This window comes from Amia ocellicauda, chromosome 11 (assembly GCF_036373705.1).
Source record: "Amia ocellicauda isolate fAmiCal2 chromosome 11, fAmiCal2.hap1, whole genome shotgun sequence".
NCBI lineage: Eukaryota > Metazoa > Chordata > Actinopteri > Amiiformes > Amiidae > Amia > Amia ocellicauda.
This window is the reverse complement of record NC_089860.1, coordinates 14446704-14518792: the sequence shown is the minus strand read 5'-3', so window position 1 is coordinate 14518792 and position 72089 is coordinate 14446704. Positions and strand designations below refer to the sequence as shown.

General features: G+C 37.1%; 1 protein-coding gene across 2 annotated transcripts; it reads right to left on the bottom strand.

Moving 5' to 3' along the window:
• Positions 1-27657: 27657 nt before the first annotated feature.
• cplx2b (complexin 2b) lies at positions 27658-71665 on the bottom strand. Of its 2 annotated transcripts, none has more exons than XM_066716630.1 (4): positions 71412-71665; positions 64918-65049; positions 47376-47551; positions 27658-38464 (listed from the first exon to the last, which is right to left on the bottom strand). In XM_066716630.1, the coding sequence occupies exons 2-4, from the start codon at positions 64946-64948 to the stop codon at positions 38267-38269; spliced, it is 405 nt and encodes a 134-aa protein (XP_066572727.1). In that variant the 5' UTR covers positions 64949-65049; positions 71412-71665; the 3' UTR covers positions 27658-38266. The 2 variants fall into 2 exon arrangements, with proteins under 2 accessions (XP_066572727.1, XP_066572728.1); XM_066716631.1 differs by lacking the exon at positions 71412-71665 and adding an exon at positions 70281-70612.
• Between the last annotated feature and the right edge of the window lie 424 nt (positions 71666-72089).

Genomic DNA, 72089 nt, shown 5'->3' with positions numbered 1-72089 from the left:
TGAGTTAAAGAAACAATAAATGATATAAAGTTGGAATGAACATGCTTAAGTGGAAGCTATTAGATCAAGGGAGCTTTTTGGGTCTGTTGCTCCAAAGAGATGCCTTGGTAAATTGTGTTGAACAGGAATAACATCACTACATCTTCACAATAGGCCCTTCATTGTACATATCCATAGTTAAATGTTGTAAAGTTACCATGATGTTATTTTTTGTTATAAATGTGATTCTGGATGTTCAGGGGGGTGGTGCTTGGTGTGGTACTGTTTTATAAAACTTGAGCTGTCTATTAGACGAGTAAATACAACTGCAAATGTGCGCTAACACATACAGTCAGGTACAGTTTTGATGTGTTGTTAATAAATGGTAAGCATTCTGGTTACTAATCCCTTAAAAGCCACCCTTTCATTAATGTCTTTAATAGTTTGGTTCTTCACAGTCAACTGGCTTCATCAAAGCATTTCAAATCAAAGAGGGAGAGAGGGAGAGAGAGATGGTGGGGTTGGGTGGGGTGGGGGGGAATACAGGGATCACAGCTAAGCCAAATCATTTCATTTTGCTTCCATTTTCCAACCCCCCAAAAAGCCATTTGTCTACTGTAAAAATACAGAGTGGGAGGAGGGGGAGAGGACCGGCCATTAATCAGAGGTGCAGCCAAAGCAGTGAAAAATGGTGGTCGCTCCAGCACTCAGCCCAAATGAAACAAAGGCAGCGTTTCTTTCCCAGCCTGTCTCTCTCCTTGCACAGGGTTCCTGGCACTGTATAATGGAAATGAACGTCAGGGTGTTGCAAGCAGCCAGCTGGGAATAATGAGCACTATGCGCTCTATTTCCCGAAGCAACAAAATATATCATTGGTAGTGTTTTGGTAGGCGATGAAATGCAAAGGGTTGAAAAGAAACACACACATAGGCCACTACAGGCATAGAAATATATTTGAACTAATATTTAATCAGCGAGGCACACAGTATTTTCCCATACATTGCAACTGAACCGTTTAGCATTGCGTGAAGATGGGCAGTTGCAGGACCCAGACACAACTCTATCAATGTACATGTTGACTGAGAATTGGAGACAGTGTCTGCATTTTTAAAAGCCAAGTAATTCTGAACCCAAAACTAGCAAGCTGCAGCAAAATAACATTTGAACACAGTTGCTGTTTGCTGAGGTTATTAGATTCCCATGGGGAGAGGGAATGGACACTTGTGCAAAATATGTTTTTTGACTAGGATGGCACATAGTAAAAACAACAACAACAAATCAAAACAAAAACAAAAAAACATTACTCATGTAACTAGACTCGTCTTGGTATTCTGTAGCTTCTGCAATCATAAAACCAAAAAGGTATTCGCTTTTCAGAAGGAGATAAATGTGACCATAAAGTTCAAATGTATTTGATTCTGATGATATACTTACTTGAGCTGAAACGGTTTAGTGATATTATTCTAATGCACTCTCCCTCAGTCATCTGCCTGTGCCTTGAATTTTAAGCCCCTCTGTGGGTTTGATTACTCACTTGCCTCCCTAACTCACTTCTGCTGTCAGCCACAGCTTGGCTGCCATAGCAAGAGACTACTTTACTGTTGCAGTCACTAAAAAAAATTAAAACCAAAATGTATTGTAATGATTGGCATTTTTATTTTTGCTTTTGGGAATCTGTGCAACCCCCCTCCCACCCCATTCTTACAGTAGCTAGACATTTGAATTCTACTGTGGATAATGATTTGCCCATGGAGAAAAAAGAAAACAGCACACACTGCATGTCAGCATATATTAGGGGTGTTGCTTTTGTACAGGATTTGCATCAGTCCAAATCTTACAGATGTCATAACCTCTTTTTTCCTAACTCCAGTGCTTAAAGAGGTAGAGATGTCATTGGTTTCTTCCTGTTATTTAATTTCCATTGTATTCTGCATTGCATTCTGTTTCCTCATTATTCAGTCTGTTGAGACTCTTATTTTTAATTACTTTTACTAACCATTCATATTGGAATAGCTTCTGAAAATACTTTTAAAAAGCGGAAGTGAGAAAAGCTAGCAAGAGCATCATATATGTTTATATCAAACTCCTCTATCACATACACACCATTCTATCATATTCACTTTGAATGTTGTTGTTTTTCATATTATATATATTATATAAAACAATTTGAATTAAATGGGGCAGGCGCAAACTGATAAAGTAATGGCAAATCAGAGATGGGTTAATTGATGCCACCCAAAGCATCCAGAGGTTTAATGTTGCTCAGCATTGTATACTCTTAGATAAACAGGTTTTTAATTAAAAAATGAAAATAAAAGCCTTGACTCTGTGTGGGTGCAAACAAAATACTGTGTGCTTCATAGCTTCATTTGTGTACATTACAAAGCATCCTGCATGGAGCATATCTTTTCATGTGAACCATCAGCTTTGCAAGGTGGGGGTTGTGTTTCAACTGAAGCTATATGAAAAACAATTTGTGCACACCATATTGAAAAGCTTGGGAGGGAAAGGAAAAAACAGCTTACAGAAATTGAGAACAAATTGTATCCAGGTTAAATTGGGTATAGTGAAACAACTCACCTAGCCAGATTGCATACATATAGTAATTTCACTGTGATATTTATGGAACAGAACACTGACTAGTTATTTATTCTAATTGTTGCAGATCTCTGTATCACCTGATTACAGTTCAAAGAGTGTCACAGGTGCAACCAGCGAGTTTTCAAGTTAAAACCATAAAACCTGCAATTTAGTATGCACAGAAACATTTAATTCATGATGGATACAGTTCAAAGAACAAAACAAAGTGAAATTTCAAGACTTGTTTTTATTGATCTTTTCATAGTGTACGTTTCCATAATGCTGTCTGCAGGATGTCCAAGGGAAAACCTAACCCCAGTATGTCAATATGATACTTTGAACCAATAGCAATTGGCTATGAACAAGAAAACATATGTTACTGTCCCCTTTAATGATATATAACTGTGACACTGTGCAGGGTGTATCAATCCGGCGATCCGGGTGGGAATTCGTATACACCACTTCCCGAATCCCGGCAATCTGAGAAGTAGGGAACAGACTTAAGCCTTTATAAAGGCTGTTTAGCAAATAATAAACTAGCCTGGGTTTAGGTCACTGAATGTACTTGTCTTCTTTTTCCCTAGCTATGTTCGGACCACTACTTGGCTTCCTGAATAAAGTACTGAGAAGATTCTCCAATCCAGTAGGTAGTCTCGTCGCCGTTGTTCGTATGCGGAATCCATACAAAATGGTGTCAATGTCTGGTTTCTCTTTCTATTGCTATTACTATTGCCATTGCTATTTGCTATAACTATTGCTCTTTTATACAGCTACTTCGGTGTGCCGCAGGTGTGCTCGCCAGGTTGGGAAGACAGCAGGTTGGGTCTGAGAATAGGAAAAGGGGGAGGAGCTTCTTAACTATATGACACTCTTCTCTTACTGCGCCCTCTGGGATGTCACAATAATGAAAAAGCAAAAGTAAACACCAGGGTGTCATGCGATATGTCTGTAATCCAGAAACAAATAGGTGTATCCAGCTGCTTATTGATTATCATCATTAGACCAATACAGGGAAGGTCCTCCCTTTATCCAGTTATTGTAATTCAGTATGATGTTTGAAAACTCTTATCTGAAAATGTAAACAATTGAAGGAGGTTAACTATTTGGTGGATGTACGGTAGAAAAAACTACTTTCTAGGGAGGCTTTTAGTGGGCGGCACTTACTGTAAAAGGTCTGTTCTCCCAGCATCCATCCAGCAGTTATCACATGTCGTTAAATATTTTATTTCAGAAATATTTATTTTAGTTCATTTATATATATATATATATATATATATATATATATATATATATTCTTCATAAATTATATATTAACGAACAGCGAACATCAAATTGTATTTGAGCACCCGTAGCCTTTTTGCCCTTTTAAACTTTTAGTTTAAATTAAATGTCAGAGTACAGAGAGCAGGGAGCTAATTCCATACTTGGTTATTTAAGCTGAAATCCAAGGGATTCTCTCTGCTTTGTAGATTAGAATGCTGCTGGTGGTAGAGATGAGGTATTAATAATGAATAGGGCCCAGTCTTTGTGTGCAGGAGAATGTTTTACTGCGCCTTCTAAAGCTTTCAAAGTTCATTTTACCCTTAGGGAGTAGTGCCTTCTGAAATCACACCAAGGATTGTGAGGTGGCTGTCAATTATTGAGCGCAAACTTATCAGAGAAAAAATTAAAAGAACACAATACAAAAAATATGGTATTTTTATCTAGCAAATACAATGCATTTATATTTTATATATAAAGATATTATTCTTATTATTCTTGTTCTTTTTATTACTTTTGATTTGTGGTAACTATTTAGTACCACCTTTATGTCATTAATGAAAGCTGCAGCGATAAATGATGTCTTCCAGTCCCACCATTTTTTCCACACCCACCGCTCTGCATTTAACAAATCCCATAGGGCCCAACTCTGTAATTAAAGATGACTGTTCTTTAATTAAACTTTTTGCTCCCTGGATTTCCACAGCATTGATAAAGCCCCTTTTAGTGTAGTAATCTCAAAAGCCCAGGCTTCAGTTTATGCTCACATTCATACCAAATCCAATTGGAACAGCGGTGGTAATCCCTAATTATGTCAAAAGTAAAGGGAAATGCATAATTTACATATCTACATTTATCAATATCTACCAATCTATCTATAAATGTCTCTCTCTCTCTCATGCATGCTGGGAGTGTGTAGGTGGAATTTCGAGCTGAGGCAGGTCTGTATGCATCTGATTTGCTTTTCTCTTGTTTTACGATTTTTGGTTTACATCGACTGTTAATACTGTTTCTGGTTTTGTGTCAGGTTCAGACCTAGATCTTGGGTCGGGTGTGTCCTGTGTATGATTAAAGTTTGGCTATCCATGACCTTCCAGAGCCTATGACTCGCTGTTTGAGTTGAGATGTTTCCTTGGTATGACTGGATATTACAATTTTTTTGTGTTGTATCTCTTCTTAACGATTTAATAAGTACAAGTAGGGTGTTTGTGTGGTCTGTGAGTTGCCAGAGAGTTTTTTTGAGTCAGTGATTTGTCCCATGTGTAAACTATACATTTGGTTTTCAGGGTGGGGGTGTTACGTCCCTAGTCTTACATACCTGACTGTTATTTATTGTTGTTCGTGATTGCTGTGTTGTGTGCTCTCTCTACCTCTGTTAGCAATACAAGACCTGCCATTGGAGGATGGTGAGGAGAGGATGCATATTTAAAAGCCTTTGGGTAGCACTGACAAGAGGGGGAGCAGTGAGATACCCTTCCTTCATCCTGATTTGTTTCTGGCCTTCCAGACCAGAAATGTAATTTCCAGCTTGTTAGTGTGTTTCCAATCAGTGTTTCTTGTGAAGTGTTGTTATTGTACAACCTGATAGGGAGTGAGTGCCTTTTTTGTTTCTGATGCTCTTGACGCTCTTTTGTAGATATTTTTGTATTTGTTAGGGATGCAGGAGTAGAAATGTATATTTTCCCTTTTTGCTTTGGATATTTAGTTAGCCACCTTTGGTCTTTAGTTAGATTTGTTTTGTTTATTATTTTGGAATTACTCAACCCTTACTTGTTTCCCTTTTAAAGATCAGAAAAAGAAAAACATAAGTGGCTAGTAGCTTATGTTTGTGTTGTGGTCGGACAGCAGAGAAAAAGGATTGGAGGAAGGGTCTCTCACATGTTCTGTTCTCACATCTTATGTTGGGGTCTACCCTAAATGGTCCGTAACTGATAACCTTGCATTTCATGTGTATATGTGAATAGTATATGTCTATACTCAAAAATCTATCAAAAAAAGTGTGCGGAGCGGAAACAGCAGCTGACTTGACTCACCCATGGAGACTGGAACTGTATAAAAACAGCTCTTCCTATAGAGTTAATTGCAAAGTACCATATGGGAAAAGCCAGGAAGGTGTTTTTTGCAAGAGAGAATAGTGAGACAGAATCACGGTAATGAACATTGCTTTTCGATTTTGACGTGGATTACAGATTACGGACTAATTTGGCTGCTGTTTGACTCATTTGTGTTTGTTATTATTATATATGTAGTGAGGAAACTGCAATACTTACTAGGTAGACTCATATGCTAATCATTTGTCTACACATTGCTAGATGAGGTCAATCTTCTCATTCCAAGTATTCTGATTCAATTTACAGCTAGGTTCTTGTATTAGTCTTCTCTTAATCTATATACATGTAATCATAAAAATAAATAAAAATACTTTGAAAAATTCAACTTTAAGAATTCTACTTTCATAAAATGATTACATTTTGTATCAAAGGAAATGATTGCTGCTCCACAAAATGTTAAATGAGCATGCTTCATGAAGACAATTTACTGGATTGTTTCATGCCAATATAGCTCTTTCATATTGAACACTCATAAATTTCTTCTGAGCAAAATGCTTTCTACTGATTCATTCTCAACAATGTTTGAATGTTTTCAGACTTGCAAGCCTCTGATAAATAATTAATTTCGCTGCAGTGCTGTTCACAGTGGATTATTATCCATGTTGCATATTTGAAACATTTGGTAGTTTTATAATAGGGAGGAATTGCATTTAGTGTTGGAAGGCTTCTGATAGCAGACATTACAAATACCTTACTTTGCTGTGTATATGGACCTACTCTGAGATTAAATCAAACCTTTCAGCCACCCACTAATAGAAAACTACAATACTGCAATTTCTTGGAACCACTATGATGTACAGGTTTGTAGTTTGCTATTGGATGGGTCCATGTTTTGAGTTAATCTGGACCCATGTTTTAAATTCAGATTAGATTTATTTTCAGATTACAAAGTTTATGTGCATATTTCAAAAAAGAAAAAGAAAGGCAAAGGCACACAACACAATCTGCAGTGAATGTGGGGGGAAAAGTATAATTTGCTGTGCATATTGGTAGCCAAATGTAACACCTTGCTATAATAATTTATAATTAACAGAAATTAATAATCTGGTTATGTGACTATATTCTGGTTGCTTCTCACGATAACATGTCCAACTTGTTTTTTGGACAATGAAAAGATCATTTGTTTCTGATGATTTCTTCTTTGTATGATTCACATCAGTGTTCTTCAAGCGTTTCAAAATCCACCTGGGAATTGCTAATATTACAATTGATGGCCACTTATAGTCTGTCAGGGTAACATGTTTGTAATTTGCAGTTGCCTACTGGGTGAAAGGGGAGCTTGATCTAAATTGCCAGTCATTTTGCATTATTTACTTTGTAATAGTGCATACATTACTTCACTGGAGAACATTAACACTTAACCTTGAAAGTCCGTAAATGATGTGACTTAGTATCTAAAGAAATAGGTTTGCAGTCATGAATATATGATTGGCCATCTAGATATCTGTAAGTCATTATGATTCATATCACTTCAGTGTGTTTCCAGTGTACGCATTACAGTGTCCTAATTAATGGCATTTAATCTACACTCTTACCTCTCTAAATATAGGTCAGGATTGCTGCCCCTTGTGATTTATGTCCCATAGTAGTCATTACTAAGAGTAGACTATTATTAGTGCCAATATTGCCCTCTCCTGTTATTGACAATATGCAAATACCTAAAAAGACTGGAATAATGTCACACTGCAATCAGACATGAATGCTCCATTAGATTAATTAGATGTTTACATGGTTGGTATTTATACATACCTGCATAACATTTCTCTCCAGTCTGTGCCTAACATTTTTTTTCATGACTTTCTTGTTTTAGCTGTTACCTGCTAAGACAAAGTCCTATTCGTAAATTATGAAATTGCTTGGAACATAGTCACAATTATTGCAACTAGTAGCACGTTTAAGAGGATTTCAACGGATTTCAACACAGAGAATCACTTTCTACTAAACATTTACATGTAATTACAATGTTATTACACAGCACACTGTTATAATTATATTACACATATAGATGGAAAAATACAATATTTTATGTGAACTAAATCTCTGTATTCACATACATCTGTCTATATAGGATATTCAATTTGATAACACTTAAATTGCATGTAAATCCATGTGTTTATGTTGTACTTACAATTAAGTATAGCCAGTGCTACAAAATACATTCAGATACTATATAGATGCTACCTCTATGTTTGAAAGAATCTGAGGAGGGGTGTATGGCTCATCATGACTTAAAAAATAGGCTATATCCAGTGGGATAAAGGTAATTTGGTATTGGCATTCATACCTAATACTCTGATTTAGTTATTCGTCCTACCCTGGGTTGTGGCTCATATTAGCCTCATGCTGTCACTGTTTCAACCCACACATCCCGCAATTCCCAGGCTCACCACCAGAGGTCATCACCACCAGAATTCTAGCTCTTACATTCCCCAGCAATCAGCCACTTAACATTCCTCGGTACCATGTGTGTTTCCTCTATCATACTAAACTCCCATTGAACCAGCACTCTCATTCACTGCCCTCTGCTCCCCTCTGCTACACATTTAAACCCCTCTGTGACTCCTAGTCAATGCTAAGTCTTGTCTCCTCTCCAGGAGCAATTCTAAGTGTTCCCTGTTTTCTTTGTTTACTTGTTTACAACCTCTACTTGTTGCCTGATTACTAGATTCTCTCTACCAATCCTGTTTGCCTGATCACTGACCCCCTGCTTGCCTTATTGACTACACTTTTTGTATCCTCCTGAACATTACTGTTTGCCGGCATTGACCCCAGCCTGTCCCTGACTACCTCTCTCTCTCTGCACCTGGGTTCCCCTCCACGGCAAACCTTTGTTACAGAAGACTTAGCCACACAACGGACCCAGCGGAGATGTCAAGCTTCAAAACCTCCGTGGCAGCTTGGGATGCTCGGTTAGACGACCACAACACAAAGCTGCAACAGATTGCTGATGCACTCAGTCAGCTGTTGCAGAGAACACCACCCAGTGCTGTACCTACACCATTGGCAGTGTCTGCGGCTCCCCTCGCAGTGCCTGTAACAACACCACAGTCTGTTCACCTTGCTCTTCTGGAGAAGTTTGATGGCACTCCAGACACATGTGAAGGATTCTTACTGCAATGTTCACTGTATTTCGCCAATCAGCACTCTGACTTCCCAGATGACGCCTTTCTCATAACCCTTTTGACAAGAAAAGCGGTGCAATGGGCATCAGCAGTGTGGAAACAAGCAAAGGATCATCACACGCTCCCTGGAGGTCTTCCTGGCTCATTTCAAGGAAGTCTTCAACCAACCGGCAGAAGGGAAGGGTACTGGAGAGCAGGTTTTTTCCCTTCGACAGGGCACCTCTTCAGCAGTGGTGACGCACACAACTGACGACCGAGGAGAGACAGAGGAGATTACAACAGCGCCTCTGCCTGTACTGTGGACAAGAGGGGCACTTCCGTGATGCTTGTCCTGTTCACCTCGGCTCCCCACATGCTTCCTTGACGAGGACAGGACAGTGTCCTCTGTTTACACATTCACAGTGTACTATTCGTGTTAAGCTCACTTGGGGGACCAACAGTATGTTTGTGACTGCTTTACTGGACTCTGGGTCGGCCAGGAACTTTATCCACCGAGCGACCGTAGAACACCTGGACATTCCTATTATCCCTTGCACTCCCCTACTCCAAGTCAAGGCCATAAACAACCAGCCAATAGGTTCTGGTCAAGTTTCCCATAGAACCAACCCCTTATCCATGCAAATTGGCATACTTCATATAGAAGAATTATCCCTTCTTGTCATCGATTTCCCCTGGCACCGAGGTTATTTTGGGACTTCCCTGGCTATCCTTCCACAACCCAACCATTTCCTGGGCTGACAGCGATATCCTCACATGGGGCTCACACTGCTTCTCCTGATGCCTGTCTCTTCCATGTGGAGCCACTCATGTTGAAATTCCTCTCCTGTCTACACCATCCACCTTTCCTTCTGAATACATGGACCTGATAGAGGTTTTCAGCAAAGCCAAAGCAGCTAGTTTGCTTCCTCACCGACCTGGTGACTGTGCCATTGAGCTATTGCCTGGGACGGCTCCACCCAGGGGGCGTATCTACCCTCTCTCTATCGCTGAGTCTAAAGCGATGGATGATTATATACAGGAGGCAATGGAGCTGGGAATCATTCGGCCATCTACCTCACCTGCCACTGCCAGCTACTTCTTTGTGTCTAAGAAGGACAGAGGACTGTGCCCCTGCATCGACTACTGGGGTCTAATTGACGTCACCATCAAGTACCGGTATCCCCTTTCTTTGGTGCCAGCTGCTCTGGAACAAATCCGAGGAGCATGCTTTTTATGAAGCTAGATCTGCGCAGTGCCTATAATCTAATCTGGATACGGAAGAGGGATGAGTGGAAGATGGCTTTCCTGACCAGTAGTGGACACTACAAGTATCTTGTTATGCCTTTTGGATTGGCCAATGCTTCTTCCATGTTTCAGGCCTTTGTTAACAATGTCCTGAGAAATTATCTAAATGTCTTCATCATTGTATATTCTTGTCTTTTCTCCTACCTTGTCTTCTCATGTCTCCCATGTTCACCAGGTATTGCACAGCCTTCTACAGAATGGACTGTTTGTGAAACTGGAGAAGTATGAATTCCACCATGAGCAGGTCAGTTTTCTGGGCTACGTCATAGATTCGGAGGGGGTGCATATGGATCTCCAGAAGGTGCAAGTGGTCATGGACTGGCCCCAACCTCACACGGTAAAGGAGCTTCAAAGATTCCTGGGTTTCGCCAACTTCTACAGGCGATTTATATGGAACTTCAGTGCAGTTGCTGCCCCTTTAACATCCCTTCTCAAAGGCACCATCCACTGTCTAATATGGACTCCCTCAACTTCCACTGCATTTGCACGTCTCAAGACCCTCTTCACCACGACGCCCATTCTGAAACATCCGGACCCTTCACTCACCTTTGTCGTTGAGGTTGACGCTTCCTAATCCGGGGTAGGAGCTGTGTTATCACAGCGTCATGGTCACCCACAAAAGCTCTTTCCTTGTGCCTTCTTTTCTAGGAAACTCTCCTTCGCCAATAGAAATTATGACATCGGGAACCGGGAACTGTTGGGTTGTCAAACTGGCGTTTGAGGAGTGGCGCCACTGGTTAGAGGGCACTTATCATCCACCGCAACCTGGAGTACATACGCTCTGTGAAACGTCTCAACCCACGACAGACGCACTGGGCACTATTCTTCACTCGCTTTAATTTCACCCTTAACTACAGGCCAGGATCCAAGAACACCAAGGCAGATGCGTTGTCCAGGTTGTATGATGTTGACACTTGCTCGTCTTTCCACAGGCCCTATACTACCACCTGCATGTGTTATAGTGCCTATTAGATGGGACATCATGACCCAAATTCAGCAGGCACTGCTCACTGACCCCACGCTTCCCGACTGTCCCCCACATCTGACCTATGTTCCTGCCTCGGTGCGGGCCCAGCTGATCCACTGGCTTCATTCTTCTCCCGCATCTGGACATCCTGGAGTTCATCGGACCTTATCCCTGATACAGAAGACATTCTGGTGGCCAGCGCTGTCAAAGGAGGTGGTTCAGTTCCTTGCAGCATGTCAGACATGTGCATGTGTGCATCGAAAACACCCCGGCAACTACCAGCAGGTCTACTGGAGCCTCTTCCGACACCACAGCACCCCTGGTCCCATATTGCCATTGACTTCATCACTGACCTTCCCAGATCCCAAGGCTACACTACCATCCTTGTGGCTGTGGATCGCTTTTCCAAAATGTGCCGGCTCGTTCCTGTCAAAGGACTTCCCACAGCCCTGGAGACAGCAGAGTTCCTTTTCAACTACATCTTTTTCGTGTTTACGGGATACCAGAGGACATTGTCTCAGATCGGGGTCCACAGTTCACCTCTCGGGTCTGGTCTGCCATCCTGAAGTCTCTCCAAATCAACATCAGCCTCACGTCAGGCTATCATCCGCAATCCAACGGACAGACGGAGAGACTGAATCAGGAGATCGGCAGGTTCCTACTGCTGCACCTCTCAACTGGACTGGAGTCGATTCTTACCTTGGGCCGAATATGCCCAAAACGTCCTCATCCGCTTCTTACTCAGTGATTTCCACTGCGCTCATCCCATGGCTCTGGCTCCTCGATCTCAGGGTCGTCCGCGGTGCCAGGCCCATGTTGCGTCAGGAGCTGCTCATGAGGAGGGTTCTGTCACTGTTTCATCCCACACATCCCGCAATTCCCAGGCTCACAACCAGAGGTCATCATCACCAGAATTCTAGCTCTTACATTCCCCAGCAATCAGCCACTTAACATTCCTCGGTACCATGTGTGTTTCCTCTATCATACTAAACTCCCATTGAACCAGCACTCTCCTTCACTGCCCACTGCTCCCCTCTGCTACACATTTAAACCCCTCTGTGACTCCTAGTCAATGCTAAGTCTTGTCTCCTCTCCAGTAGCAATTCTAAGTGATCCCTGTTTTCTTTGTTTACTTGTTTACGACCTCTACTTGTTGCCTGATTACTAGATTCTCTCTACCAATCCTGTTCGCCTGATCGCTGACTTCCCTGCTTGCCTTATTGACTACACCTTTTGGATCCTCCTGAACATTACTCTTTGCCAGCATTGACCCCAGCCTGTCCCTGACTACCTCTCTCTCTCTGCACCTGGGTTCCCCTCCACGGCAAACCTTCGTTACAGATGCATATAAAAAGAGAGGATATTCTGCATGGCTGGCAGACAGTGGCTGAGGAGGGGGGTGAGGTAGCTTTTGAGTCCTACAGATTACTGTTGTGAGAGGAGACAGTCTCTCACAACAGGGAATTCTCAATAAGCTTTTTCATGCTGAGCATCATGGGCAATCAAAAGAAACAGAAAAAGTCAACATGACAGTACAAAATCCCTTCTCCACCTGTTGAATGGTGTAAAGCATGGTGTTGTTTTCTGTTTGTTTCCATTATCTGGATCCTCCCACAAGGCCATAATCTGCAGGTTATCCATGTCCCCCCCACACAAACACACCTCGTCACTTTCGCCCCCAAGCCCAACCTCAACCCCAGCCCTCTGCGGTGCACGGAAAACGCTCTTTGCGTGAATCAGGATGCAAATCCATTGTTACGGCTGGAGCTTTTTTTGGAGAGCCGCCGTGAAATCTCAGTCAGGAAAGCCTATTAGAACGGCTAGGGAGAAGAAAAAAAATGAAAGCAATCTAATATTCATAATTTTTTATCTGGAATGGAAGCCGATTGCAATTCAAGTCCATTTATTAGCGTGACGTGCAGATTAAAGATTTATGGCATCAAGGTTAATCTTGGAGGAACTGATGTGGTGTCTGTGCATGGGGCTTTACAGGGCTGAAGATCGATGTTTCAGAAGAAGAAGGAGAAGAAGTAGTAATGATAACAACAACAACAATAGTACAATAATCTGTAGCTTATTTGTTATTTCCAAGAAGTAGGCAGTGTGGAAAAATTGTGTTTGACTCCGGATTAAAAAAGAAAGATCACGTTTTATTTAAAGACGGAGCAACTACTTACAGTCATTTCCTTCTCTGTGTACAAAACCTCTCTTATCAATGCATAAAATTAATTCCTTTTTAGTTGCCAGGGTGAACATATCTTACTGTGAAGCTTTGTACATTTAAAGCAACATTTGTGGAATTATCATATAAAACAGGGTTCAGTCCTGTTTAATTTGATTTATTCCTTTAAGAAATGCCTAATTAAATGTTTTATCTTTTTGTGATAGGAAACCTTACAGTAATTACAAACGCAACAAATAAATCCCCTTCTTTGTACAGAAGTATGCTTTCATGTATTCTGGTTCGACAATTTGCTTTTAATGTTCCTCAATATGACTGCTTTTCACCCCCCCCGAGCAAATTTCTTTGAGGAAAAAACAATACAACAAACAAAAAACTGGATTTGCTTTCTTGCTTTCATTTTTATTTTTAATTTCCTGCAAACAAGCACTTTACACTGTTTGTACTATCTCATCAAAGAACATATAATTGTCTTTCAGACTGTTTTTACTTCATATTGGTGAGTTTGAAACCTTTTTCATTCAGTTTTACTTATGTATTGAGGTGATTTAATGTTGGTTTGTGTGTAAACCAACACAGAAGGAAATGTGAATCATTCAGCATACTTTTAAGACATGAAAAGATGCATTTCTGCTGTTGTTTAAATGTAAATATTTTACACTGATGAGACAAAAATACCATCTTTTAGTTGTATGTCGTTCAAGTGTGTAATAGATGTTCATTTATGAAATAGGACAAATATGGTACTAATCTTGGTGAGCTATCAGCAAACTTTAACACATGATTTTATATTACCACATCATCTGTGATTATTGAACTTGTGTGTTCACCCCAAAAGGAAGTAGGAAGCATGTTTGCAAAATTACTTAATTGTTTTTAATTGGCAAAACTAATAATTAACCAGCTTTTTAGCGTTTTCTTTGTAATGGTTTTCAATCAATTCTATGTTGAATTAACTTTTTACCAGTTCAGTTAAACATAGGCAGGGCTGTTTTCAGTTAATGTTATTCCTCAAAGGATTTTGCATTTTGAGATAATTTACCTTTTCCATTTGTCCTCAGCAAACCTACATCTGAATAATGAATCTATTCCCCCCATGTCATATGAATCCCCCTAATACAACAAATTTTTGCCTTTCAAGTCTGTCATTAAAAAACAACAACAGTATCCTTCATCTGAGCAGCTATTTTTGTATGACAAAGCTGGACTCAATTAAGCTAATTTATTAAGCACCTGCTGTCACCCTTCCCAGTTAGAATGCCAAACACCAAACAGGAAAACCTAATCAAATTTGAATTCATTTCAACCAACCACAGAAGTCCACTCCATCTTTAGAACAGATTGTTACATATGAAATACTTTATTCCACAGAAATATCTTCCACAGATTTATTTCTGAAATATATTGAAGACTTTTACAAATAGCCACACAGTGTGGTTTGATTTTCTCTCTTCTTATTTCAGCCAGTGTGTTACTTCCATTTAATCTTCCTTTCATAATCATCTCTAATTTTGAAAGGGAAGTTCTGGAATCCAAACTAATTATGGATGGAATTGAAAGTCATAATTGCATTATCATAAACCTCTAACCAGCTACCTTAAAAATAAACAAGATCCTACAGTTTTATATTGGTGCCCATTTGTTTAATATGAAACTGAAAGCTGGCCAATCAATGAAGGTGTGCATCCCCATAGTTGCTTGCTGCCAGAAACAGCTCCACATAGAGAGAAAAATATCTCAATGTATTTTTTTTTTTTTTTAAACAAATTTGTTAATTTGACTGAAACTCTAAAGACTCCAATGGCTCTATTCCATATCACTTTTTGTCTGCCTGAATCATCCCCAGCTTTTGTTTTGTTCCCAGATGGCTAAGAATTAACCAGAGAACACTGGGTAGAAGAGATCTAAGACTTCTAAACAATATCATATGCACCCACACCACCCCCCATTGAATGAGCTTGATCCACCACAAGCAAAGAAGAAGTTTGTCACTCAAATCCAGTCGTCACAGGGGCCACCTTCATTACATTAAGCTCCCTTTGTTCTTCTTCAGGCAGGCAGTGTCTCCTTTTAGTGGGAGATGGCACCAGCTGGGATGGCTAATTGGCTAATTGATCAAGCACAGGGAACAAACATTGTGCACATTTGCATGCCTGTCAATCAATTGATTGATCAATCAATCAATGCATAATCTATTGATCAGCATGTACCATGTGAAAATCCACACAAGAGTTTTGTTTTGTTTTGATCAGTTAAAAAGTATTTTATTTCTGCTAGATTAATATTTGTTCACAACTAAGAGTTAATAATGTGTGTGTGTGTATCTTGTTGAAAAGTTAATTGGTGTTAACTTTATTAATGATATACTAGGTGATTTACGCTTAATTTATTAAGTTATTAAAGTGACTTTATCCAACTGCAGGTATTGACAACCTGGAAGTAACTGATTAATAACCAAATTAAACACATATGAGTACTGCAGCAATACAAAAAGAAAAACAGCAATGTTCTCTGATTAATTAATACTAAAGAAGCAATTTCAGCACTGATAATCCCTCTACCCTATAATAACATTAGAAATGTGACATTTTGTTAAGAAGACTTTTTGATAACACTTTTTAAAGAGTAATGACATGAGTCTTTACAGTTTATTAAAAGTGCAATTAGTGTACATGAGTATTTACTTAGTACTTACATTAAAAACAAATGTCCACTTAATGGCATGTTACTGGCTTTTAAAGTATTGTGGTGAAATATGGAAATGAAAAACAATGTAACAGAAATGCCAAAACAAGTATCACTATTGAAGAATAAACATAAGGCAATCAAGACCACCTTCCACAATATTATAGTAGAACTATAAGACAGTCAACATGTTTTCCTTTTCTTATTTATAAGACTGAGAGGCGTAAATAAATATTGCAAAAAACCTATAACAGGTAATCAAAGACACAAACAAGTGGCAGTTTTTTAAAACGATTGTCTTTACATTAAAGAGTCCTTGATTGACCTGTAAGAATAATGTCTTAAATCCTTTAGATGGGAAAACTAATCAAATAAAAGATCAAAGGATTGCATTGCAGAAATGGATCCAACTGTGAGAGAAACATAATGTTCTGTCAAGCAAGGCTGGCAGTTTTCAGAATACCTGCTTAGGTTTCTGAGCAACGCACTGTTCAATTTTGAAGTGTCTGTATCCTAAAGCTAATCTCTGTCCCACGGCGCACATTCTCAAATCTCTGGTGGGCGTCCACTGAGATATATTCCCTTTAAAGTACGAGTTGTTCAGGAGGGAAATTTAGCCATGAGATTTGCAAGTCATAAAATGAGAGACTTTAGCAGTTCATTAAAAGACACAGTAGGGATTCTAATTGATTGGATAGCAAATTAAAACTTTCCCATTTTCCTGGTTAAAAATACATTGTTTTACTCCTTGAAACAATGTCACTGTATGTGCCATAGTGTGAATGCTGAGTGTTTTGATTGTAACACAAAAAGTAGTAATTGTTCCTGTAGGCGCTGCCAGATTATCAAATGGTACATACATTTAGGCATTCAAGCTCAGTAATTGCACCTCATGTGTGATAGAGATTGATTAATTGATTTTATGATTTCAACTTAAATGGAAATGAATTAATTTCCTTGAATTTCCAGGGATCCTCAGTGGGGCCAGAATGGGCTAGGTTATACTGTCAAAGGAAATCTGCGACCCATATTTGAAATATAACTTCACCTATATTCACACCCTGACTCACAGAAATGATGTAGTGATCACAGCAATATATTCCCCAGCATTGTCAGCTATTTCTGTCAGACGACGGCCCTTAAGTTTTGTGGCTGCCAATAAAGAGACATTCCTTGTTCACTGGTATAAATTAATCCAACTCCATAAAAGTGGGAAATCGTAAAATTCAGTTCGGTTTATTGGAGAAACTGAGTCGCCATCCACATCAATAAATTCTACAAGCGCACAGAACAATTCTGTGGGAAGCAAGCCCCCATATAGTGAAACGGCAACAATCACTTTGGGGTTTGCTGATGCTGGAATGAGATCATAAAGCCAAGGCAGCTTCCATGCTAGAAAATTTACAACTCTATTTTTCAGTGGTGTATTTGTCATCTCCTACTGCCATGGTAAGAAAGCCTTTTGTGCTGGTGAGCTCATTAGAGGCCAATCAGAATCAAGAAGCTAATTAAGGCTTTTGCCCTCATAATATGTTGGTAAGAGATTTATGAAGGTGGGGGATGGCTGGAGGGAACCATTCTGAATGTACTGAGAACTGGTTCAAAGATGGAGAAACAACTAAAATTGCCAGGAAATAAAGGAGTGGAAACAAATCTGGTACTCATGTGACTCTGTCTGTATGTCTTCTAACAATAAAATTTCAGATTTTAATGTTATAATTTGGGGTTTCTTTATCTCCATATTCATCAACAGTGCCCGATCTTACAGTTTATTTTGGATTTGGTATAATTATGCTGTTGCATTTTTATATCTAACAATGACTGCCCTGTGGTACAGCTGAATCAACAAACAGAACTATAATAAGTGCTATTATGATACCATTTTTCAAATTGATGAAAACAATGTAAAAAAAAAGTATTGACTTACAGCTGAGTTTTCGACAAGAAATATTATCATGTGCCTCCAGCCTTTCCCGGACGTAATTAGCAAAGTCACAGGAGAACATAGGTGGGCTTGTGCATTGGGCTCTAACATCTCAACACAATGGACGCTGCTATACCCCTGATGTTGACTCTGAGATGCATCCCTAATTAATGATTGCACATTGATTTTGATATAAGTCACATTAACTGTGATGCATAGAATGGAATATTGAAAATAGCACTTCTAATATGAAAACACATTTACAATTACCAAGATGAATGTGTTCTGTGGTTAATGAAAAGCCTTAATGAATATTAAGTATTTTACATTTACAGGGAGTAATCAGGGAGGCAAGTGAGTGGAAAAAAACAAGGTCTCAAAAGAAAGATCCAGCTTTAAAGTGAACGACTCGTTCAAAAGGAAGAGTTATTTATTTTTACATCTCTGAAAAATGCATTTGGTAGTCAGAATACTCTACAATGAAATGGTATAATACAATTCTGGTTTAGACTGTGTATTACTAAATTAAACTTTGCAGTAAAGCAGTTGCTTTGCTAGGAAACAAGAAAAGCCTTTAACCATGGATTCCTATTAGAGTATGATTTATAACTTGGAATTTGAAACTTTGCTGGGCATTTCATCTGCAGACATTCTACAAAATCGTACACATATTTTATTAAAGTAAATTATGCATTAATAACCTTTTGTCTATACATTATTTTTCTCCAGATGCAGTTCTTGTAAGATGTTAGCTCCCAGCTATCAGGAAAGACTATTCTGTGACTGATGAAGCTGGCTGCTGCTTATGTTCAGAGAGAGAAAGATATAGAGAGAGAAAGTCTGCAAGTTGTTTAGTATGCATAAGCATTTCCAGCAAAACTAAGGGACTGTTTTGTTTTCTGTTTTGTTTGTTTTTTGCCAGATTTGTGTTTATATACTCACAAAAACACATAACCTCAGTTTTTGGTTTTTGGTGTTTTAATTTCAATACAACTGGCCAGATGCCAACAGTAGCACCTGTAGTCAAACTTTATCTCTAAGTTTCTAAGCTATGCAGCCCAAATAAGCCCACATACAAAATTAAGTAAATTAAACAAATATTGTATTACCATCTTATGTACATCTTCTATTATTCTGGCTAAATAAAACACTAACACTTTCTTCTGCTTTTTCGTGTTGTAGTGAATTCCAGGGCAGGTGATAATTACAAATTAAACTAGTTGCAGACTCTAGTGCACATTTTAGTGTTGATATTAAAAATAAATAAAACAAAATCTACATATTTAAAATTATTTTCAAATATGTTTACATTAATTAAACAATTAGAAGTCATATCTATTTGTCATTGTTATTTTATTTAAACTTATTTTTGCAGAAAATAATATTTGGATGATTTTATTATCTCAGTTGTTTTGTTGTTTTAGGATTTGTCAAGGGTGGTACAAGAACATAAGAAAGTTTACAAACGAGAGGAGGCCATTCGACCCATCGTGCTCGTTTGGTGTCCATTAATAACTAAGTGATCCAAGGATCTTATCCAGTCTATTTCTGAATGATCCCAAATTGTTGCTTCATCCACATTGCTGGGGAGTTAGTTCCAGATTGTCCTTTAAGCCCAATTTCCATTTGTGGGTCCGTGTATCCCTGCTGATCTGGAAAAGCTCCTCTGGTTTGATGTAGTCGATGTCGATGATTTTGAAGACTTGAATCAAGTCCCCACGTAGTCTCCTCTGTTCCAGGGTGAAAAGGTTCAGTTCCTCAGTCTCTCAGTAGGACTTTTCCTTCAGACCTGGAATAAGTCTGGTTGCTCTCCTCTGAACTGCCTCTAGAGCAGCGATATCTTTCTTGAAGTGTGGAGCCCAGAACTGCACACAGTATCCAGATGAGCTCTAACTAGCGCATTGTACAGTCTGAACATCACTGCCCTTGATCTAAATTCTACACTTTTGACAATATACTCTAACATTTTATTTGTCTTTTTTATTGCTTCTCCATATTGTTTGATGGGGAAAGTGAGGAGTCCACATAGACTTTTTCCAGTTCTATTCCTCACATAGTGTAATTATAGTGGACATTTTTGTTACCTGTGTGTAATACCTTGCACTTGTAACCTGTTATTGGTTGATGACTGTCTATTGTACATCTGACAGAAAACAAAAACAACAGGGGAGTCTTGTTGCATCCTGAGGGACACATTTTCCAAAACAGAAATGTCAGCACATGCTATCAGTGTTTAAACAATAACAATCTTCTTTAAATAGCTGTCTGATCAGTTTATTCAAGAAACATCCCTCTTTCAAAAGGAAATATAGGCACAAATGGCACAATAGTGTGGGCACCTGTGCTAAAATGGAACTGAAGTGACACTGATGGACAAAGCTGTCCATCTTTGTACAATCCCTTCAAGAACTTTTCCACTCTCCCCCCTGAGATGTCTTCATGTTCTGGGCTGTTAGTAGAAATATCAAGAATTGCAACAGATAACATTCATAATAGCAGAATTTCAATTCAACTTCCCCATGTTTGACCATTTTCTTTCTATTTTTATTTCCACTTACCATAGACTTCTGCTTCTTACATTTTGTGTTGTCTCAGAGTATAGATATTCTGGCAGAATATATATGTGTGTGTGTGTTTGCTCCATACCAGACTGATTAATAGGCCTACGTATTTGTGGTACTGTCAGAATTAATAAGTAATTTTTTTCTTTCAAACATTACTTCTGAGGCATGATACTAGTGTAAGAGTAAATATGTTTTTGTTTAAGAAGATCTAAATCAAACTTGCTATCAGACTATTTCAGGAGTTCAAGTAATTGTTAAGAAAACTTTGATAATGAGTTTAAAGATGACCTTTATTTGAATGAGATCATAAAATATTTTTTCATCCCTATTGTTCCTGGATGGCATTGATTGCAGGCTGGACATTCTTAGCATGTAACAGAGAGGCAAATATATATATATATATATATATATATATATATATATATATATAGAGAGAGAGAGAGAGAGAGAGAGAGAGAGAGAGAGAGGGACAACATAGATTAAAATAAAACCACTGTTTGATAGTCACAAATTTCTCTGCTGGTGGCATTGCTAATTCCCCAGACATAATTTAAATGCAATGATATGAAAATCGAAGTTATGATTAGCTGTCGGGGCTGCTGTGATTTGTAAACCCAGATTGCTGCAGCCGATGTCTCTTGACAGCTGTCAGTGGGAGAGTGAAGTCTCGAGGGGAACGTCCGGAGACTGACAGAGAGAGTTAAGGGGACTGGAGCGGGAGAAGGAGATTGCCTTTCTGCAGGTCATCCCAGGCAGGGGACCCATTACAGACTCGGAAAGGACTATTTGGCTTTTAGAAACTGGTTGTGTGAAGTAAAATTTAGTGTGCAGCTGGCAATACAGTACAGTGTTGATGATTTCATGGTGTTTTCCTCAGATTATTTTCGTTATAACGAAATTGAATTATTTATAGAATTATTTTGGTAATTTATTTTTAATAGGTACACGTCTTCCTCACTCCAAGAGTTTTGACAGCATTGTAGGAAAGCCCACTGTGAATTGTATAGCTGTTTAGAAGAGAAGGAATGAGAGGCAGTAAACGAGAGACTGATGGACAGAAATCAAGTGAGAGAGAAAGACTACAGTCAGTCTCTTTAAAAAAGGAAGTACAATCAAGATTCACTAAAGTATTTTTTCACTAAATTTCAAAAAATTTCAAAAAACAGTACTTGATGGCATTACCTCTGGGCAAACATAATAATAAATGGCACTGTGTGGTATTACAAATAAGACCCAAATTAATTCAAAATCCTGTAGGTAAGGCTGTCCTTGTTAAATGCTGTTTATAAAGGAAGGTACAATATGCATTCTTTCATAAATATGCATTTAACAATTGTATCTGAGAAGCCCTAGAGAAACATATGGAATTAATTATTCCCTTATGGTGGATTATTCATATAGTTAATTACATTATTTTAATTACAGATGTTGAGCATTTTGCATGTGCTGTAATTATATTTTAGTTTTGCTCAATGTGCTTCAGTCAAGTTTTGCTTCAGTCATTACGTCTGAGGCAAGGTTATGCATGAAATTGCAATGCAAGAGAATATGGTATAAAATAGTTTTATTGGCAACATTAATATATATTAATGTGTATATAACTTAATCAAACTAACTTTAATTTGATCTTGCACATCAAGCAGAAACACTTTAGATAATATTTTAGTTTAACACTTTATCATAATAGTTTATTAATAAATCATCATACATATATTATTACACTCCCAAATCACATTGGCATATAACAGAATCACACTCTGAAAACTAACTTTAATTTGATCTTGCACATCAGGCAGTAACACTTTAGATGTTTATATCTTAACAGTCATATATATTAAGATGCTGTCTATTGATGTGTAATACATGGTTAATATCTATGTAATAATGAAGTTATATTGTGAAGAAGTAGGAAACCTCTGGCAAACAAAAAAAGCTAACGTCAAGATTGTTTTCATGCAATAATTTGGGTTGCAGTGATGCAATCCTGATGTCACATGGACTTGTATAAGCTACACTTACAACCTATAATCAGATTTATATATGCTCTTATGAAACAGATAAAAGAGTCTTTTATTCTCTATACAGGGATAGTGTATAATTATCTTTTGTCATTCATAATGATTATAATTTTGAAAGTTTTTTTTTATTTTCTTTATTTCAGATCTAATTTAATGGAGAACATATTCCCACTCACTTTGACAGGTATTGTTTTCCATATGTTCAGTTCTGTTCTCTATAATTATACCTTCACCCTGTTTCGAACTGACAGCAATCAAAAGCCATTGTTTTTGATTATCTTTTCATTTCAGTGAGAGGTTGTATTACCAAACTTTTAAAGATGTGGAGAAAAGCTTACTTCATAAATCTTCACCAGATGTGGATTTGTAAAGCTCTAATGAGTGTATTCAGAGTATGAAATAGATTTCAGTAAAAGCTGTAAAATACGATTCACCTGAAAAAATAAAAAGCGTTCTTGTCAACTTCAAACATATATTTGGTGTAAATGTAAATTGGATTTGACTAGAATCTCTCTGTTAAAATAGTTTATAATCTTTTAGCTCATCCTCTACAGTTGGATCTCATAGGACAGAAAACAATAGAATGGGATATTCCTTTATACATATTCATAACAGAGTTTACTTTGATCAGCGTGGGAGCACCTGACACACAGCATTTTTCGACCAGGTTTCACATTTTTGCATTTAGTGACCAGGTTTCACAGCAAAAGGTTAGCACTTGGCTGGTCTCTTCAGGAAAATGTGTAATGTACTCCATCACATTTTCACTCTTCTTTTGATTTCTTCCATAATATTATAATATACAGTACTGTGCATAAGTTTTAGGCAGGTGTGAAAAAATGCTGTAAAATAAGAATGCTTTCAAAAATACACATTAATAGATTATATTTATCAATTAACTAAATGCAAAGTGAGTGAACAGAAGAAAAATCTAAAACAGCATCAATTCTTCTAGGTTCACTTGCACACAGTCAGGGATTTTGTAGGCATATAGTCAGGTGTATGATTAAACAATTGTACGAAACAGGTGCTAATGATCATCAATTCAATATGTAGGTAGAAACACAATCATTAACTGAAACAGAAACAGCTGTGCAGGAGGAATAAAACTGGGTGAGGAACAGCCAAACCTAGATAACAAGGTGAGGTTGCTGAAGACAGTTTACGGTCAAAAGTCATACACCATGGCAAGACTGAGCACAGCAACAAGACACAAGGCAGTTATACTGCATCAGCAAGGTCTCTCCCAGGTAGACATTTCAAGGCAGACAGGGGTTTCCAGATGTGCTGTCCAAGCTCTTTTGAAGAAGCACAAAGAAACAGGCAACTTGAGGACCGTAGACGCAGTGGTCAGTCAAGGAAACTTACTGCAGCAGATGAAAGACACATCATGCTTACTTCCCTTCGCAATCAGAAGATATCCAGCTGTGCCATCAGCTCAGAACTGGCAGAAAACAGTGGGACCCTGGTACACCCATCTACTGTCTGGAGAAGTCTGGTCAGAAGTGGCCTTCATGGAAGACCTGCGGCCAAAAATCCATACCTCCAATGTGGCAACAAGGCCAAGCGACTCAACTATGCACGAAAACACAGGAACTGGGCTGCAGAAAAATGGCTGCAGGTGCTCTGGACTGATGAGCCAAAATCTGAAATATTTGGCTGTAGCAGAAGGCATTTTGTTCGCCGAAGGGCTGGAGAGCGGTACACGAATGAGTGTCTGCAGGCAACAGTGAAGCATGGTGGAGGTTCCTTGCAAGTTTGGGGCTGCATTTCTGCAAATGGAGTTGGTGATTTGGTCAGAATGAATGGTCTCCTCAATGCTGAGAAGTACAGGCAGATACTTATCCATCATGCAATACCATCAGGGAGGCATCTGATTGGCCCCAAATTTATTCTGCAGCATGACAATGACCCCAAACATACAGCGAACATCATTAAGAACTATCTTCAGTGTAAAGAAGAACAAGGAGTCCTGGAAGTGATGGTATGGCCCCCACAGAGCCCTGATCTCAACATCATCGAGTCTGTCTGGGATTACATGAAGAGAGAGAAGCAACTGAGGCTGCCTAAATCCACAGAAGAACTGTGGTTAGTTCTCCAAGATGTTTGGGCCGACCTACCTGCCGAGTTCCTTCAAAAACTGTGTGCAAGTGTACCTAGCAGAATTGATGCTGTTTTGAAGGCAAAGGGTCACACCAAATATGGATTTGATTTAGATTTTTCTTCTGTTCACTCACTTTGCATTTAGTTAATTGATAAATATAATGTATTAACATGTCTATTTTTGAAAGCATTCTTACTTTACAGCATTTTTTCACACCTGCCTAAAACTTTGCACAGTACTGTACATTATACAGTGAGGGAAAAAAGTATTTGATCCCCTTGCTGATTTAATGGTAGGTGTATTTTAATAGTGAGAGACAGAATAACAACAAAAAAATCCAGAAAAACGCATTTCAAAAAAGTTATAAATTGATTTGCATGTTAATGAGGGAAATAAGTATTTGACCCCTTCGACTTAGTACTTGGTGGCAAAACCCTTGTTGGCGATCACAGAGGTCAGACGTTTCTTGTAGTTGGCCACCAGGTTTGCACTCATCTCAGGAGGGATTTTGTCCCACTCCTCTTTGCAGATCCTCTCCAAGTCATTAAGGTTTCAAGGCTGACGTTTGGCAACTCGAACCTTCAGCTCCCTCCACAGATTTTCTATGGGATTAAGGTCTGGAGACTGGCTAGGCCACTCCAGGACCTTAATGTGCTTCTTGAGCCACTCCTTTGTTGCCTTGGCTGTGTGTTTTGGGTCATTGTCATGATGGAATAGCCATCCATGACCCATTTTCAATGCCCTGGCTGAGGGAAGGACGTTCTCACCCAAGATTTGACGGTACATGGCCCCGTCCATCGACCCTTTGATGCGGTGCAGTTGTCCTGTCCCCTTAGCAGAAAAACACCCCCAAAGCATAATGTTTCCACCTCCATGTTTGACGGTGGGGATGGTGTTCTTGGGGTCATTCCTCCTCCTCCAAACACGGTGAGTTGAGTTGATGCCAAAGAGCTCGATTTTGGTCTCATCTGACCACAACACTTTCACCCAGTTCTCCTTTGAATCATTCAGATGTTCATTGGCAAACTTTAGACGGGCCTGTACATGTGCTTTCTTGAGCAGGGGGACCTTGCGGGCGCTGCAGGATTTCAGTCCTTCACGGCGTAGTGTGTTACCAATTGTTTTCTTGGTGACTATGGTCCCACCTGCCTTGAGATCATTAACAAGATCCTCCCGTGTAGTTCTGGGCTGATTCCTCACCGTTCTCATGATCATTGAAACTCCACGAGGTGAGATCTTGCATGGAGCCCCAGACCGAGGGAGACTGACAGTTATTTTGTGTTTCTTCCATTTACGAATAATCACACCAGCTGTTGTCACCTTCTCACCAAGCTGCTTGGCGATGGTCTTGTAGCCCATTCCAGCCTTGTGTAGGTCTACAATCTTGTCCCTGACATCCTTGGACAGCTCTTTGGTCTTGGCCATGGTGGAGAGTTTGGAATCTGATTGATTGATTGCTTCTGTGGACAGGTGTCTTTTATACAGGTAACGAGCTGAGATTAGGAGCACTCCCTTTAAGAGAGTGCTCCTAATCTCAGCTCGTTACCTGTATAAAAGACACCTGGGAGCCAGAAATCTTGCTGATTGATAGGGGATCAAATACTTATTTCCCTCATTAACATGCAAATCAATGTATAACTTTTTTGAAATGCGTTTTCCTGGATTTTTTTGTTGTTATTCTGTCTCTCACTGTTAAAATACACCTACCATTAAAATTATAGACTGATTATTTCTTTGTCAGTGGGCAAACGTACAAAATCAGCAGGGGATCAAATACTTTTTTCCCTCACTGTATATGTATATGTATATATAATGTAAGTATGTATTTATTTATTGGTATTTTGTATTGTTTGTGTAACAATTTATAGCATTTGTTTGAATGATTTTATAGATTTGTTACGATTACTTTAAAAGTAAAAAGTTACATTCCATATTTTACTCTATAGTTTACTTACTTGATGTTACACCTATAAATTAACTATTTGCATTGTATGCACACATGTAGGTGACCATTGATTTTTCATATAATTATAGCAACTGTATATACTGCATATGTTAAATACTTAAAATTCACAGCTTATAGTATTGTATAATTTAAGTCAACTCAGGTTTGCAGTAATAACAGATTTTGTTTGTATATATTCTGGTGAAGAGTTTAGATTATAGTGGATGCTGAAAATCTAAAAAATAAAAATGACTTGACACAGCAGGACCCAGAATCTACAGACCTTTCCAAATGCTAGAAATGACTGTCAACACATCAATGACAGGAGGATGCTTTATCATTTTCAGCATTCATTATGATCAGCCTGCAGAAAACTGATAGTTATGTTACTTTTAGATGAACATACACATTCAATGCATAGGTCTGTCTTGATTTATTGGAGCTTGCAGCACTTGGGAATTTCTTGTTCATCTTCTTCCACTGCAGATCAGTAGAAATAACTAGACAGCATAAAATATTCCAAAAGCAATGCAATGTATATTCCTATAGCCTACAGGCTACAGCCTACGAAACAAAACTGTGAACTAAGTGTTATAACCCCCCCAAACCAACAAACAAACAAACAAACAGACACTATTGTAATGCAATGAAAGTACATATTTAAATAATGGAAGCATGAAAGACTGTTTCTTATTCATATTATACAGCACAAAATGCATTTCATTTCCTAGTAGATCTCTGATTTGTGGAACTCTATCTCTATAATTAGATTTTTTGTTTTCAAACCCTTGCTACTGTGACATGTTACATAGTATGTTACATAGCACTTTTAATATGAAGGTTAATATTTGAATAATAATATGAAATGGATGCATTTGTTTTTACTATACTCTCAAGCAAAAGATGTAGGCAATAATCAGACACACAGTCTCTTTTTAAGAAACCATTTTATTAAGTTATTCAATTTCCAAGAAGTATGGTTTGTTTTCTCCAGAGATGTGACAATTCTACAGTGATTTGGTTCCACATACAGTAATATGACATGCAGTAAAGAAAGATTCTATTAGAATTCACACACTTTACATTCAGAACTCCCCCCTAAAATAAAAATAAAACACTTACAGAACACGTTGATTTGTAGTCTGATCTTGTCAAAGCAGCCTTTTTCAAAACTGGAAACCTTTCAACTTTATCACAGACATTAAAATAATAGTAATTAAAACTAAAGACACAGAAAACAAAGTGTTTTGATAAAGGGAAATGGTATAGGAAAGACAAAACAAAGTACTTTTTTTTGGTCAGTTTAAGTTCAGACACATTCTAGTATTCTAGTGCAAATAGCTACATACTGGAATGTACTAAGGAGCTGTGTTCAAAGAAACCACTTTATGTTGCTCTGATCTTATCTATTTATTTATTTTGTAGTTGTTCAGTTCTGTGCAAATGGCCACTGCGCAAGGAATGTAGTACAGAATACCCCCCACACCCCAATTATTTTGACAGTGTGTGCAGCTTTCAGAGGCAGGTGCCTGTGACACAGTGTTTGAATCAGACATCAAGGTCTTTCAGGCAGGACTACAGCATGGCTAGTTTTCTGCTTTTTTCAGGGAAAGGTTACTAAAGTGAAGACAAGCAAAGATCATAGAAGCTCTAAGAAATAATTCAACCCTGTAGTGTCTTATGCATACATTAAATCATATTTCCCATTTCTCCGAAATAGAAATATTAAAATGCATGGCCTGTCACACATTTAAGTATTGTTTATGTGTAGGGAATGCTTATATGAAGTGTCCTTAATTTCTCTGCATTTCCAATTAATTCATATGTAAATACACCATCGTGATAATATCATACAATTTACAACACTGACAATAATAATTTTAGTAACAATAATAATGTACAAATGTTGTCATTACAGTTGATTTGTAATTTTACAACTAACAGTGGTATTTTGTTCTATTTCTTAAAAAGAAAAAGACAGCTATTGTTTTGAAACAAACAAAACAAAACAACACTTTCTCCAATTATAGTGTCATATTCAGTACTGTAGGACAGGTTACTACATTAGAAACAACACCATATTCAAGTTTCTGCAGATGATAAAGTTGAAAGGATTCAGCTGACAGAGGGTTTACCTTTAAAGAAGTTCTGTAATGTTCCCCTGAAACCACCCCCAATCCACTCCAGAGTGTGGTATCAACAAATTCTCAATCTTTAACATGAAAAGCATAAAACATCTGTACAGGTGTCTTTCTCTTCACACAATTATCTTGTGTGTGTGTGTGTGTGTGTGTGTGTGTGTGTGTGTGTGTGTTTGTGTTTGACACTTTCTCATTTTTGTTTTAATTTTACAGATTTTTCATACATTAAAGAGACAAGCATGGCTTCAGGTAATACAGTTTTAAACTCACTGTGTGTTCCACTGTGTTGTGCAGTTAAAGAAAAAAACATATATATATATATATATATATCATTTACAAAATCATTATGTAACCTGGGTAGACACAAAAAAGCAAACAAATAATAATAAAAACATAAAAGTGGTTCAATTGCATTTTACTTTACATGCTCTTGAGAGTGAGCTTCCCAGTATGTTTCTCAAAGGAGTATGTGTTTGAATCCAAACAGTAGAGGCATACTTATGCGAAATAAGTTAATTCCTTACAACAGAAACTGCTTAAATAATCCTATGTGTTAGAGTAACAGAGATCTCACATTTCTTTTAGCCTACATACTAGTTTATCAACTCTCTTTCATCTAGATAATGTAAACCCCCTTTTAAATTGTACTGCTGTACTGCTAGAAAATACAATTAAGGATAGCACATATAAAAGTGCTATATACTATATACTCTCTATATCATTTTTATTTCATTTCTAAGTTTCTTAATAATAATTATTAATGTCATTAATGAAACAATAGGAACAATAAAACCAAAGTTTTTCAAGTACTCCCTCGGAGCGTGTACTTCCATTATGGTGTGCTATTATAATCTGGATTTCAATTAGGATCTTAACAGTGATTTTAGTACAATTTTGTGTATTTCTGCAATAACAACAGATGTGTCTGTGGAGTTCATCTATAAAAGCAAAGAATAATGTTGTATAAGTACTAATATATCTAGTCTATATATCAATATTTGGAATAATATTAACAAATCTCTCTTTGGTATAAAAGGCCTACAGAAGAAAACTACATTCTCTTCATACCTCCATACTCCTCTCATAGTCCCCTGCAGTGCTCCAATCAATCCACCAACAATATCACAAACAAATACATTAATTCGCTGATTCTTAATACACACACACCATCGACTCTTTCTGCCCAGAATTATACATTGGGTTCCACCAAAACTGTTCACCTTGCAATTGATGTGGTGAAAATAGTAACTGAAGATCAGTGCAACTCCCCAAAATAATGTCCAAGACTCTTCTTACATCACTGAACATCTCTTTCCCCTCCCACTCCCCACCTCCCCACTCCCTGAACCCTCCAGTTTACTGTATGTCCTTACACCATTAATGTCATATATCTAGAACTAGGTTTAATGGGTATCAAAAAGCACTAATTCAACCAATTAACCTCTCATCTAGTCTTGGTCAAAGAAAAGGAACATACTTTATTATTTATTAATTTATTACACATTATGTTTCCACATGCTACATGTAATTCTATGCAAGTATGACACATTTCCAAAATGAAATCAAATAAAACAGAGGTTTAGAAATAAATAAATGAATGAAAATAGCCCTTTGCAATATGTGGTTTACTGGTGTTATAGTGTATGGAATGGTGTACTACACATGCTGGAACGTCAGATGATTATGAACACAATATAATGTATATCTTTTCAACTCTCATTAGTTATTATCATGTTGAATTCTCATACAGGTTTTGGCTGTGAGCAAAGCATATCAGTGGAAGTGTATTTGTGACAAGTCTAATCATGAATGCCTTTAAACACTGAAAACCCTCAGGGCTTTTATATCCCAGTTTGAGTTCATATGTTCATCAGAGACAAGCGGTGTATCACCTGCTCCTGCCTTTATTGGAGTTTTGCTCTACTTTGTAACCAGTCAGCAGTTTCTTTTTAGACGTTTCTTCTGAGGCCTGAATCATATCAAGACTCTGAACCAATGTACAAGTCCAAACCCCATACCTGATAGTACATAATGACTACTAGTTAGAAAGATAAGATGGCATACAGAGTACTGATGTTTTACATTTAGTGGGTTGGACCTTTTATTTTTAATTGTTTTATTTTAGATTAGTCATCAAACGAGATATTTCAAGAAATATTAAGATTAAGACTATACCAGATTCCAACTCTTTTTAATTAAACAACTAAATCACTGAGCGCCAATGCTTGGGTAAAAACTTGGTTTTCAACTCCTGACATTCTTAATTATCCCTCGCAAAATCAGACCCTGGTACCCTCCAATCAGTTTAATAAGAGAAAAGTAAGATAACCTTGCTTCTAATGACTAGGTAGACTTCTTTCCAGACTTTAATATATAAGAAAAATGTCTTCCACCAGTAATGGCATGTTAAAATAAACACAATAAATTACAAAAACATACCTAGTAAAATTATAGTAATGCATGACAGGAGAGAACGTTGGCTTAGTTTGTGTTCTATGCAACCCTGTCTCTGGTTAGTATGTACAGTATGCATTAATACATATTAAGTAACATTTGAGCCAAAAACCCCAAAGCTTGACATTAGCCAGGTTTTTATACGACTCATTCAGCCCTTTTGTCCCATTTTAAGTTTGTAGACATTTTGTCTAAAACTTTTTTTTTTTTTTTTTTTTTTTTTTAGGAAGTACAGCATCTTACAGCTGAATATTTTGTATAAAAGTCAGCAGGCAGGATTGCAGATATCACCGTCAGCTCTGTTGAAATATGATAGAAAATGTAAAGGCTTTTCTTTTCATGTGGTCACAATCCTTTATTTGGACACTTTTATATTTAATATTTTTATTTTTTTTATTTACTACTAGTTGAGTGAAGACAATCAAAATAAATCTATTTGTAAATCAATGTAGATAATAAATGTTAATTGTACTTGTATTATAAACATTATCAATGCCACCTTAAATGTAAAAGTCGACCACTTTTGTATTAGAACCTCAGGACTGTACGTAACGCCCCCCGGCCAAAACAAACAAACAACCACAACTAAACAACGTTAAACATCTATAATGCAATATGCATACTACTGACCAAAACTGATAAAGATGAATTCATTAATAAATACACAAATGTTTAAACACTGGCTGAATTTGTGAAAAACTGCACATTTTTCTTTTACTTTAAAGTCTGGGAAAGCGAAACACTAGCTTTTGCTAAAAATATATTTCTTTCAGCAAAACAACATGGTTGCACAAGTTAATGACATTGCAATGATAACAATGATTGCATCCACAAGAAACAGCATCAAAATAACACCTGTTGCTCTGTGTGCCTAAGAGAGGATTAACAAGGCAAGACTTTCCTCACAAACTATTCTCCTTGTTTGACCTAAGCCAATGTACTTCATTAAAAAGAGCTACATTACAAGGCAAACACATATTTCACTTATGTGTAGCTTAAACCCTGTTTATCTTCTGGATTCAAAGAAACAGTTTCTGCTGCAGGAAGAAAACAAAGTTATTTAAATGTGATATATTGGATCAATGCATCACTGATTTAAACAGCAGTTTCAGATCAAGAGTTTGTTTTCACTGGGGATTTGAATGCTATGTTGTGTCTACCAAGTGTTTTACCTACACGTTTTAGTCCCATTGAGAATTCAGTTTGGGTTTGAGCACATCAGCCAGAAAGAGAGAGACATCTACCAAAAATGAACTAACATTAAAGACAGTCACATAGACACACACGTATCTACACTCACATACATACAGAGACATCATCACTGTGGCTTTTAGAAAGAATAAATCCTTTCAGACAGGTGTTTTCTTTTTTCTTTACAGAAAACTAAAAAGACAAGGAACAGCTTTTTCCCATCACGTTTTATCCCCAATTTTTCTGTTTTGATTAAAGTATTGCAGTCTAAACAATATGGCTTTAACTATTGAAAAAAAGTTCCACAGAGAATAAAATTGAAATTACATTTTTGTTTAACTGATTTTTTTGTACATTTCCACACAATTGACATTTTATTCTTCCAGTAGGAGAAATAAAACAGGTTATCCCACAAGGAAGAGAAAGCTCAGCGTTGGGTCTAGGCATTTGGGTCTGGCAACTGGCAAGGGGTGGTCAGATACTCTTGTTGCCCGTTTATTCCCTAAATGATTCTACTTCAATACACATTAGATTATTGTCAATATTTTTAGTTTGTTTATTTGTTTTATAATTCATTTGAGTTAGTTTAAAATCTTAGTGTATTTGTGGATTACAAACTTTCAACTTGTTTGTATTCAGAAATAAAAACTGTTACAAAGCTCTAAAAATAAATGTTTCCTTATTTTGGTGGCTCCCCAAGTATATGGTTTCTGTCAGCTTTTGTATTTTGTTTATTCTCCTATACCTCACAACTGCTGCCCTTAAACTAACACAACCAAACATCTGAATAACTTTAGTCTATTTAAAACAGTGCATGTCAGGAAGTCTTTAGTTGCATGGGTTATAGCATTTTAAAAGTAATTTATTTAAACTCTATAAACTCCTTAATGCACTCTTGTTTAAGAGCAAATGAACCAGCATGTGTTTAATACTTGAACACTGGTGATTAACTGACCACATATGTAAGTTACAGTACATGGACAAAATAAAGTGCCAGTAAAATTATTATTCCTTTTTCATCTTTTTTTTTTTTTTTTTTTTTACAATGCAACTAAAAAGAAGGTTGCATATGTGTACAATTTTGTCATCACAAATCTATACATGCACACGTTCAAATATATGCTCAATTTGAGATATGCTAATATCAGGTAGACGAAACCTAGACAGTTGAAAGGAATAAACACTTTTCACTTTTAATAATTTACTTATACAATTTGACCACATCCTCACTTTTTAGGCAATGTAACATTTTGATTTCTCTCTTCTGAAATACACCTACTGGAAATTGCTCAGTGGTGACCATAGCAACACTATGTCTGAACCTATGCAAATCTGACTTATAAAGCCCCTAACTCTGAGCTTTCTCAAGTGTCTGTTCTGGATGTGAAACACAGCAACATTCTACCTTTGGATAACCTTTTCCACATTCATTTAAAACATATATTATCATCACATTTCACTGCATATCTAGGATATACTTCAACATGCTGGTACATTAACTCTTTGTAGCTACACTGCAATGTCAATGCTGTCATGTGAAACACATTAGCGGCAAATAATCTGCTACCTGGAGAACAGCCAGGTGAGAAAATGCACATATCATTACTCAAAAGAGACAATGACTCCATTATATGATGCAATAATACACACATTAATGGTATCAGACAGTATTACCAAATCAAAGTTAAATACCAGTATCTTGAAGTACATGATATAGCTTTCTGCCTTGTGGGAAAATGGTTCCCATGAAATAAGTAAATTACTATACAAGCAACTCTCTTGCATAGTTTTATCTTTTTTATACCAAGAACCAGTACCTGAGATTTTTAAACTAAGTATTCTAGAACTACAAGTTTATGTTCTGTGTAAATCAACAAAACGTAGTTTGCTTTGTTGTGAACAGCTGGAATGATTTCATCGGGGAGGGGGTGGGGGGTGGGTTTAATTTTCTTTGGTCTTGGTGTTAATGGATTCAGACATACAGGGCACTTCAGTACCATTGTTTATCATTACATTGTTACAAACAAGTTAAAGGAAACCAACATCTGAGGAAAATGTATACAATACACTGTACATATTTTGTAGTGTCATCATTAAATATAATTTATGGGGATAAAATACCTTCAGCCAACAAAGTCAAGCATTCAAATTAAAATTACAATTACATGTTTTGTTACATCATTGTATTGTTGGTACCTTAAATCAGGAAAATGTACTTTGAAAAATTTCATAATAACAAAGTGAAAAATCCAAGCATTTGTCAAAGACACTTAGAACTTGTATGATTTCAAGATGATGCTTTTATTGTATTATTTACTAGTTCCATTTACTATTACCCACATGTATTTACCTGTATATAGGCCAAATCCACAAATTGCATTGCCATATCAAATTTGAAGTATAAACTTAAGCATGTCCATAATTAGATTTATGTGTAGTACAGGAACAACCCTGTTTGCTGAATCCTTCAATATTCCTCGATAAGGATGTTATTTTGGAAATTACATACCTATCTTTTATAATGGTTGAAAATAATGTATCTTCTGGAAATGCATTTACTCAGCTGGTTGGTTTCCTTTACAGAACTCACATTAAGGTATAACAATTTCTTTTTAAAGGAATTTCAACTCTGCCCTGGAAGCAAAATAAAACTGGGGAACAGAATCCCCAAAAATGAAGTTGTGGCTAAGAGGACAGCTTGTCAGCAAAATAAATCTATGTGTATCAAAATCGAAATATAAAGACATAAAAACGAGTACAAAGTTATCAGATTCTTCTCTAAAGAGATATCCCTTGAAAAGGTAAATGACTGCATGTAAACATTTATATTGAAGGAGGATGGTAAGGGTTGTAAACATTGCCATGGCAACTATAAGCACAAAGATGGAAGTTTCCTTCTTCCTGTGGCAGCTTATGTCACATCTTACTTGATCCTTCTACAGAAAAGATTGGTCCCCATTTAAGCCTGCAAGATGTAATTTCCTTTTGTTGGTCCCTTGGCTTGCATGCAGACATTTTCATGAAAAGCTCACACAAGAATATTAACAGTCACACTACAAAGCCTACCTGTGTCTTGGCAGTCATCAGATTTCATGGCATCTAACCATGTGTATTCAGTTTTCTTAATAAAACCAATCCTTGGTCTTAAAAAATAACAACAATTAAAGAAAATAAACAGAAAAGAAAAGGCATTCTGAGCTAAATTTTAGCTATAAAACAAAGTTTTTATTTTCATATATTTTTTAAAAATCTCAGTCCTGATGACTTAGAAAGATGTGATTTATAGGTTCTGGTAGTCTCCCACTCACTAGCAGTAAGCTTTCTGCAATTGTCAATCATAGGTAGAATCATATCAGGAATAATATACATTTTATAATACAGAGATATAAGCAACATGGCAACTAAAATGCGAAATGACATCATATATCGGCTACTTCCACTTCAATGCAGTGGTTCTATTTGATTGTCTTTGGAATCGACCTAACTGCCATCAACGTCCCACTCAAGTGAAGATCAGACACGCGGTGTACGGCAAGTACACCGAGGAATTGTCACCTATAGTACCTTTGTTTTTCACTAGTATCCTTGCTTTTTCAGAGCACTGGTATTCTTGCCAAGGAAAACATTCACTTTAAAACACATTACTGGCGACATTAATGTTGCCCATCTTTTCCTCTTGCTTTTATGTACTTGGTGTTCTTGGCATCCTTCTTTGTTTCTTTATGCGACCTTCAGAGTCATATACAATACAATCTTGGGAGAAATCTATCCTCTTTAATTCAAATTAATGGCTCAACACCATAATGCAGTGTGTCATCCGCTCAAGACGCACAGAAAAGCATTGCCACTATCTGTGTTGTGAATTACATTCCAAAGAGCTATTTATCCCGGGTTCATTTCCCCATTCCAATAGAGGAGAGCTAACTGTCTCATTTCCCATAGGTAACAATTCCATTTTTAACCTTGGCTAAATGTCTACCTGAAAAATAATGAATTTGCAGCATGCTTTGAATCTTGAATATCTGAACAGCTATTAGAAATCCTATGACAGTTAGAGAATACACTCCACCGTTTCCACAATTGACTGGCTCTAGACATAATGATAATTATAAAATTTCAAGATAATTGGAGAGTTACATTGTCTATTTCAATAGTCTAGACAGCAGAGGATTTAATCATCACTGTCTTCTTAACAGGAATCCTACCCCTCCACCTACATTTTATCATTAAAGATGATAAATGGAAACTGAGCCTTTATGAGAAAATAAGAAAACACAAAAGTTGAACACATTTAAAGTTTGGCAGTGCCTGCTGCTGTTTGGATTATTAGTATAGACCCCATGTATAAATTGATTGTGATGCATTTTACATAACGGAAACAAAAAAAATAGAAAAGTAAAAAGGAGTTGTCGAATCTCAATTGCTTTTTTCTTTTTCAGAATCAGCACACACAAGAGAAAGGAAACAGTGGTGGTAGCCGATTCATGATCACCGTTAAATGTTTACTCTAGCTGTTTGAAGGGAACTTGAAAGGAAATGAATAAATAAGAATAGAGGACACGTTAAATAAAGATCAAGCTGAAGGCAAAGAAAACAACACTGCCATTTGCTAGGCTTTTAAGCACTGAGGTTGCACAGACGGAAGCCAGAGGGCCAGTGAAGTTGGGGTTCATTGTGCCCTCTCAGTCCCCTTTCACCATCAGCTGTGGCCTCTTTAACATGGCTTGCAATAAAGAGAGGCACAAAAACATCTTTCATTACAAATCTATTGCAAGAGTCAATGGGCTATGTAGGGATCTCAGAATGAAACTGTCTAAGGTGACGCTGGAATTCTGAGGCTAAATGGTGAGCAGATTGGGATTTCATTTTTTTACTTTTTGCACGTTATGTACGACTAGCGGCTTTCAACATTCTTTCTTTTCTCTACCTTTAACTAAACTCCTCTTCTGAAATGCACAGTGAAGCGGCTTTAAAACACAGCAGAACTGCAGTTTTCGCTGCTGGTTTCCCTTTAAAGGAAGGAAAAATCCACCATCCTCACTACAAACTGTCTCTGGCAGGAAAGTACATGAAGGCACATTCTAAACTAAGCTCGCGTTTTTGTAGTGAGTAAAAAATCCCCATGTTCCCTTTTTGTTCTTAAAAAAAAGCCTGCTTGTCGAGGAATACATTACACTGCACATAAAATGTACCACTTTCAATGTTCAGCAACTTAAAGCAGTTAATGCAGCCTGTACATTTTTTTTATTATTTCTATAATCTATACACCGAATTCTATAAATACCTCAGGCTTTCACATACACATGTTTTCTAGTTGATAACAGACGGGATACAAACAAACAAGCCTTTTGTTGCAGGTATTAATTGACCGAATATTTTGACCTTATTCGCCTTCTTAAAAGATCATGACAATCCCACAGTTCTTGCTATGGATTAATAAATGCTTCATAAATGCAACTTCCAGTGAAAGACAGGAATTCTGAGATCCTCAGTGGAGCCCCGTCTTAGTTAAAAACAAAACAAACAAACAAAAAGAACAGAGAATTTTCATGTTTGACTGTTGATAATTCCAGCCCCAGTAGTGTGTGGATAAATTATCTTTAGATGTGACTTGATTTGATTCATTTGTTTTTGTTTGTTTAAAAAAAGAAAAGAAAAAGAAAGACCTGCGCGGTGGCTGGCCTGGGTAGGCAATCTCTCCCCCCCTCCCATCCCTTCCTTATTCCCGGTCACCTCGCCTGCCCCCCCACGTCCATTACTTCTTGAACATGTCTTGCAGAGGCCCTGGCAGGAACTTGAGCACAGTGTCCAGGATGCTTTCCTCTTCCTCCTCGTCCTCGTCTCCACAGCCGGCAGGAATGGCTTTCTTGGGGCGTGTCAATGAGCCCTCGCACGGCTGCTCCATCGCGGCCTTCTCCTCGGCCTCTTTCTCTTCCTTCTTCTTCAGGCCATACTGTCACAGAAAGAGAAGAATAGGCCCAGGTTGAGCTGGCACTTTTGTTTATGAATCTGTGCTGCAGTTCACACTTTTTAAGATATCATCTCTACATATATTAAATATTTATAACATGACTTATCAGAATCAGAAATACCAATTCATATTGAGAGTCGTGGTGGAAATCCAGGTCAGTGTGGCATGATTTTGCAATTTCTGCACATAGATGATTTAGTCTAGGGCAGTGGTTTTCAAACAGGTCCTGGAATACACCCTGCCCTGCTGGTTTTTGTTCCAACTGAGGTCTTAATTGCTTAATTGAATCCTTAATTGACCTAACGAAGCAATATACCATTCAATTAAGCAATTAAGACCTAGGTTGGAACAAAAACCAGCAGGGCAGGGGGTACTCCAGGACCGGTTTGAAAACCCCTGGTCTAGGGTATCCGATACGCCAATGGTCATATTGCTGCTAGGAAAAGTGATTATAAGACCTTTAAGAAAATGTTTTCCTTCAGTTTCCAAAACCTAGGTTAATCCGTCCATCTTATTTTTAATATCCTGCTGCTTCAGGATAAGACAGAAAAAAGAAAAATAAACAAATCAGATAACTAGGGCACTAATGCTGCTGTTGATAAAGTTTGTCTTTGCCTGGTCTGAGGTCAGGCAGGATATTAAACTATCCCTATTGTTGTCCTCACCACTGCCTCCTTTAATATACTTTATCTAAGAACCACAGTGCAATAGCATAGTGTTGTTTTGTCTTCAATCCTGTCTAAATCATATGTTTCTGTTTCTTCATATTTATGGAACCAATGACAGATGAATCAGATGCCAATAAAAAGTGCAATTATTTTTAGGCTAGATTATTGTTGATTCAATAATCAGTTATGCTTTCAATTTGTTTTATGTAGTTTTAGCTGATCAAATTTTTCGACTCTCTGCTGTCCCATGTTTGTCATTTTAGAGTTCTAGATTTTCCTAAATTATACTTTTCTGAAACATTAAGCAATACCATTTGCAATAGTATCAGACACTGATTTGCCAAGTAAAAGCAAGCACAGTTTAAATGGCCACAGGAATAGTACATTTGGGAGATTTACCATCCTAAAAAGCATGTTTGGGATATGTAAAAAAACAAGTGTTACATAGGCATATCTATGGAGGGACATCACTGTCAATGAGATTCGTATCCGTAAAAACATTTTGTACTTGTTATTACATATACAAATCAAAAATACGATTACAAAGTACAAACAATTACAGGTACAAATCGAAAATGCGAGTACAACCACAGACAGGAGGGAGATTACTGTCAAAAAGATTTGTATGTGTAAAAAAATATTTGTACTTGTAATTACAGATACAAATACAAAATGCTATATACTTATTGTAAATACTGTGCTTGTGCAGGGCTCACACACTGAACATTTCAACTTGTCTTTTGACAAGTTAATAGCTCATTTGACTTTACTGGGACAGTCACGGATTTTAATTAAATATCCCGGTGTCCTGACAATTCTCTCAAAATCATTTAAATGTTTAGATTTCCCTTGTATAGACTCACTTAAAACTCTTAAAACCTTTAAAATAGACACAGCTTTTTTTATGTGATTGATCATGTGAAGAAGCGAACATTTTATTTATATTGGTAAAACCTCATTACCGGTAGCTATACGCAATATGGTAATGCTACAATAGACGGTTTTCTGGATGACAGCATAAACAAAAGGAATTGAGTGCGCATCAGACTTGTGTGCCCAGAGACGTCCAGCTGCCTGTGAAACCAACAAGAATTTGACAAATGACAGGCAGATGTTTCTTAAATGTACCCACTGCAGAAATAAATCACTACCTTGAAAACTTGTAATGGTTTAATGGCATGGTTGGAAAACAGTTGCAGTCGGGGAGGTGGTGTATGGCTGACGTTGGCATATGGTTGGCATGGTTGGACAGCAGTTACAGTCGAGGAAATGGATCATGTCCGGCTAAATGCTGAAAGATGTGGTATCTATACCATTTGTTTGAATAAATTGACCTATAGAACTTTAAAATTAGTCCCTGCAGAAATCTGCAATTCTGCAATCATGGAATTTGCCTTCTTATGCAGAATTCTGTTCCTCATGCAGAATTCTGCAGAATAAGCCACTTTTTTAATGATAGACAGGGAAAGATGTAAAAAACAAAAAAAATATGTTTTTACCATATATAACCACTAGTTGTCAATAATGTTTCGTAAAGTAGAGCCTATTTTGCATTTCATTCACTTGTAACCACCCTTTGTCAACGATCTCCATTGTGTATTTTTGTATTGTTTGATCTGTTATTACTGTAATAGGAGGGACAAAACTAGATAGCTTAACTTTGCCAACATGATCAGTTGCCCAATAGAGGCAGGTTCAAAATGGAGATTTTTTTTGACCAAATAGCATTAGTTCAAAAAGTAAAGTTGGAAATGTATCAGCTATGATTTGAGAGCGCAGCAGTACACAGATCTTCAAAAGGATGGCGGCAAATTATATTGTACGGTCTGCAACAAAGTCCTTGACCACACAAAGAAATCAGCAATTGATGATCATCTCAAATCAAATCAGCACACAAAGCGAAAGTCCTGTAGCGCTGGTTCCTCCCAGCCTGAACTAATTTTAAAATGCCAGAGGACCTTAACAACAACCTATACATAGATCGGTGGCTTCTGAAGAGAGAGAAAAGCTAGATAACGTGCCCTGCATACACGCACACACGACTACCTAATGTTAACATATTAACAAATGAAAACCGATAGCTTCCTAGCCTAACTTAACTAAATCATTATCGGTCTGGTCTGCGTTACAGTTGAATTTCAGAAAAAAAGTGTTTTGGCTTCTAAGCATCACTGTGTAGACGTGTAAAGCCTTATGTCTAAGTCTAATGAAAATTATCTTAAAGTTACGCCGGCATTTACAAATATAATGTTCACAATACATGTATCAGAGAAAGATTAAAATTTAGTTTTTTGCTTGTTTAATTATGCAGTCACAATAGTCTAGTCTATTTTTTAATTGACATTTAATTTTATTAAAAAATAACTAGCTTTGTGTAACAGAAAATTATATTTAGTTTTATTTACAGTATTGCCATGTAAAAGTAATGTATATTAATGCCTTTATAGTTCATGTTATTGCATACATTTTAAAATTTGATTATGTTTATTTTATTCTATTTGATTTTCATGTTGATGTCATGACAAATATGTTATATGAATAAATAAATAAATCAATCAATTGGCAATCATAGTGTTGCATGTTCATTTTGAGACGTGGAAATTGAAGCAGCCATCATCATGATTTTAATTGTTAATTTCAGAATTGCAGAATTGCACAGAAAACACATTTTTCAATTTCGCATAATTTAAGAAACATTTTTGCAGATTCCTGGGGGGACTATAAAATATCATACATATGTATAATAATAATACATACATTATTTGATTCTATTGTTTAAAAGTGTCCCAGCTCTCCTCCTCAAAACTATATTGAGAAAAGGCATCTCCTCAGATTAACTTTCTCAAACCGAAGACCCCAACTTGAAAGTAAGTACACTTTCACTATATTTACAATTGTTTAAATGTTTACATTTACTGAAAGGAATTTAATTGTCTGAAGTACCTATGTTGTAGTAGTTAAGATTACAGTTTTGAGAATAAACGGTTTATATTAATTATTGAATGCCTTTTACCTTTTTTATTTTCTCATTTTCTTTATTAAAATAAAAAACGTTTTGAACCATGTAGAGAGGCTTCCATGATCAGATCAGATTTTATGTTTATTCTTTTAACTGTTTAATCTACTATTTTTTTTAATATCATTGGTACTAGTTATGTATTAATAATACCTTGGCTGAGTTATTTCAATATACAATCTTAAATGTTGTCTTAATGGTGTGGGAAACGTAATATTTATTGTTGTGTTTTGGTCTGGGCTTGTGGGCTGATCTAAAGACTACTGCACTTCTACTTCTTTAATAGTAAATGCAATATGTATTAATACATTTAAATTGAATTAGGCTTGGTTCTGTTGAACATGTATAAGTATTTTTTTAATTATTATTATTAATGGCTTCCTTTAAAGTTTCACCTATTCTTTTGTCACAACTGAAGACAGTACAGTCTTTATTCAACTGAGTGTATTGGAAAATATTAATTTCAGAAATACTCTCTCAAGCTTTCCACGTTCCCACATGACCAGGAATAGCAAAAAATGAAGCAATAGAATTGAAGAAGTGTGATTGCTTTATTATGTCTGCTCTTCTGCAATATATTTATACAAGATTAAGAATACAGAAGGGGTTTTAAAAACACTGAGATCGAGGACACCGAGCAATACTGGATACAGGATAAAAGCCATGTTTTGGAATTAAAATTTGCTAGTCAATTTGACATTGTCGGGCCAATGTTGGTATGATGAGCAAAATGTTGAAGAGCCAACATCGTCTTCCAACTTCTACATTGACCCAATGCTGCTGTGCTATCTGGATACATTTGTTTTATAAATATTTTTTCAATATGTCCCGGTTTCACTGTGGAAAATCTGGTCAGCCTATGAAGTGGAAACCTTGCAGACATTCTGTAGAAACATTTTTGGAATAATGTAAAAACGAATTATACAAACAAAATAGTTTTTATTTAAATACATAACGATTATTACACCTACTATGTCAATTATAGAATACAATAAAGGTCGACATGGTATAATAATCTATATTCATGACAGGCGTTCCATGCACTGTTAAATCCTCACGATTGTTCCCACTATCCACAATCTCTGCCAGTGTGACATAATTTATTTACTTGTAGCTCTTTAATTGTAGCTTTTTGCAAACTGTACTTGTATTTTTGATTTGAATACAATTTAGTTTTTATGCATACAAATCTTTTTGACAGTATTTTTCCTTCTGTCTATGGTTGTACTCATATTTTTAAATTTGTACTCATGATTGTTTGTACTTTGTACTCATATTTTTTATTCATATCTGTAATTACAAGTAAACATTTGTTTAAGGAATAAAATCTTTTTGATGTCCCTCCATATCTCCCTATGTCTATGGTAAAAATGTACAATGCTTACAGTAAGTGAGTGTGACAAAAACAGATGAGAGTTGCAAGGCATTTTATATGAATGAGGATTTTGCATCAATTTGGCATTTTACCATTTTCCTTGTATTACTTCTTATTTTGCTTCTGTTTTCAACACTTTAATACTAGCAGACCTTTTCTAAACAATGTCACTGCTGTCTTCTCAGAGATGCGCTCAGAGATTGTTGTTTTTTTGGTTGTTAACAAAACCTTTCTCTCCCCTGTTGGCTTATTCTCTCCTTTGACTATGTTTTGTGACACCGAACTGGATGTCGACCCTGAACAGGATCCTGACTACAAATATGTCTACCAACCCCTTTGCTTCCACCACTACCACAAGACCATCTCATGATTATATCTGTGTACTGAATACCGCCAGACCGATGGGTTATTGGAGAAATGTAAAAACCAGGCTGCGGGACAGTGGAGAAAGACGGTAGGAACTGGGATCAGTTCCTGCCACATGTAATGTTCTCCATCTGGGAAGTACAGGCGTCTGAACACAGACCATGCGTGCTGCTTGATCTGGCTAAGGAACAGCAAATCCCCACAGATCCTATAACGAACATGTGAATGAGATGAGGGGTTGCATCGAGTGGGTGCTGCCTATCATCAAGGAACACACGCAGCAGGCGCAACACCATGCCTACTGTCAATCTGCTGTAGTTACAGACTACTGAAAGCACCAGAGACACTGTTCATGTGGGACTGGATCTGCCACCCGCACAACGTGCAACTAGTCAGGAGACTATGGAACTAATCCATAAGAATGCTGATGTGTTTTCCAGCACACCTCATACAACATAATATAAGGACTCCCCCAGCAAAGACAGTACAAATGAAACTGAATTAGATACCAACAATGTGGTGCAGTATCAAGAATCACAGAGTGCCTGGAGCTGCCCGATTGTGCTGGGCCCAAAACCCAGTGGGTCACTCAGATTCTGCAATGATTTCAGGAAACTGAATGAAAAGTCACAGTTTGACTCCTATCCCAGGCCCTGGGTTGAGGAGCTGATTGACAGGTTGGGAAATCCCTACACTTGATCTGAAAAAGGGCTACTTCATACTACAAAACGTAGAACTGCTTGAAGGTATATTTTATATACCAGGTCCTATTTAAAAGCCTAATGACCCTTTCTGATTAATATATTCAATAAAAGGGTATATTAATTTTATTGTTGTTATAAAAAACCTAATGGTGCTGCTCTGAGAGCGGCTATAACAATGCAGGAACTAGGCCCATGGCAAAGACGCAGTGATGCAAAGCAATATAATAAAACTAATAGTGTTACAATGGGATTAGATGTCGTTGTTACTGAAACTGGGCCTCTGGCAGTGAGAAGGCAAGAAGATCAATATTGCCAGAACACAGTCTCCTCTCTGTTCCCTATACACAGTGTGCAAATATGCAAAGAAAAGGATAGGACACCACAGAACACTAACAAACTGCACAGATAAATATGACAAAACTACTGTGTATTAAAAAAAAGTGTTCACAAATTACAGCTACTTTGAACATGCCCCCATCACCCCTAATGACAAACCCCCAGGGTTTACTGTTATTCTGCTGAGTAGAGGAACTGACACTGTGGCTGAGTCCATTTTAAAAAACAGAAAATACAGAGAATCCCATATGGTTGCTAGAATAGTCAAAATACTTGGGGATTTTACTGGATATCATATACCTTGCTTGAGTAACAGAACTCACTGTATACAAGAGTCAGTTACAATGACTTAATTCCCTCAGACTTCCCTCTCACTTCTTGAACTCCTTTCAACGTGCCTTCCTGTTAATCGTCATCACCACAGCTTTGTGCTGGAACGAGTGCTGCACAGTTGGTCATTAGCCATGTGTGCTCCCAAACGAAGCAATGAGAGTTCAAATCTTGGCAAACTGACTGAGGATGTTCTTTTCAAACTTTCAAAAGCAGCACCCTTTCATTTATATAGCAAAAGTAACTTATATACAGTACAGGTATGCCCTGCTTTCTTCAATCCACTGCACACAGCCTCATTAAACAACGAATTGATTACATTAATTAATTAAAAAATACATTATCAAATATTGGCAAAACTAAAACTCTCGCCTTACATAGATAGATGGCATAGCTGTTTAAAACATGTTCAGCTATGCCACATTACGTAATTTAAAAACATAATTATTCAAACCCACAGAGTGAGTCAAAAACACAATAAGGTACATCATGTTCCTTAGCTGCAATCAGACAGACTGCCCCTCTCCTTGAACAAAGTGTTGACAGCGGTAGATCCATTTAGTTTAATTTAGTTTAGTTTAATTCTAAAATAAAAGAGAAAATGTTAAAAAGGAACATAAAATGTTTTCTTATTATGAGCCCAAAGAAATTTGTAAGTGAAAGAATCTAAAATGAAGTGAAAACATCAGTCAGGAGCCAGTATGTTGGACAGATTAAAATTAAAATTCCAATTAAACTGGTGAGTCTATTATTATTTGTGTTGTTGTTAATCAAATATACTTTTAACAGCAAAACAAAGTGAGGCATAACTATAGTAGTTAGTGCTAATAATCAATATTAGTTAGTTTGTGTTTTACACAGTATGACCGATTGTTTTCCTAATTCTGTTTACCAGCACTTAATACATTTTTGTTGGTACTTTGGATTGTTCAGGAGCATAGCAAATGAATCTGATGTTTAAAAAAGTACAGCTTTTTAGTAAAAAGACAAGGCCTGCAGCACAGCATTATTTTTGAAGGGTAAATATGAATAATAAGGGCTGTTGACTGTCGACTTTTATTTCTGCTGTCACTGCCTTCAAGGCTTTAAAAATTAAATAAGCTCTATAGTATATTATACAATATTATTTTATTCTCTAAAATATAGTAGATGTATATAAAATTAAGTCACATGTTATATACCGTGATATGCATGGTTGGTTAACATGGTATTTTTGCTTATGGTTATCAAACTCATTCCTAGTGCAGACCGAGATACTCAGAGGTTGAGGCAGGTTAAGAATGCATATAGTGTTTTAATTTCATGGAAAATAAAATGTATAAAATAAATTGTATAAAAAACGTTCCAGAAGGTTTCTAAGTGTGTCTATCTTCTTCCAGTAACACATGCTAATCTAATGGCTTGTCTCAATCCCTACATGTCACATGCATTTAAAAAAACAGAACAATAAATTCTACATTAAAAAATAAGTGTTTCAATCAGATTTTTAAGATGTTGTTATTTTGCTTCACATTTGTTTTGTGTTACAACTCCTGGCAAGAATACGTTGCTTGATTTGAATACACAAAGAGAACGTCCTATGATCCAAGGCTTTTTGATGCAAATGAGTTTTGACATGGGTCTAAAATATGAATGACTATTTTTCTTTCAGTGACACGTCAAGGAGAATTTTGCTCAACAAAAACTACAGCGGCAGGAAAGAATGGGTAGAAGCTGGAGTAGTAGTGCTACAGACAAATGGATTCGCAGCACTCAAGTCTTTCACTACATCTTTGCCGTTTTATGCTTCAGGGCCTGCTACTCTAAGAAGATGCCTCACAATGAGTTCAGAGGACTTTCTCCCTTTAAGCGCCCACAGTTCCTCATCTCAGAATCTCTGGATCCACTTTCCACTGAGATGCATAGTCAATAAAATGGAACTTGGCTTAAATAATATATGAAGAAAACAGATGTCAACAGAGAGAAGGTATTGAATTCATATATGCCCATAAGCCATACCATCAGTTTATCATTACTCTGAGATATCCATTCTTTGTTCGGTTTCAACCACACCCAGTTTGATTTTTCCTTTTCAGACAGAGAGAATGGTAGTGCTGACCTTGTCACGGATGGTCTGTCGTACTTTCTCCCTCTCAGCCTCCATGCGGGCGTGCTTGGCCTTCCTCTCTTCCTCCTGCTGTCTCAGAGCCTCCTGTCTTTCTTCTTCCTTTTTCTGGGCATCGGGGTCCTTCTCCTCCTCTCCACCAAGCATCTTCCCCATGTCTTTGGTAGCCCCTGTGTAACACAAACAGCATTTGGTGTTCCATAGGTGCTTATATTTGTATTAGAAAATGATCGTGTGCCAACAGCCAATCAGCTTCCAGATCTAGTGGGCATTATCAAACGACAATGCCTGCTGGAACGGTGAAGTGCCCAATTCGACAGAATTAAATAAATTAATCAATATGCACATATACTAGCTTAGCATAAGATAAACAAACCACTATATAAGAGCAACAACTGTTCAGCTACTTTCTGACACTGGTCTGGAGACAAGGGAGATGATGTCAGGGACAGGACACTGGAATGAAAGCTCAATTGGATTGGTCCACAGTTCTAACTTCAGCAGGATCCAAAAGTCACTCTGCCTTAAGCAACAAGTTCCGATAGAATACTACAGGGATTGTTCAGTAACATTAAAATTACTTTCTCTGGCAATGTCTCGATCAACTACAAGGAAGACTAATGACGCAGTAGTAATTAAAAAGAAGAAGGATATATTTTAGCCAAATTAAAATAATAATTTTCTGTACGTGTATGCCATTTTTTTTCATTCAAATTCAGCTGGGAATAGAATATCAAGGTAAATATATGTTTTAAATGTATTACATTAAAAAATAAACACATCAATCACTTTGTAATAGCCATAGAGCCCTCCTGATGTGGGCTCTAAAATTTGATAGATGACCTTACCTTTCGTTAGTGCCCTAGCCTTCCGCTGGGGACACATAACTCCTGTTGCGGTCATCTATCAAACGTTAGAGCCCACATCGACGGGCTCTATTGCTTAAATAATAGATGTGTGCGAACTGCAGCCTTTCTACAGCTTAGTCATGGCACAGCCATTCACGAGCCCAACACTCTGCTCAGTGCGGGAAAGGATTGCCCAGTCAACAGTGGCATAACTCGGTATCTATGCCCTTTCTAGGAGAGTATAATACCCTTTTAACCACACAGTGAATGTATCATGCATTACAGGGGTAACTCATTCTCTTTCTGTTAGGATATGAATAATAGTTTATTCCTCATTAACATTAAATACAATTTACAATTATCATTCCTTAAAAATACCATTACCAGCTTATCCAGAGTTATTGGATGAGTTCCTTGTAACTTTTTCTCTTTCCTCTGTGCTTGTCATTTTAAATTGAACCAGCAGATGGCAACAAGATAAGTAATCATCAAAAACCTTTCCCCGAAACAGGGAAAGAGAGCTTGAACTCAACACACTCCTGTTATTCTTTTTGTCCTAGAAATCCTAAGTGGTCAAGAATTTCAATGTTTTTCTAAACAACATGAAAGTTTTTAAGATATACTCTTTTATATTGATCACAAAATTCAGTATAACATAGTGTGCTTTTTTAAGAATTGCTATTCACAGGACAATAGGAAGAAAAAAAGGAGCATCATGTTAATGTTATTATGCTTTTGGCACACATGAGATAGAGAACACAAACAAAAAGCTATTATATTGTAATTAGAAATACATATAGTTACAGTATCTCAATAAAAATGTGCAGGTTTTATACATGTTTGTGTGTATTTTGCACTCCATCCCAATTCACGTATTTCCAGCATCCACTTGACAACATCAAGCGTGCTTTGTTGAAACTGAAGATTCCAAGGACAAAGCAATAACCTCTTTAAACTCTAATTTCTCCAGGGTAATGAAAGAAAAGTAAATGCTTTGATGAGGACCGCCTTTGAAATTTTCACTCAAAATCAGAACTGCTGTAGCAGAGAAAGAGATGCAGCTGAGAGATGAGCGGAATGACAATGACGGTTTCAAACTGCTGGGCCCAATCTGTGTCACAGACAAAGTTAAAGGATGTGAAAGTTCGAGCGGGGTGTACGAGCACTTGCGGCTGGCGTGAGCTCCATTGTTAGTCTTTCTTTTTTCCTGTGCACTCTTGCGATGCCCTCTTTGCCATTTTATTTAGCTCTAGTCGAGTTGCTCGTACTCTAACAAGAGGAAATTACTTTTCAAGTTCATCAATCTCCCACTTTCCAGATGTACTAAAGGAGGAAGTCCAGTCCATTCTAAGGAGCTGAGGAAATCAGTTCTCATTAAAAAAGAGAAAATGTTATAATGACTTTTATAATGAAAGCTGTTACTCAAGTGACAGAGGTAGTATTGTAGGGGTAGTTGGCAGACACTACCTTTGCTGGCTTTAAACCATTTTTATAAAGAAAGCAACAGCTGAAGACTATCTGAAGTATCTCATGAAACATAATGGAGAAAACGTATATTGTATTTTGAAAATCGACACTTAAAAGAAATAGATTTTAGTTTAGATTTTTTTATTATTGTGTCAATATGAAAAAATAAAGACACCATACAAAATACATTTCTTTTCTTCTTTATAACTCCATAACCGTGCATATCTGCCTAGAAATGCGAGTTCTTAACTTGTACTGACTTTCAAGGCGGGCCATTGAAGGGAGGAAATGAGGAGAAACAGAATGGCTTTGGGATTTAGTGGCTAATGAGAGGAAGGAGACGGACCAGCTGGAAGTAACCACAGTTACAGGAACTGAGCACAGCTTTCCATTCGGAGCCATCTGCCCCACTGGCACCGCTACTAACTACCTCCACCTCGAGCCATGACTTCACGATCAGTGCTCAGTTTGACCTGTCAACAATCCTGAGTATCTGCTGCTTCATTCCCAACTACATACATCACACACAACTACTACCAAAACCACACCAGCCCAACTAAGTTGCAAAAAGAAGGAGTAGCTGATAAGTCAAACACGTGTGTAGTGATGTATAAGTATAGTTTAGTTTACGGCTTCAATTCCCTTAATATAATAATAATTTGTAAAATATGATATTACATTAATCCGGTAACTCATTGTAAAATTATTGATATGATATACCGCTCTTATATATACAAATTATTATACATCATAAAATAAAAACCTTATTAGTTCCATAGAGTTTAATTCCACACTACTTACAATTTGAGAAAAAGTAATCAAATGATTTGATTGTGATTTTGATATTGCTCCTTGGTTCATATAGCTACCAGGAGGATTCCACTTTACATATGGACTCTGTAATAAAATCCCCCTATTTCTGTATTCACTAGAAACCCTCTCTCTGTGTATATATTCCCACAGGGTTAGAACCGAGGAACTGTCTGGACAGTCACTTAGGCCCTTACATTTTCGACTTGAGAGACACAGTGACAATGTGCTCCAGAAAACAGAGATTAGACTTCAGAAGGTCTTCTGCCATAAGGGATTGTCATTGCATATTGGCAGAAAGGTTACAGGTGTGTCTCTAAGGGATTGCAGGTCCTACACTTTACCCCAAGGATTTTACATGAAAAATTTAAAAGATAATATTCCACATTGAATTAAAATGGGAGGTGGGTAGCCATTGTAGTCTAAGGCTTTTATGATGAGATGAAAGATCAGGATACGGACTGACCTTTGAGTTATTAATAAAGACGTTATGGAATAGAGACGATGAGTTGTCAAGTATTATGCCTTTGGGCACAGGTGTTTTCTTGAGGTTATAGATACACAGTTTACATACATTATGTGATGGTGGTTACCAGTGTCATTGGTGTCTGGCAGCTGTTATAAAATGATATGCTTTTTGGAGATTGAAATGAGAGACCGCTATGTGTCTTAGAGTGGAGAAAGAACATTGCTAGTTGGTTTGCCCTGTGTTATAGAGTTGAGTATTAAGAAGACTGGAAGAAAAGGATATAAGATTGATCTGTGGATAGTGCTGCTTAGATATCAAAGCTTAAGAGCTCAGCTAAGAATACAGTTTGGTACAGAGAAGATGGAACAAAGATTATCGGTGCAACAGTTGGCAAATGAAGTCTTATATTGGTATGCTGCTGTCTCTCTCTAAAGAAGGTATGGTCTTAGTAAATATTAATTCAATTTAAATAAACTGATTGTTATACAACAATGTACAAACAACTGCATTCTAATAATAATTATATATATATATATATATATATATATATATATACACACTTTAGCTGTAATCTGCAAAACATTTTAAATTAAAATTGATAATTAGGTAATTAACACCCATTAGTACAATAGTGCCCATCTAGAAATAGCCAGATGAATAGCTAACAATTTGCACAACAAGGATGTGCAATTCTTTGCTTCCCCATATTTAAATTCAGGACAGTTTGTTTATATTGATGCTAATTCAGACAGCAAACAACTCTGAAAACAACAAATTACTCCTGGCATGCTGCATTAAATACATTTCAAATAATAGTTTTAATTAAGATTATATGGTGTTTGGATACATCTCACGTTAAAAATAAATGTATTGCATACAAGTAATATGAAATTCATGATGCATTATTCAACACAAAATATATTTGATATCTATTTGGGGGGATTTTGTGCATATTTTACAGACACCTACTGTGTGCATATACTCAAGTGATAAATGACTGACACATGACATATTGACATCTGTTATATATTGTAACGAATATATATAAACTTTGATTTCAATATATTTTGATTTGTATTCAGTATAGTCAAACATAATCACACTAGCGTGTATTGCAATACATACACCGATCAGCCATAACATTATGACCACTGACAGGTGAAGTGAATAACACTGATAATCTCGTTATCATGGCACCTGTCAGTGCGTGGGATATATTAGGCAGCAAGTGAACATTTTGTCCTCAAAGTTGATGTGTTAGAAGCAGGAATAATGGGCAAGCGTAAGGATCTGAGCGACTTTGACAAGGGCCAAATTGTGATGGCTAGACGACTGGGTCAGAGCATCTCCAAAACTGCAGCTCTTGTGGGGTGTTCCCGGTCTGCAGTGGTCAGTACCTATCAAAAGTGGTCCAAGGAAGGAAAAGCGCTGACAGGATCATGGGCGGCCAAGGCTCATTGATGCACGTGGGGAGCGAAGGCTGTACCGTGTGGTCCGATCCAACAGACGAGCTACTGTAGCTCAAATTTTAATGCTGGTTCTGATAGAAAGGTGTCAGAACACACAGTGCATCGCAGTTTGTTGCGTATGGGGCTGCGTAGCCACAGACCAGTCAGGGTGCCCATGCTGACCCCTGTCCACTGCCGAAAGCGCCTACAATGGGCACGTGAGCATCAGGTCTGATGAATCACGAGTTCAAGGTGTTGACTTGGCCTCCAAGGATCTGCAGCTAACGTCTTGGTGCCAGATACCACAGCACACCTTCAGAGGTCTAGTGGAGTCCATGCCTCGATGGGTCAGGGCTGTTTTGGTGGCAAAAGGGGGACCTACACAATATTAGGCAGGTGGTCATAATATTATGGCTGATTGGTGTATCTTCCATCTGGGATATTTTTTAGAGGGAAGCACCCCTTGGCTCTTTCCCTTTGCTTACTCCCAGAAAATAACAAAGCTCTGACACACTATCCTGCACATGTTTAATCTGGGTTAGACAATGATTTCCCCTTTGTAAACTGGACAGTTGCTAGGTATACAAGGTTACATCATTGGCTTCTATGGTCACCAGACCTTATAACACAAATTCCTCTCGGGACACTAGAAGTCACATATTTGCTGTTGTAGACCTCTAAAACGAAATGAACAGGGCTATGAACATCCAACGAGATTGCTCTGATTGAGTCTATGGCATTGCAGTGTCAAGATAGTGTGGTATAACCAAATTAATAAATGATTGACACATTATAGAGGTCAAATCCAACCTATTGTACGATGAATGTCTCAGCAGCAGGAATAGTTTATTTACAGCTATTCTTTTTTCAGACTTTAACATGTTTTAGTAGCTTCAGCCCATAAGACTATAGTCAGAGCTGGTGTGTGAGATTCAAACAGCAATAGGACAGTCATAATTCCTAAATATTGCTCACACAGAACGTGTAACTATCTCTTTTCTTAGTGACATGTGGACAGATCCAAAGTGACATGCCTAGACATATGGTGCATGTGCAAGTCTCCAATGGGAAACACTTTATAAGCATTTTGCAAACTTCCCTGCTATTTCATGTAGCTTATGAGCTGTCAAATATCTGAACAGCATATTTCCTTGTGGATATAAACACCAGTATTGCCTGCGGAATAAAGACATCTTTCAATCGCCTGAATGCCAAGCTCCCCCAGGGAAATCTAGTATGCAGCCATCCACTTTAATACATTTAACTTAGTTCTGATTAGTCAGGCTTTCGCATTTTTTGCATTTTATATCCCGCACAACAGAAACCAAACAACAAAAACAAACAAGGCCAATCCTGGGAATGGATTGACTGATATAAGAATAGCATTCTGGTGTAAAGATGCCATTTTAGGTTGTGCTGAAGACAGATGGGTTGCTGGTACAATTGGGAGTTCCCTGGAAATGAAACTGTAGCTTGGTCTTGGTACAATAACAACAAACAAGACAAAGTTGTATTATGTATGATATGCAGAGAACATGATGGAAATGGACAAAGTACTTTTGGGCTTTCTATTGTTATATTGTGTCTACAATTTATAATTGTGTTTACCTACATTCTGCTCCCACTGTTATAAACATTGCAGAGAATAAATGACAATGATGAATTGGTCTACAGAAATATGTAGTTGTGCTGCGGTACAGTCAAAATAAAATAACAATAATGAGAAAATGTAAGAATCTGATCAATTTAAAGTTGCAATCATTAAACAAAACTATGCCTAGTGCAATATGACACCCAGTTACTGGTGTGCTGCCAGAAGCCATAACTGGGAGTTATATTAGTCTCCTCGTTTCGCAACGCACCGATCTCCTAGTTTGTTTCATAAAGCACAGAGCCACCACAAATGTCAGCATCGATTCCCAGAACAAACAGCAAAGTTCATTAGTCTGCTTTTTAAATCCACAGGCTGAAATTGAAAATGTAAAGAGCATTCACAAGATAAGGGATGTACAGAAGCTTCCTTTCACTGTGCACAACAAGGCATTTGTACATGGAAGATATATGATATATACTGCACACTGCTAATTTGCCAATCATTTCATACATTTTAATCTGTGCTTCTTTTTTAGTTGTTCCAATAGATATGCACATAACTGTTATTCAAACACTTTTGGATCCTGGGAAGAAATCCATAAAATGCCTTTTCTTTTTTTTTCTCTTTTTATCTCTACACATTTCCTGGTAGCAAACATACACCATGACTGGAATGCAGCATTCCATAAATAATGTAACCATTAGAAGGAGAAACTTAATATATTTCTAGCATTTCTGTGTGCTTTTGAAGGAGAAGCAGAGCTCTTTGCAGTTGGCAAGAGAGAAAAACAGCCACAACAACAAAGCAAGAAAAAAAGCAAATTTTAAGGATACTGATTCTATCACTAAAGCTATCAAAGCAGTAAACCCATAAACTCATCATTACTAGTTGAAATTTCAAAGCTTGTGGCATCTCTCCACAGGTGTTCCAGACTGTATCCATTATATTGATTGTGTTGCTGTTACTTTGACCAATCGATAGTAAAGACAGGACCGCCTGAGTGAATATGAATTATGTATACGGCTGGAGAATGAAAACTTTATCACAATATTGATCTGTTTTACAGAATGAGGCAGTGTCTAACTGGTTGCAGTCTCAAGTAACTATATCATAAAGGGCTGTGATTCTTATCCACACAGCTAACAAAAGTTACGTTGTCCAAGGAATGATGATGGACAGTCATCCTTAGACCTTTTTCGGGTCTGATCAGAGCTGGGTTCAATAATTTAACAAATATGAAACTTGAAACACTGATTAATAATGTACTACTCTGTAATGTTAGCATTATGCTTCCCTATTCCAGTCACCCACATTACTCCTACCTTTCAACGCTGAGCTACCTAAAGAAATGAAATTCATTTTGATTTCAAAGCAGTTTTCAAGCCACTGAACCTATTCTACAGAGCACTTTAGGCTGATATTGTTAAGTCTTGACATGTGTGACACAACATCAAGCATAAAACAGAGCAGACACAAACAGAGCTGGTCTAATGAATCATGCAGGACCAGATACAGACTCTAATCCTCTGCAATAGAGGAGAGCACTAAATAGATACTTAAATAAGACAATGTTCCACTATACAGATTTGACAATCACACATTGTTTCCTCATTTTACACCCTCAGATCTATATAAAGTCACATAACATCCTTTTCAATGAAATTCTCTTTTATTGTACCGTACTCTGAACTATGGCACAGAGAGAACAGTAATTTCTGCAGTGTAACAATGACATAAATCTCACATAAACTTTGTAGAAATTATAAATACCTCTATGAAAAACAAAATGCAAGAAAGCTGTTGTAATACTCACTGAAAGTGCAAATGAGTACAACACATTTTTAACAAGAGAAGTACTGTATATCTGATGACAGTCTTTAGTGAAATAAATATATGAGTATAAAAAACAAAAAACAAACATACATTATATGATGGATATGAGACTGCATAGCATTCAGCATTTGTAAATATAACACGTGTTGTTTATTAAAATATACACTTTGAAGTGGAAATATTATATTCCATTGGTTTTATTGGTATTTTATTTTAATGTTCTTTTTCAGAACCACAAAATAAATACAAAAACACGTAAACATGGAATTAATACATTTATTCTGCGCTCAAATACTTCTGCAGTCATGTCCCAGAGAGCCTCCTCAATGGCCAGAGAGTCTGAGTGGCAGAGCATTGGGGGAGACAGATTAGCGGGCAGCTTGAGGTGTGTGGCCTGCTGGTGGGACTCACGCCCACGGTGTAAAGATTCCTGGGGACTGCTGGGGGAGGGGAGCCCAGGCACAAGGTCGCAGTGCCCTCTGCAGACACTCAGCATGGCTGTGATTCCTCATACTGTGCTGACTATCGCACCAGCAGGAAAGGGAAAAGGAAAAAATAAAAACTAGGAATGGGCAAAACAGAAGGTCCAGCTTTCCATTCTTTTATACATATTTATTAATGATTATCATAAATAAATATGTAAAATATATATTATGTAAAATATTATTGTGCAAAGATATTTTGTGTCAAAAGGCTTGTTAGCATATTTTAGAGAGAGATGTGTATTATCTCCAACCATTGTCAATCAACTGGTTGACAAAGTCCATGACCCTCCACACTGGCTGGAAGAGTTGATGTACACATGCCAATCAAACTCTGGACCCTGGTGCTATTATTTCATGTGCAATGTGTCAGATTTCACATAGTTATATTATAATTGTGACAGAAACTAAAAAAACAAACCATAAAACTGTCACGGCAACTCCTTCAAGCAGTCATATGTATTAAAAAAACATTTTTTGTAACTCCTTCTTGGCACCAGTTGACCCCTTGGTGACCATTACCTTGTTCATGCTAGTTAATTCCAGCTTCTAAACACCTTCTCATCTATGAATACTTTAGTAGCACTCGATGTGTTCAGGAGACCCCACACTTCACTCTATCAGCTGTAGGTTCAGCAGTGACAAGCAGTAATTAGGAGTCTGAGCTCTGATTTCCCACTTTCACCTTGCTTATAAGCTTATTCAGCTTTACAGCAGATTTAATGGCATCATTGTATCTCTTGAACTACTACCGCATGCTTACAACCTCCAAATCCAGCTCTGAGAAGATTAAAAGAAGGGCTCAGTCATTGTAGTGAGGTGCACTTGAAATTCAGAGGGATTTCACTCACTCTTAAAGCGATCACTTTAGCAGAAAGAGCACAGATGTAGATGAAAGTGGGGTCATACAGAGAGTGGATGGTATGTGAAAGTTTCCAACTTATCAAGTTAATATTTAAAGTCCCTGTGTTCCCCAGTTTCACTTCAGATTTTGAAAAAAATATTCTCATTTATGAGATAGGTGAGTGATATACACTCACCTAAAGGATTATTAGGAACACCATACTAATACTGTGATTGACCCCCTTTCGCCTTCAGAACTGCCTTAATTCTACGTGGCATTGATTCAACAAGGTGCTGAAAGCATTCTTTAGAAATGTTGGCCCATATTGATAGGATAGCATCTTGCAGTTGATGGAGATTTGTGGGATGCACATCCAGGGCACGAAGCTCCCGTTCCACCACATCCCAAAGATGCTCTATTGGGTTGAGATCTGGTGACTGTGGGGGCCAGTTTAGTACAGTGAACTCATTGTCATGTTCAAGAAACCAATTTGAAATGATTGGACCTTTGTGACATGGAGCATTATCCTGCTGGAAGTAGCCATCAGAGGATGGGTACATGGTGGTCATAAAGGGATGGACATGGTCAGAAACAATGCTCAGGAAGGCCGTGGCATTTAAACGATGCCCAATTGGCACTAAGGGGCCTAAAGTGTGCCAAGAAAACATCCCCCACACCATTACACCACCACCACCAGCCTGCACAGTGGTAACAAGGCATGATGGATCCATGTTCTCATTCTGTTTACGCCAAATTCTGACTCTACCATCTGAATGTCTCAACAGAAATCGAGACTCATCAGACCAGGCAACATTTTTCCAGTCTTCAACTGTCCAATTTTGGTGAGCTTGTGCAAATTGTAGCCTCTTTTTCCTATTTGTAGTGGAGATGAGTGGTACCCGGTGGGGTCTTCTCCTGTTGTAGCCCATCCGCCTCAAGGTTGTACGTGTTGTGGCTTCACAAATGCATTGCTGCATACCTCGGTTGTAACGAGTGGTTATTTCAGTCAAAGTTGCTCTTCTATCAGCTTGAATCAGTCGGCCCATTCTCCTCTGACCTCTAGCATCAACAAGGCATTTTCGCCCACAGGACTGCCGCATACTGGATGTTTTTCCCTTTTCACACCATTCTTTGTAAACCCTAGAAATGGTTGTGCGTGAAAATCCCAGTAACTGAGCAGATTGTGAAATACTCAGACCGGCCCGTCTGGCACCAACAACCATTCCACGCTCAACATTGCTTAAATCACCTTTCTTTCCCATTCAGACATTCAGTTTGGAGTTCAGGAGATTGTCTTGACCAGGACCACACCCCTAAATGCATTGAAGCAACTTCCATGTGATTGGTTGGTTAGATAATTGCATTAATGAGAAATTGAACAGGTGTTCCTAATAATCCTTTAGGTGAGTGTAATTCACTGCTTTATTATATTTTGTTAATTTTAATTTTATTGGGAATCTATGGACATTCGCAAATGAGCCAACGCTCAAAGAGGAAGATGAGTGTTTAGCATGGCAACATCCTTAATCGAAAATTTCAAAAACAGCTTTAGTATGGCTTGTAGAGCATATGCTTAAATTGCGGCCTATTGATCAGTTATTGGATTTCATGGTTGGAATTAGGAATAATGAAAAAGGTGTACAGGAGCTAGCTAAAGATAAATTAATATTTTCTGTCTTATGATAATGACGATGATTATCTTTGATTATTACCATTACTATGATGACAATAATGATGCTGATGGTGATTATTATTATCTTTATTAATATGTTTATAATGATTGTTGTTGTGAGTAAATCACACTCTTCCTACTGACAATCAAATAATTGGTAAGAAGTCAATATAACCTAAAAAATAAAAAATAAAAGAGTTGTACAATGAAATCTAGGGGCAACTACTGACCCCTTCTTTTCATATGATAGGTTTTAATAACTCCATTTAGAGATTTTCACAGGTTTCCACTGCTCTTGCCCAAATGAAGTGCCCATTTCCTCCTTTAATTCTGCATTAGTGCTAATAGCCACTAACCAGCTTCCAATCTCAACTCTCTGTTTAGTCAATTAGCACATTAATACGACGGCATCAAATGGGAGAATATTAAAGCTAAGTGCTTAAACCGATTCGCCTTCATGCACCGAATGCGGGGAGAATATATTTAATAAATTAAGACATGCCACATAGCTCTGAGATTTATTAGTCAGTCTGGATTACTGGTGTCAAGTCTTGTATATTACATATGCTTTAATGGATAACATACTCTTTTACTATTTGTTTTGTGCCAAAAGCACTAGTTACGGGTCAGGTTGTTGCAGGCAAACCACACCCTCCCCGTTGTCGCGCTTTCTCTGCTCGGTGCATGCAATTGCGCATATGTAAAGCTCAAAATTACAGTTTAGGCAGGCAGAGTGTTTGGGTTATTCTTCTTTATTGTAGATTTCAAATTTAATAGCCATCTGATGCCCCATTAAATATTCATGCTGTTTGCATTTCCCCAGGACAAACTCTGGGCTGCTCACAGACTACCATCTGGAAGCACATTGCACAGCTACTTGAGTGATCTTATCCTGCTGCAAAAAGCGCTCCATGCTCTATTGTTTTGGATCAAGGTAATGGTGTTCTCTGGTGCTCCAGAACATGTTGTCTCTTGCTCCACTACAGTTCTGACCGAAACCAAGATCAAAATCTACTGAAGGGAATATGGGGTGAGTGGCTAAAGGGACATCTTGATGCAGTGAGAAATATAACATTACTATAGAGGCTCCTACACTTTATACATAAGGTCTTTGAAGGTATTGACTGAGTTGGTGTACTCAGAAAGTTATCCTCAACACATACATATGGAACACTAGATTCTTATGATTCCATTTTACAATCTTGGTTTCACTATGGATTTCTATGTGCCCTTATAGTACATTTTCTCATAAAATTCACCAGCCTTCCTTTTGAGATTCCCAAATCACTACAACTTGTTGTGGCCATGCTCTCCTTTTTTCTCTTCTTTCATTTTTAACACAATTAAACTCCAAAAAACAAAAATTACTTTTCTTTCAAGTTCTGATAGATCATCTGGTGTGGAAATACATTTGCAGTTGACCACAAGGTTAATTTAGTAATGTTACACTGTGGTAGTCTTCACAATAGCTAGCGTTACACTTGAAAACATTCTTCCGCAGCTCTATTCTCCTCTCTGTTTGATTATATTTTGAATCAAAGCTTTCTGAAATTAAAGAAAAATCTTAAATCCTCTTTACATTTCAAGTTATTACAGTGGGATGCTATCTCTCTACTCAGAAGGAGTATTACAGTTTCGCAAAGTGCCACGGTGTCTCAGCTTCTTTCATTTGTGCACTCGGAGCACATTACTAATGACACATTGACTCTATAAGACAAAACCTTTTTCAAAACACACATAGCAACTTATGTAGCAGGGAACACACGGGGGCAAAGGAAAAGTAGAAGAATAAAACATTTTATACAGTCACATGCATATACGTTTCACCCTAATTCATATACCACTCATTACAACAAAATAAGTAGATAGAAGTTAAAACTGCCTGTATTTAGGAATTGTACTGAACAAACTTCTTTTGTCTGTATTCTGACTTCAATCTGATTATTTTCCAGCATTTTCTCCAAAATCAAATTGAAATGGTTTTAGCATTCTAATCCCCATCATTCCTAGCTCCTATCTAAATATTCCTCCAGCCCAAACACTGTGCTTTTAGTTAAGATTTGGTCCATTGGCTAATTTTGCAGCATAACAGTAGATCATCATGAAACCTCAGACACTTCATAGTTTAATTAGTTAATTGCCTATGCTGTACAGAACTTTGTGATTGAATATTCCCCTACACAAATGTCTGGTTTTCATCAAATATATGCATTGCCTGCAAAAAACAGACAGCACATCCCTCTATAAGTGGAATTGTTCAAGTTCCCATTTACGATGCCCTTCTGTGCAATTATGTAAAACACATACATGTCATATAACACTTGCACCACGTTCTATTTCCACCAACCATCCTAACAGCTGAGGTGTGCTGCTAATTAATGAACGCTAGCAATGCTCACAGGTGTGGCAATTCATATGACATGAAACAAGTGTGTTTCAGTTATTACACCTTGACAATTTAAAAATAATGTATCTGGGGTAGTGAGAGAAGTCACACACTGAGTCCCAGTGAAATGTAGCAATGTTGGGAGGTATGTGATACGTTGGAGCTGAGAGAGTTAATAACTTCCTTCTTGTGCATATTTTCTTCTAATTGTTCTTCTTTCATTTGAAGAAGAAAAATCATACAGATTGCAGTCAAGCTCTCTCCCACACTACAACTAATTCAGTGTTGGAAATTAAATGGCATAACAAATCTGATTTATGCAACAAACTTAGATGGAATGAAATTGGAAACACACATGGTCATAAATATTTACATTTTCATAAACAGGAATATTCTCCATTATGTAAAGGAAGAAGTAAATAACATTTTATGGCAACTAACATTGGCAAGACTAATTATGCCTGGATCGCGTTGTTAGTAAAATCATTATATTCAAACTTCCTATATTATTTACTTCACTTTAACCTTGCAAGAACTCACTCTGCCATTAATACCTCAAATGGAGCAGGAAACAACAAAGCTCAGAGTAATTCCTGTTAGTTTGAAATCTGAAACAAACCTCGCAATACCTAAAAATGTCTTCACATTCATAAAATCAACAGCATTGATAAACGAATAAACTGCAAAATCATGTTCAGTTACTCTCTTTTCTACAAAACATAACTTACACACAATACTTAAAGCATCAAGTTCCTATGGATGCATAGTAAGCATAGGCAAATTCAGTTCCACTTTTCACACTTTGCACTGCTCACAACACAAGCTTCATCTCCATCCACATTTCATTTGTATTCAGTGCAGCAAGGAAGCAGAATCATGTACCAACATCTCTTCAAGAAAAAAAAACATCATCCTTCAATAAATATATTCTCCCGCAAACAGAACTTTTTCTTGCCTTTGATAAAGAGCAAGATCTTAAAACAAGACACCAGCTTTGTATTTTCTTCTTTTTCCTTACAAGGAGCAGTAAACAAGCCCACACGTAAACACACAATCTACCTGCACAGCATATGTCCCAGTTTGCTTAGGCTACTAAACAGCAGGGTGATGGGCGCGCAGGCCACGGCCTTTTAATACACAGGACATCCGCTAGAGTGGCTACGCTTCTGAATAATTTGTAGATAGCTATGTAAATGTGGTTGAAATCGCCCTTATTTCCTTGTTTAACTGTAGCAAGCAAATGAAACGTGGACGTGCTGAGGAAGTTTGGGGAACATGAACCAGTGAATAATTGATGGAGCTCATTTGGAGAACATGGCCCATTAAGTCAAACGGAGCTCAGCAGCATATCAACCAGAATCTCGAGGCATGTGGCTTCAGTTAACAAACAAGCATAACACAATTATTTTCGAAATATGCATTTAAAAAACAATAAAGTGGATATTATTAATAATAATTGTAATACACATAGCAAAAGTAACCAAATGTCTGTGAACCACTAGTATTATTTCAGTTCTATTTAAGACATATTTTGTACCCAGATTTACATTCTTTGGAGCAATACTCTGCTACACAATCTGCTGGTGACTAGAACCCGTTTGGTGTTGTGAGACATCAATAACAATTACTGCTTTACCAGAATGTTAATAAGGTAAATGTACTGTATTATTCATTGATGCCAAGGATACACAACCACATTTTCCAAGTCAAATGTCAAACATACTGCAGAGGTCTTTTTTTTGGTCCCTTTATATATTTTGACGAAATGGGTGAATGAAAAGTAGAGATTCTCAGAAAGGAAGGTGGAAAAAGCATCATTAAACTAGCATATAATACTTTCCCTACAGCAACAGGAACATTGTTTGAATGCTGTACACACACCCACACACAAAAGGGTCTTAATTAGATGTACTGCTTCTGCCATTTTCAGACTGATTGTAATCTTGCTCAATTAGCCATTGCTGTGCCTTTAAGGACCACAAACCCAACAAGCCTCTGCAGGTTTCTTTGTGCTCACTGTAACATGATCTTCTCTCCAGCCTTCTTCAATAAACTAAATATCTCCGTGATTTTTTTTTTCTCTATCCTGACAACAGACGTAATACAGATTGTGTGCAGAGATGTTCATAGAAAAAATGTATTCCAGTACAAAATGATGCTGTCAAGAAACACCAGGCATGTTTGTACTGCAACCATGAGTGCTACAGAGATTGCTGCCTAATATTCCAGTAAACAGAGAAGAGCTTTTCTGGGTTTATTCCTTAATCCAAAAGCTGTCATGCCACAGTTTTGATTGGGTTGTGAGGAGCATTCACGGTTGCTCATTTTAACTGTACGTTCTGATTGTTTTAAATGTGAGCTTACCAGTGGGAAGCATTGTCATAGCAACACATATGCCTTATTTGTGTTTATGTTTATACATTGGAGAAAATTATGTTTTCTTACATAAGTTGAAAAAGCATCCAAAAAATCACCTTATTTTGGAAGCTGTTTTGTGTGCACATACTGTATGTGCAAATGGCATACATTTTCATGTCAACCATGCTTGAGATACTGCCACAAACTTCAGTTTTGTACAATAATGCTTAGAACATTACAGTAATCACATTTTCTAAGCACTTTTGTGTCTAGTTAGCATTTTTCAATGCAGATATAAGCATTCAAAATGTAAATGCGAAAACCTGTAAGGATTCCAGAAAAACAGCTTCTATATAATACCAGTTTTAATACCAGCCTACGTAGTGCTATATTCAAGTAAAATATAACTATCTTTGTCTTATATGTCTCTTTCTATAATTAAATGAAACTATTTTGAATAATCCTGCTACCTCTGTATTTAACATTAAATGTGACAACATTTCAAGTTGCAGCAAATCAGAATGTTTTGTAATACATAAAATTGAGTTTGTGAGCCTGTGCTTAAATATGCTTTATTGAATGACTGCGCATCATGAATACCGAGACAGAGAATCCCAGAGATGGGGCTCATTTCCATTAATATCTGTACCAAGCCAAGATGAGGTACATAAAAGGTTATCAGATGGCCACGGCAACTATAGAGCAGGGCATTTAATGCATTTGAGCTTGTCAAGAGAATTTACGGTAAGGATATAAATCCCCTTTTATTACATGTAGTCATCTGACTGATTCATTCAAATGTGAAAACTGATTTATAGTTTCAGTGACCTGAAGATTAAGCTCCCTTCTGTTGGTTTATATAAACAGTCCTTATATATGTACACAATTACATATATGCCAATGTTATTTGCTTCATTCCATATATATATATATATATATATATATATATATGTGTGTGTGTGTGTGTGTGTGTGTGGAATTAAGCAAATAACATTGACAGAAACACTGTTACTCTCCAGTAATTGAGATCATTAACCTGCTGTAGTCTGAATCACACTGTGTGTTGAAATACTGTGATGTCACCTTCGACACAGACTGGAGAGTCTTGTTTTAGCAATCTCACAAGGGCTCAGCTGGTTTCAGTCATTGCTGTTGGGTCACTCCTTCCCCTATTACTGCAGTTCTGTCTGCAATGCATCATTCCTCCCTTGACAAGAACTCACACAGAGCACAAGTCTGTATTAAAGAGTGTCACCAAGAGTTAAAACGGTGCTGAGTAAGAACATATCTGAGGCGGAATGAAGATGTTTATCTCCTGTACTTACCACCTAAAGCCTGCTTCATCACAAAATCCATGGTGTTTGCTCAAGTCTTTTCAAAGCTGATGAGAAATTTGCATGCAGCCACCCCACTATCCAAAGGGAGTTTCTTTTGAGTCTTTGTGAAAGATTTATCACCTGAGAGAGAAAGAAAGAGAGAGGATTAGCAGAACTCCAGGAGATCATCTTGCAAGACAGCTACAGCACCAAGTGACTGTCAGTTGAAGACGTTGCTAAGTATCCCATCAATCAGTGGACGATCAGCAACTTCAGTCCATGTCAATACCTTATCATTAAAAGAGATTTTGCAAGAGCCTCCTGCTTAAACCTGCTGAACAAACATTTTTAAAACAGACTGCTCTCTTCAGCAGACACACTGATCTCCCGAGAATCGCTTTGTGATGGGAAAACACTTTACTATGCTGAGAACCTATTTCTAATTTGCTCTTCTTAGTGTGAATTTATGTCCTTGTGAAATGTGTATCAACGGGTGCTTAAAAAAGTATTTTCTGTTTCTCTCACAGTACTAGAGTTTAAAATGGTATAACTGATGTTTGCCCGAAGAAGCACAATCTTGGAGGGTGACAGAGAACACTTAATGCTTTAAACCTTTCTTGTCTCTATTTTTACATTGCTTACTAAATGGCATCCAGTCCACTGACTTTAGATTACATGATGGCCTTGTTTCCCTTGGTTTTCTATAGGCTAAATAGCTGCTGCTCATTAATGTGACTAAATCTGCAATCAAATACAAGCCTTCAGATGAAAGGGAAGCCCATTCATTCATTTTCATCCTGGATTCAGTAGACATGCTCAAATTCAAGTCCACATCAACAGAACATGTAAACTAATGATGACTTCTACCAAGATCATTAGTGTGTATAGCCCAGTCCAGTAAGTAGGTCATGAAAATCCATAGCAAGGATGCAAATCACCACTTGTCCATCCATGTTGAACAGTGATTAATTGCAGGTTTCATAAGTAATCATATTATCCATCTCTAGAGAATATATCATTTCCAATAAAACAGACGCTGACCAAAGTGCAGAATGATTATTGGATCAAACATGAATCCATGCTCCTTTTTTTGTCTAACTGGGCAGTGCTGAGAAAATCACGTCTGCTTTTCAAATGTCAGGAGCGAAAAAGTGAACAACTTTTCTGCATATTCTCCATCACACAGAGCACTAGATTTGGTTCTTGCCTTGTGGGCCATCATTTCTAGAACACAATGCAGTGTTGCATGATATAATGTGTCATGAATATGCTTTAATCATTCTATGTAGTACTTAGTTTAAAGTGAGGTCTCTGCCTGAACCATTCCACCAAAACACATGGGCAATACCTGAGGGTTCCTTATATAAATACTTAGCATTCATGTTTGAAGTCTACTGACTGCAGAGGCTGTAGGATATTGGTTTTCAGTAGGTCATGTAAGAGCTTGAGTTTCACACAGCCCCATAATTCTCTAATGGATTAAAGAGATCGCGTAATCCCCAGATGTGAATATATAGCACACGTTGATGTACATATCGATACATTTCTATATAATAAAACACCTCCTGCCGTCCAAGGGACCCTTTTATTAAAACTGCGCTAAGTGAATATCATGTGTATTAGATTGCCCCACCAGCATGCAGACACACAGACAAAGCAGAAAGCACACACACACATGCAAATTGTAAATAATTAGTCTACATGTTGCTTATTAAATAACTAGTTATTTTCAAAAACAGGGGCACTGCCAATAGCCTCTTAGAGTATTTGATGTCCCCAATATATTTGTGAAAGACTTCAAAGCTGCTTCATTGTTCCTTGAAAATCCTTCAGCTATTCACATCAACAAGCTACCTAATCCCAGCTAGATTACATTTCTATCCTCCTGTTTTCCGCGGAATCTTTTCTAAAACCCCTTCAGGTCAGAATTTTCCACGGTATTTGCCATTCACACCAACACATGACAACAATATGGATTTCAATATGTTCATTTCTTTCTTTTAAAGGAGAATCCTCATATGGGCACAGCATGTTTCAATAGTGTAAAGTTTACAGTGTAAAGTTTTGAGGTGCCTACTTACAAATGTAATAACTCATCCAAATCCAAGTCATGCATATCAATAAACACAGACCACAAAGTGTTTATTTAATAATGTGATCAGTTTGTCAATGCTATATTTCATGCGTAATTTAAACTAATTATAAACCAAAAGAAGATAATAATATAATCTGTATATAACAAGTCATTTACAGTGGCAAACCTGCATGATAATTCTGTTATTAATAATCAGTTACAGATAATAACAATTGATGAAAGCTTTTTCTTTAGAAACTGAACATTAGTAGCAGGCTTCATTTTGTCCAAGTAATTATGTGTAATACATTTGTCTTAGGATGGAATGCTCTTGTCTGGGTCAAACTTAAAGGACTGTTAGCAAGATGAAAGGCACATTCTGCATAGTGCATAATTCAATGAGTTTGACCTTATTAGGTTAACAGTACGATGGCAAATTTCTATATTAGATTTGCATGTTATTTTCAATAACGCTTTTATCATCTGTGGAGCACAGTACCCTTAAGTAATATTTAAATTGCACCTGTCAAAAAAAAAAGGTGTTTACATATACTATTATTGTATACACATGCAGCTCATTTCACCCAGATCAATATCAATACATTATTTTATATGTGTGCCTAAACACAGACTAAAACTCAGTGGCACTCACTATGTTATCAAATATAATAAATAAATGTTATATAAATAAGTATGTATTAGAGTTCAGGGTTCTACAAAGGGACAATTTCCACAAGATCGTCATTGAATCCTGATTCCTACAGCAGAAAGATAAGTTAGTCACTGTTGTCTATTCCCGATTCTTGGTTCCATTTCATCTCTGTGGTTTCTACTGGATTGTGCAAGCCATGAACTATTGTCAACACTGTTCTTCTTTAGTCACTGCATTACACTGTTTTGGGGATGTACAGACTTTTACCATATAATTCCCTCAATATGGGCAGCACAAAGTTATCAAGGATGTCACAATACATATTGGCAGTCATGATGTCCTTTTAACCAAAAAACAAAACAGAAACAGCTATTATTTAGTGTTGGACCTCTTTGCTACAAGGTTTTTTCCATAGCTGATGGTAAAAAATTGATTATCATACCATTATTTATGAACTTTTATGATTGAAGGACAGATGATTAATAATTGATTAATCGTACTATCACGAGGACAGTCAGTCATGTGATATGCCAAAAAACTGTCAAAACACACTGCTGCCAGCACTGTTACATGCTCCATATTGTCGCTGTCTGTACTACTGCACTACAATACCACATATCCATTACTGTCAGAAGGAGGCTTGTGCTTATACTTTCAGATATATAATGTTAATATATCATGAATTATTGTTTCTCAATATTTTCTTAAGCAAATCAAATCATACTTGAGTCAAGTGTGAACCAGAGTGTATATAAGAGAGATACACAGTTAGAAAGAAAGAAATATAGGTATATATTGAAAGTTATTTTGATGTGCCTGTATGGATTTTCAAGATGTTAATGTCTCAAGTGTAATAGCAAAATACTTCTGGTACTGAGAAATTTCCTCTCAACGGAAAAGTCTCTGTATTCTAATTACAACCTTCATATATTCTTCAGAGATTACTGAAGGTCACACTGTTTTGTTTTGCTACATCTGTAGGTGAGGTTTACTGTCTTCCATTAACTTCAGTTATCAGGATATATTTTTGTTGCATTGATTGTTGAACAAATTGAAATTCCTAATTCATCCTCACATACTACAGTTCCTTTATTACAGACAGAAAAAGCCTCTGAAATTGAAAAACCAATATGTTAGCTTTATAATTATATTCAACTGAACAATGTCAATATAATGGGACTGTCCTTATGTAGTTAGTTCCCATCTTTACAAAATCTAATCCTAACCCTGTCCACAGGGAAGTATTTTCAATAATAGAATTACACAATAAACATAAATATGTCATATCTATAGAATACACACTACCTTTGCTAAATGTAAAACGGTAAATGCCTCATATTGGGAGACATAAAGGACCAGGTTTGTTTTTCTTTTATAAAATGCTTTGCACTTTTAAGAATTGAAATACATTAGATAACACCTGCAGTTGTTGGTTATAACATAAATACTTCACATACATATACAAAATGAGGCTTATCTGCTTTTGAAAATCCCCTATAGTAATGTCCTAAGACAGTGGAAATAATTAAAATAGTCAAACCAACATTTGGTTGTTGTAGGAGGAACCAAGCATGAAAATACAGAATATTTGTGTCCAGAAATAAAAAAACAACAGAACCACTGCAAAACAATCACTTTATTCAAACACTATGGAATTGCGATATAATATTTTCTAAACTGCACGGTCTCGACGAGAACATTTGTATTCGGTTATCAATATTGTGAATGGAAATGAGTATAATAATAATAATAATAATAATAATAATAATAATAATAATAATAATAATAACAACAACAACAACAAATCATTTGAAGTCACCCATGTATTTAAATAATTCCATGCCCATGAAATATAATTGCAATTGCGCCTATATGAAGAACCAGAAAGGAAAACATTATTCAGTGCTCTTTAGCACTTTGATGTACTCTGGCAAGGAATCAAAATACTACAACAACAACAACACTAATAATAATACACTTGTTGATTTCTTGTTTGGTGTTTTGTCTACTGTGTGAAACTCGGAAATCTCTGAGTGTCTGTTGTTGTTGTAACACCTAAGGACAATAACAAACACCCGGGCTATGGCACAAAAATGCGTGGAGGTGCAGTGCACGACAGTTTCTCACAAACTAGGCTAGCAGGAGAAATACGACAGGGTAATGACCACAGAAGTCAAATAAAGTTCGTGAACAGTCGTCAAACATACACAAAATAAACATAAAACAAGCACACAAACACAAGCGAGTCTCGGTGACGCCCTAATCAAAATTCGCAGCGACCTGCCTAGAAGCCAAATGAAAACAATATCGAAACCATCGGTATTAACATCAAGTGATATTTGAAGGAAAAAAGGGGACACGTTAGTGAAGAATTGCATGTGTTGACACATAATTGCATCAATGCAATAAGGCAAACTTTCTGTCTTCCGGCAACCTGAAGATTCAAAAGTGCATTTCCTAACTAATCTAAACGCTTGTTTATGTATTTATTAGAATAAGAAAGTGCTTCTGTTGTATTTGTCCAAATTAAAAAACTCAATCGTTTGTATAATAATAATAATAATAATAATAATAATAATAATAATAATAATTTTGCAAATCATGGATGAATACATACATTGGGCGTGAATAGAGATACTGACTAACCTGTCTCAGTCCGCTGTAATGAAAGTAGTAAAACGGAAAAAGACAAAAATAAGATGTCTTTGCACGACCAGAGGATCCGAAAGTCGCCCTATCAGCGCCGGGCATTGAGTCGTTTCCCCGGTAGCAAGAAACCCCTTTCTTATTCGCAGGAACCGAGATCCACAATGAAATGAGAATCAATGTAAGAGGTCTATAGATTTTTTTGTAATTATTATTATTTTGTGAATCTAGTGTCTATGCACTGGCACTAACGTATTATTAATAACTGCTCTGGAGACTATTGACTGGTCGTTGCGTACGAGATTATTATGAATCATGGTGATCCTCCTCAGACACACGCTTCTTCTTCCACCGGCTCCTCAGTGCTTGTGGTGCTGAATGGACAGCTCCTTCTGGGTCCTATATGAGCTTTCCTTTCACAGCCGTTAGCTGCTCCCAAGTCAAAGCCATTGACAAACAGCGACTGTATCTAAAACTTTTGTATGTTATCCACATATGCCGAACATGATGATCAATACTCAGTTTGTGCAAAAAACGTATCGCTTTGCTCTACACGTGTTGTACTTGTTATTGATTCTTAAATAGGACAAATAATACATTTTTAAATAAATGCCACACAAAAAAAAACAACCATGAAATATATACGCAAAAAATGCAGATCTATACATCAATACATACTTTCTCATTATGCCAGTTGTACGCTAATCTCTCACTTTCACAAAGACAATAATGTAATGTGTGGAAATGTACATGGTAATAAATATGTGGTAACTTTGCATAACACCTCTACAGGATTGAAACAACACGTTTAGGATTTTATATATATTGTGTACATGCATATGCGAATCTCTTTTAATAGTATTGCATATACAAATCCTTGAAATTGCATGCATATGTAAGTGCTATAGAAAACGTCCCATTTTCTTTGTTTGCTATTTTGTGCAGCTTCTCTAATCTTTATAACAAGATCGTGGCAAGTGTAGACGTTTTTTGTGTGAATGACAAGGGAACAAAAGCATGCACATAACCGAGAAACCCACAGGTTTCGATTGGGGAGAAAAAGCCAAAACACGTTGCATTCAAACTCAAAGGACCTAATCATGAACCATGTTTCGTTTTGCCCGTACTAACCTTAAACTGGGTCCTTTTCAGTCACTCCTATTCGCAGTCTTTTAAAAAGCAAGGTTCCCTGAACAGAAATAAGCAGCAGTGAAGTTCTTCTGTTGCTTAGGATAATAATCGCTTCCTAAAAACAAACTCGCCCAATCACTAACCTTAGCCACAATCTCTCTCTCTCTCTCTCTCTCTCTCTCTCTCTCTCTCTCTGTCTCTCTCTCTCTCTCTCTCTCTCTCTCTCTCTCTCTCTCTCTCTCTCTCTCTCTGTCTCTCTCTCTGTGTGTGTATGTGTGTGTGTGTGTGTGTGTGTGTGTGTGTGTGTGTTCCCTCCCCCTTTCTCCTTCCATTTAGAAAATACGCATCAATCGCACTTCAGTTAGGTCGATAAACTCACGGAACACGGGGTCATGTTTTAACCTTCAAACCTCACCTTTCTAATGGTCACTGTTTACTTCCCCCTCCACCAACATGAATAAATAAACAACCAAATAATAAGAAGAAAATACCCAGTATAAGGCACAGTGTAAAAGTGTAAGTGCACTTGTCAGGCAGTGGCTGTATTCTTATACAACCAGCCCGCCAGACATCTCTGGCTAATACCAGTGCACTCCTGACCTCCAGCTCCCTCATATAACCTTAGTAGCACGTTTTGTTAAATAACTCGTAATAGGGTGTCAGTAAATAGAGCAATGT

Coding starts and splice junctions, on each gene's coding strand:
- cplx2b (XM_066716630.1), bottom strand. CDS start 64,948: ATGGATTTTGTGATGAAGCAGGCTTTAGGTG. Junction 47,552..64,917: donor GATGAAGCAGGCTTTAGGTG/GTAAGTACAGGA, acceptor TGTGTTACACAG/GGGCTACCAAAGACATGGGG. Junction 38,465..47,375: donor GACAGACCATCCGTGACAAG/GTCAGCACTACC, acceptor TTTCTGTGACAG/TATGGCCTGAAGAAGAAGGA.